Source organism: Anoplophora glabripennis, unplaced genomic scaffold (assembly GCF_000390285.2).
Source record: "Anoplophora glabripennis isolate ALB-LARVAE unplaced genomic scaffold, Agla_2.0 scaffold604, whole genome shotgun sequence".
NCBI classification, from domain to species: Eukaryota; Metazoa; Arthropoda; class Insecta; order Coleoptera; family Cerambycidae; genus Anoplophora; species Anoplophora glabripennis.
In genome coordinates, this window is record NW_019416682.1 from 201071 (window position 1) to 273159 (window position 72089).

The following is a 72089-nucleotide window of genomic DNA, read 5'->3' on the forward strand; positions in this document are numbered from 1 at the left end:
CGCTTAATACACATACACGACATACATTATACAATTATTCCAATCCTATTTAGTACAGTAACAGTGGGTATTTACTTTTTTCTTCGAGGATAAATATAGAAAACGGATAAAATTAAAAAATTCTTTAAAATGTACCACGAACACATTTTTTTATTGATCAAGTCAAACTGATAAAGATTTTTAAGGAATTCATGCTAAAATGAGATAAACTTAATTGAATTGATCTTAATTAGTTTCTTAAAACTTTTATTTCAGTATAAAAGTATCAACTATAAAATTCTCATTCAATAATACGAGGTCTGTTCAGAAAATAACCGAACTTTTTTAATTACGCGCTAATGGAGACATTTAGTGATACGTGGTTGGCAGGATTGCGTTGCGCATAACCCCCTGTGTAACCATGTAACATGTTCTTGGATTATTGATATGTCATTTAGTTTTCGTGATATTGTTATTTGAGTGCACCAGTGCACCGTGTTTAAGTGTTGACGATTTTTGATTTGTGCGATTTTCTGGAACAACAATGCAACGTAAAATTTGCGAGAAACTGGGTAAAATTTTCACGGAAACGTTGCAACATTTGAAACATGCTTACGGAGATGATGCTTTCGGTCGTACGCAATGTTTTCACGATTTAAAAGTGGTCGTCAGTCAATTGAAGATGATTCTTGGCCAGAACGGCCTTCAATTTCAATTGTCAACTCCCACGAAAGTCAAAGGTCTGGTGCGTGCAAATCGCTGATTTTATGTCAGAGAAAGTGAAGAAGAGGTTAGCATTTCAATTGGATCACGCCACGAAATTTTCACTGAAAAAATTGAACTTGCATCCAGTTACAGCAAAATTTGTTCCTCGTTTAATGACCGAACAACAGAAAGAAAATCTTGTGGACGTTTGTCTTATTTAATAAACCAGCACAAAAATTTAACAAGTCATCAGTACGATATTTAACAAGAAAAAAGGAGAGGGATATCTGGCAACAACCTATCTTCACTACCTACGGGGATAGGTATAGAGATATAAAATATTAAGATAGATCGCAAAACACAATATATACGGTTTATAACATTTCAAAGAAAATAGGATGAAACTGCAAGATTTTAGTTTATACAGCATCTCGTGATATGTGGCAAATTTAATACAGGACATGCTACAGATTTAAATAATATAAAAATTCTACCGAATGAGAAAGAAGATTTTTGGCAAAACTAAATAGAAATAATTAAATCCTGTAATTTCAATGAGACAAATAATGCTTCTCGAATTTAAAAGTGAAAAGAACCGGCACGTTACAGACCAATGACTTAAAATACACATACAGTTCAGGGGGCTTAATCTCCAGTTTCAAAGACCCAGAAATTAACCTACAGTGATGATTATAATATTTGATAATTACGTTTTTTTGTATCGTAAATAACCTGTTATTTTTGTTTAAGTATCTATATGGAATCTTGAAATAGTATTTCAAGATATATTTTTGCAAACATACCTTACCAACCTAACCTTTAATTAGATCGTATTTTACAAAATAGCCTTAGACCTGCTGATACCTTCAGTGCCATTCATATTAACTCGTTGATATAAATTATATAAGTCAACACTCGAAAATTTCTCTTAATTTAGTTCAGTGTGAAATGCAAATTAAATTAATTTGAAATGATGATCGTCTACTTTTAAGTATAATAGTGTATTGTACGTCTTACAGATACACAATAAGAGCGTAATTATATAATCAGATATACCTATATCGAAACATATCAAGTATGTTTATTGCGTCATACATGAACTGACATGTTAGGGTCAATTAGAGACTGAATTAACTATTGTATAAATAATATGCGTACTAAAGGTTAAGAAAAATTAATAGCTTAAAGTTCGATTTTTGAAATGTATCATGTTTTATACAGAACGACTCACAATCAGTCCTAATCTAAAATTAAACAGCTGAGAGAATCAAATTTTAAGCAGAAAAGTCCTACACAAAAAAATACAAAGGGTATAATCAAAACTTTAATGAATAAATGAACAAAAAGTCTTTGGTGTAACATATATCTAGAGTCGCCTAGTTTTCGAGACACAGAGTGAATCAAAAGATATAGCTTATTTCTTATTTTATTTAATTTATTGATGACATGATTAATTGAATATTCATAATGATTACACAGGCACACAAAAAAAAATTTCGTGAACAAGAGGGTAGACCCCATTATTCTTAGGTTTTTGGGGTCGCTGAAACCGAATATGAGCATACAAAATTATTTCAATTGCCCGGTTTGCCGCTAGCACCCCCTGAATGGGGTTAAATTTTAGATTTTCGTACAAAATTAGGATATATGTATAATATATTTCTGTTTTTTGGGATGTTGAAACCGAAAATGACCACAAAAAATGATTACTTCCTTACATTCCATATAAAAGTTGACTCTCGGTAAATTGCACTAACGGAAAAAAGAGGAGAACCAAAGTTTTCATGGGCTCAAAGCTCCAAATTCCAACGATCCAAAGTCAATTACCTGTTAATTAGATAAGTTTAAGAGTACCTCCAGTTCCTATGTGTAAACGTCAATACTTCACCGATCAGAAATATCAGCTCTTAGATGTATTTATGATTTGGTTCTACTGTTAGAGCATCCCAGGAACAACGGCATGGAGGTGGCAGGTTTCTGTTCCCTTTGGAATGCTTGATTAACGTGAGTTCCCTTGCCTCTCACAATTCGGGGTACTTGATTAATATGAGTCCCCTTGCCTCTCACGGTTCGGGTGATTGATTAACTGAGTCCCCTTACCTCTCACAATTCGTGGTGCTTGATTAACTGAGTCCTCTTACCTCTCACAATTCGTGGTGCTTGATTAATGTGAGTCCCCTTGCCTCTCACGGTTCGGGTGCTTGATTAAAGTGAGTCCCCTTTTGACATTTACTTCTTTCTATGATACCGAACTCTCTTGCTTTCAAACGATCTTCTAAGTCAGTTAAACTGTTATACGCCTTCACCGCGTGGAGGTGCCTTAGTCGCAAAAGTAGATACGGAATCAATTATTCTATTCCAGAGGCATAATATTAGATTCATTTTTTAAACGTAAATAAGACTGGTCGGTGAAGAGCAAAAACATTAAAATCAAAGAGAAAACAAAATGCGAACGGAAAAAAAATTAAAATATCTTGTCTAGAATAAGGTATCAAGTTCAAAATATCAAAAGGCAAAATAAACACGGTTATGATTAGGACAGAAATCATAATTCGGTTTTAGCGTCCCAAAAAAAAATAAACATACATCTTAATTTTGTACAAAAGTTTAAAATTCAACCACCTTCAGGGGGTGGTAAGGTGGTGCTAGCAGATAACGGAGGGCTTAAATTAATTTTTTGTAGTCATTTTTGGTTTCAGCGTCCCCAAAAAACATAGAAATACGCATACATCTTAATTTTGTACGAAAATTTAAAATTTAACCCACTTCAGGGGTGATAGTGGGAAAACGGGCAATTGAAATAATTTTTTATATACATATTCGGTTTCAACGACCCCAAAAACCTAAGAATAGTGGGGTCTACCCTCTGGTTTACGAATTTTTTTTTGTGTACTTGTGTTATAAATCACTTGGTATCGCATTTATTAGTAATACCTACTAGGGTACTGAAATATTTCATCGACAAAACTGTACTAAAAATCTTACATCTTTCCTAGTAGATGAATTAGAGACAATGTTATTATAATTTTACTTATAGGTAATAATCAACAGATTACTAAATGACACTATCTTAAGTTACTTTCTGATGCACTAATTTTAGCGCTAATTTATTTTCCCCGCGGAATGATTAAATTTTGGTAACTGACATTTTTTTCGTATTGTGTTTATTTCTCGAAATATTTCAGATTAAAAAAACACCCGTTATATGAATTATTTAGCCCCTTTATTGAACAAAATCTTAGGCTCAGCATGAAGTATACAACACTGTAGATAATTGTTCTTCTGTGTATCGATGTGAAAATATCAAGTTGCACTACAACCGGCGGAAAAAATGCAGAGAAATTAATTTTCATATAAATGATTACGAACAATATAACTCGTAAGGGGTGATGTATTATGAAACGTCATTTATAAGATTTAATTGAAGAAACCCCTTTCAAACCAGGCATTTGTTGACGGCCTGCTGGGTTTTTATAACTTTTAGTTATGAGGCACAACTGTTGCCGTCCAAAACGGATCCGGATATAGACTTGGGTAACTTCCGTAATTTTTTACATCCATAACGAACTTAACTTTTTCTAATTTGTATGTAATTGTGCCTATATTTTCCAAAGATTAATTTTCTCTTCAAATAAATAACAAAATTTTAATGATTTGGTTAACAAACAAGCTAAAACTAAATGAAAAATTTATGTTTTTTATATGATGTAAAAAAACGTTTCGGAAAAATTTTGTTGGTGTTTTTAGGTCATAATTTAGCAAAATATTCACCGAATTCGCCACAAAGCTTCTGACTCGAAATAAACGTAGTTATCAGGTATAAAATAAAGCATCTCATCACTGATATAAAAATGAATTTATTTTATATATTTTCTGTGGCATGTATTCTGTGGCAAGAAAGTGCTTATAGAATATTTAAAGCAATTTACGATATCTAATTTAAAAAGGGTTATGTCAATTTTGCCGAAATCGAATTATGAAATACCCTGTGCACATCTTTTGTGCAAAAGCATCATAGAGTTATAATTTTGTCATGTTTGTATATATTTGTTCTAAATAAAGTAAATTATCATAAGTACAAAGAGAAAGGTATTACATTGTTTTTTTCCACTACAAAATTTCAAAATTTTTCAATATACAAGGTGAGCTCCAAAGTAAACAGACTTTTTAAAAATAAGAACATAATTTATTTTTGCAAAACCTATTTATTTTATTCAAAATTCAGCGATTTACACGGTCTAACAGCATGTCTAATAAATTTTTTAGATCGTCAGCCGCGATGTCCTTCAGGATGGCTTGTACTACAGTGGCTATATGCAAGACAGTGGCGACAATAGCGACTAAACCCCGCCCATCCGCCATGTTGCATCCAATGTCAAATTGAAAGTAACTTTTATAAAAAATAAATTAAGTACAAAAGTATTTTTCTTTTAAATTTTACGCACAGTTTTAGGCAAATAACTCCCTCGGAAAGTGATTTTAAATAATGAATGAATATAGAATCTACTTGCGCAATAGGGAAGGATAAATATATAATAACAACTATTGGTTTATATTTTCTAGGCAGGTAAATTTAAGCATACCTATATTACACCATGAAATTTATTGGGTTTACATTAGAAAAACGAATACTTAATACTAGTGATAGTATTTGTTACAATAAATGTCCAGCAACACTTTTACTTGCAAGCTTTTTGCATGCTTTTTTGGAAGCTATTTTTAATCGGAACATAATAAATCTTTTAACAATTTTATTTTTGATCTGATGACAATTTGGTAGATCTAAATTTAAACCAGACATTTCTTTTAAGAAAAACTCTTTTAAATTTATGTTTTGTCAAGATACAATCGCAAAAAATGTCGTAAAAGTACTTTCCATCTGCAAGAAGAAACAAAATACCGCTTCATTGCAAAAAAGACTGAATGTTCTCTAAAACACTTAAGTACGCTAAATTTTGAACATGTTTTATAGATCGGCGTTTTAGGACCAATAGCATGCACACAGTTTGTACAAGTTTTTGACGTTTTAACAGCTAAAATCACGTGGACCAATTAAAAATGATACACTCTATTGTCGCCACTGTCTTGTATAGAGTCACTGTAGCTTGTACGTCTTCAAAACGCTTTCCTTTCATCCGCAAATACATTTTTCCGAAAAGGTAAAAGTCACACGGTGCCAAATCAGGCGAATACGGGTTGACACTGTTGACAGTTACATGCGATTTTTAGCCAAAAATCGTATCAAGTGTCAATGGGTGGATATGACGCATTATCCTGCAACTAACGCCAATTTCCTTCTGCGCGATATTCTGATCGAATAATACGCATACCATGCATCAAAACGCCAAAATAGAATTGTGCATTAATGGTTTAGCCCAGTGTATCATACTCTTTGTGGACAATGCCTTTGGAATCGTAAAAGCAAATCAACATTGTCTTCACTTTTGACTTCTTCAAATAACTTTTTTTTCGGTTTTGGTCCCTCTGGCGCCTCCCATTCGTCACGGTGGCGCTTGGTTTCTAGATCATATTGAAAACACGTTTCATCACCAGTCACAATATTGGCAAGAAAGTTTTTACCCTTTTTGGCTTCCTTCATGATGGCCTTCAAATGTTGCATTCTGAGCTATTTTTTCCTGTTTATTTTTAAACGTACCTTGTATGTACAATTATTTTCAACATTTCGTCAAATTGCCATAAGTTAATGAACAATAATGTAATGTTTACTTATTTGATTTATATGTATATAATTACAAATTATAAAGCAATACCTTTTTAAATATGTATACCATCAAAATGGTATCTAAAAACCTATATAGATAATGTAATATAGTATATAATAGCACCAAATTAATTTGAAAATTTACCTGACCTTAAAATGTTCTCTTTTAATGTTTTTTCTACTGGGTGTATTCCTCGTATATGGAACTACCACAGATAACTGGAGTAAAAATAAGTTTATCTGCTCCCACTATAGTAAATAGACTATTAATACATTGTTTTTAAGAAAGTAAGTGAATTTTACTGTAGTAGTGGAAGTTGCTATGGACAACGGGAGGTAAGTGAGGTAACTTGCCTTCCTAGGGAAAAAAGCGATTTCGAGTTATGAATGCATATTTTATGAATAAATAAATAGAAATATTTGATGAAAATTACATTTTATTAATTACTATGAATGAATATTTATAGTAATTGTACAGTTATTACATTTAGTAACATTTATAAAATCTGGATAATTATTCCCCTCGTGTTTACTAATTGTCACATTTTTCTCAATATTATTTGACCGCTCCATTTCAGTTACCGAAGGCTCAATATTATCTGACTGATCTATTAAAATAGCATGATGCGACGTTCTACTAGAACCTGGAGTTGAAGTGCCACTGTAAAGAATCCTGTTGGCTATTTCATTTTTGTTGCTTAAACTGTCAGCAACATAACTTTCTGCAATTGTGGCTGATTTCCACCCACCATGTCTCTTGATTGCTAATACATCAAGTCCTGTATTAGCCAGTAACGTTGCCGATGTTCTTCGTAATGAATGGCCTGTATATGTATAAGGATGTTCTAGTTTCAAAAACTGTGCAATTTTATTAGGAATCATAGAAAAGGTATTCATGCCGACTGGTTGGTTGTAACATCTACCTGCTTGACAGCGCATAAAAAGCGTGAAATTTCAGTTTTAATTTCCAACCAAATATTGATATATTTCTTGATAATTTCTAGGTGAGAAACAGAACCCAAACGAGAAGTAATTGTAAACGTACGTGACATACCAATTTTTAGAATCTGGAATGGTAACTACAATAATGTCATCGAAATTTTTTATATTGACGTTGTCCAAAGTAAGTTTGTATAACTCATGCATGCTCCTGCAATGCCTAAGACCGTCACTACCTTCATTAGCAAATATGTGTTATCGGGTACCTGAACGAGAAAATCGTTGAGTTGTTCTCTTGTAAAAACGTTTGACTTTTTAGGTGTATAGCCGTCATTCTTACGTTTCAAAAATGCTCTCAGCATTTTGATATATCCTCGTTCCCTTCTATGAAAATAGTTGACTTAATCATTGAGAATTCACTCCACAAACTCGCCGGTGACTTTAAAGTTCTTGACTTCTCCATGAAATATGCTAGCAGTGACATTTCAGAAACACCAGTATTTTTGTTCTGGCACCATTCTTTGAAATTTCTATATGCTCATCCGAAGCGCACTTTCGAGTTCTCGGGCAAAAAAAATTCGCAAGCAGCATTTACTGCACTTTCTATTTGAAAATCACTCAGCAAAGTGAAGTTCCAAGTTTCAATAATTTAGAATAAAAAAACAAATTTTGGAAATATTTTTTTATAATGCATCATATTCCAGTACCAGTAGTAGCAGCAGCAGCAGCAGCAAGCAGTTTGAGCAGCGTAATATAGACAGTGACGTAGATTTAAATCTGCGAAAAAAACGTAAAAAATTAAAGTTACTTTAAATTGAAGTAACATCTTATTCTGAGGAAGATTATAAAAACATTTCCGTATGAGATGCGATTTTGTATTAAAATTGTGCAAGTTACTACATTTGGAAAAAAATTATGTGGGTATGGTTAGCCCGAAATTAGTAAATCAAAAGTAGTTCATATAACTACATTATTTGGCAAATAATAATAGCTTTAGGGAAGTTGCTGATAAATTTAATATCAATGAAAGTGCTTGTCACAAATCGATATTGACAATTACAGCGGCATTAAAACATCGGGCAAAAATTATATAAAACTTCCACAAAGAGAACAGCTTCATATTTCCTTGATTTTTGCGAGGCAGGGTGGATTACCATCTTCTAGCTTTCTCATGATTCACGCGTAGTCTATATAACAAACTGACTTTCGGCGTCATATAGTTCTACATCTTCCATTTTTATTGCAATAATAAAATCTTGTACTCATTTCCCATATCTTTATCATTGTGACTGGCAAAAACAATAAAACTAAAATGTCAGTTTTAAAAAGTTAGGTTATAGCAAACTGATTTGATTCAAATGATTGAACAAAATTTATGTACTTGAGGGGCGAAGGGAATTCACATTTTGATCACTTTTTGAGTTGGAGTGGGGGAACTGATTGTAAACGAAAGAACAGCAAACTATTACGTCAAATCACTTTATGTTACTAAATTCAGTTCAATCAGAACGAAAGAATACACGTAATAATTCAAAACTAGCAAAATTGCAACTTTTATGTAGCTTTGTTTATAAACCTTAGAAACGACAAAATCCAAACAACAAAGGCGATTTTGCATGATTTCGAATAATGTCAAAATGAATTTAGTAATAAATGTCAAAAAATAAAACCTAATCTCATGAACCCATGCGGAACTATGGGAGCAGATAAAATGTTATACACTATGCAGCAGTTAAGTATAATTTACCAGTCTCGGACTCTATTGCCAGCCCTCGCACCGCTCGGGCGCAAAATCGTCCTCGACTGGTAAATAATACTTACCTCCTTTATGGTGTAAATAACTATTTTTATTTCAAATAATAATTCTGAAATATTGATTTCTCATTTTTCCTTTAATTACATAGATTGCTATTATATGCCAAAAGTGGTGTTTTAAGGTGCGTCCGCTTTACTCACAAGTAACCCGAGCAAAAACAGCAAGAGCAACAAACACAGCGCGCAAGACGAACAAAACAAAAACTATGTTTGCTATTGGTCGCAACGTTTCAGGTGCTTACGATGATCTCAAACACCTGTTTGAACAGTTCCTCTGGGTAGTGGTACATTAAAGGAAATGCTTCCAGTACGCGCGAGCACAATTGACGACATTTGAGGCAGTTGAAGAGTTCGAATAGAGTTTAGCATGAGTCTGCAATATGGAGTAGATGATTTAAAATACTTTAAGACTAATTGTCTTTTATAAAATGTATCCTGTTTTATGGAAACCGCAATTAAATAATTTAAATTAAACAATAAAAAATTATGGACGGAATATGGAAGTATGCCGATTTAAAGAAAAGAACATGACTGCAATACTACCTTTTCGCCGCATTTTCTTTCTCTTGCTTCTGCTTTCCAATAATATTGCAGTAATGGCAGATAATAACAATGTTTTGTTATCTGTTTCCGAACCACACAAAAGCAAATACTGAAAGAGAGTGACACTCTTACTTGGGCGCATAATGAATTGAAGCGAATGCAAGAAGGAAGGCAACATAGAGCAATGCAAGCACGATCACAAGTAGAAGCCTGAGCAGGATTGCAAGCATTGTGTACGCACCTTTACTGGCTTATCAAGTCTCCTTTGAATCAGACGAAGCCTTTTCGACGCATTTGGAAAAAACTTATGCTTTCATACCAAATTCGAGGCCCTCTAGCGGCTAAACAGTTTTAATGCAGCTACACAAATATGTGGTAGTTCCATGTACACAGAATATTGACACACCTTGTACATTGTCTACATAATATCTTTTATCTCCGCATTTCATACACGAAACTGTAGACAATCATGTTTTTCGCAGAAAATCCTCATCACTGCAAAATATAATTTCCAATAAATTTTATCCAGAAATAAGCTAGAAGGCAAATTAAAAGGCTTAAAATTTAACAAATCATTTCAATAATTGACTATACTGTTCGCAAGTTGTATAATATATGTATAATTTTATAATATAATATGTTCAATTGAAGACTAAATGCCACTGTATGTACAGATATATAACCTACTCTACCTATTTAACATAATTAGAATCAATTTTACTAATAGCAACCTACACAAGTGATTATTATTGGTGGCATACAACAGCTATTAAATAGTTTTTTTTTTCAATCGTGCATAAATTTCAGGCAGTTAGGTGAGGTTGACTAGTACATAAATTTCCTCGTACGATTTCTCCTAATTCAAATGAGCCACTTTATACTGCAGTTGTAATGAGAAAATGTTTTTAGATTGCCTCTATAAAATTGAATGTATATGCATATAATATACAGGCTGTTACAAATTCGCTTCTCACTACGGGGATCTCGGAAACGGTAAGAGATACGAACTATTATAAATGGGGGCAAAGTCACATAGTCAGGGGACCAACATTATGCCTCTAAAAAATCTAAATCTAAAAGGCTAATCATGTTAACTAATTAATTAATCATGTGATTAGTTTTCGAAATATTTGAAAAAAACCGAAATTTTGAAAATCAGTTTCTGTTTCACTTCAGCTTTGTTTGAGGTGATACTGAAAACAGAAGAACGCATTCTCATAACTTTTTGTCCTCTACCGAATGGCATAATCAATTTTTATATGTAACGTTTCGTCTCTACAGGACCATCATCAACTTAATTTTTTTAAATACGCCTATGGAAGTTTTATTACATTTTTTGCAAGCCTTCATGAAATTATTTATTAATTTATAAATCAAAGTGAGTAAGTTTTACTTGAGATATTCAGTAGAACTGAAAGGAGGTGAGAAAGGTTCATCATTAAAAAAGAATTATCAAGAAAAATCCTGGACGAAATTTATCTCCCAGTCAACTATCAAAAATCAAACTGGAATTTGAACTTTCAAACAGAAATTGGGAAACTTCCATTACATCATTACGAAGATTTGGTAGTCGTGTTAGCAACATTGCAAAACAGGAAATCTAAAACATCCAGCGGCTCAAATAAGGACAAGGGAAATCAAGATACGAGGTGGCTCAAGAAATAGGACAATAGGAACGGAAACTAAACTAGAGATTTGTAAAAGTGAATTAAAGAAGATTTAATATTTGTAAATTAATACAGGTTAGGGATAATAGAATATTCAAAATTTTCAAAATTATTTTCTTCAAATTAAATTATAAAAACAAAAAAATCGTTGTGCAATTAAAATAAACAAAAATAATGACAAAATAAAATAATATTAATAAATAACAATTTAAAATAAATACAAAAGGATAAAATTAAATTAACCGATAGCATATAGTTTTTTGGCTTGTGGGAAAATTCGATTGTAAGACTCTACAAAAATAAGCAAAAATGAAGTAAATAATATAAATATTTATTTTAGCTATAAATTTTCAAATAATAACATCCTGTATTTTATTTAATAACGGAAGCTAATATGCAAACTAATACCTATATTGATATGCACATTCAAAAATCAAAAAGTTTATTTGCAGTATATCTCTCTGGTGATTATTCGACGGTATCCATACTTCCTATACTTTCATCATCCAAAAATTTCATCACTGGCTAAAACAGTAAAATTGTCAAGGTATAATTTCTAAGCAATGTTTACATATTTCGTGAATTTTCAATTTCAATTAGTGGAAAATACATTTTCTTGTAATGTGTAAATGGATATTTTTAAAAACTTTCATAAATAAGATAAACAGGTATTCATATCTTATGTATTTTTACTAATTGTTGAATGTTTACTAACAAAATCTATACAATTTTTAACATTTGTAGTAATTTTTCAACGCTTAGTAAAAAAAATTATCAACTTGTAAGTATACCAAAAAAATACTATAAATTGCTTACTATGTAGTTACTGTTAATGTAAAAAACCTAATAAGATGCAAAAAGTTTTTAAAGAACAGAGGAAATTAGGGAAAGAATGTGCGTAAGTACCAATGCAAAGAATGACAATACTAAAGAAGAAAAATAATATGAAGATCAAATCCATATTTTCGATGAATCTGTTATAGCTGTTTTACATTGACAATTTATTCATGAATAAATTGACGAAGTTCCTCATCAATTAATTCACGAATTTATTGATAATCAGTGTGGTTTTACACTGCTACGGACTTCGTGAAGTTTTTTGACGCATAAATCAGTTCTACCAATAAATCAAAGAAGCAAATAAATTTCAAATTTCATTCCATTTTTAAGGTTAGGTTTGTGGATAAATAAATAAACTACTGGGTAAAACTAAAACGAAATTGTTTTATAGATAAAATGTTTTTGAAAAATCCCAGTATTTGTATCGTAGTCTTATGTATACCTTTAGAATATCTGAATCTACAATATCATTATTTATTCCTGTAGTATGCAGAGCTATTTACAATGCTTTAAAACCAAAATATTTAAAAGTAAGTGTATTAAAGAAAATAATTGCCTGCTTCTAATATGGTTCTTATTTTTTTTCGTAAACTCCAAATTGTAGCGCTGATTGGTTAAATATTTCCAAAGATTTTAATAATATATGGAATGTTCCCAATGTCATTGGTACTCTCGATAGAAAACATATTACTTTTCGGGCTCCAAAGGCTGCTGATTCCATCTATTACAATTGTAAGTATTATTTCGTTAGCACTTGTTGATGCAAAATATAACTTTATGTCGATGTAGGAGTTAATGGTCGAGTTTCAGATGGAGGTGTTTATAGACAGTCTACATTATATAAAGCACTAATGCAAAACCAATTAAATATACCCGAAAATAAACATTTGCCTGGTAGACAAATGGTTGTACCACATGTATTTTTGGCTGATGCAGCTTTCCCCCTATCTGAACATAATTTGAAGCCCTATCCTTTAAGAAACCTAAATAATAGTCAGCACATTTTCAACTACAGATTAAGTCGAGGGAGAAGAGTAGTCGAAAATGCCTTTGGAATATTAGCAAATCGATTTAGAATTTTTCTCAATACAATAAATTTGAGTGCTGAAAAAGTTCAAACGATAACATTAGCATGCTGTGCATTACATAATTTTTTACGAGCAGAATGCCCTAATTATCTTCAACAAAATGAAGATGTTGATAAAAACTACATTGTCAAATATGGTCTGTCTCTTCAAAGTGGCAACAGATCAAGAGAATCATGTCTATCTGTTCGAGAAGAATTTAGAGATTACTTTGTTAATGAAGGAACTGTATTGTGGCAAAATGAATTATTTTAAAAATTTATTTATTAAAAAAAATAAAACATTAAAATTTTATAAAAACTTTTATTTCTTCCTACATTTTCAAGAATATTGTCAGTAATAGCAAACTTCATTTTAAATTTCCTCACTTTCTATTGCTTCGTGTATTAAATGCATTATATTGCGCCTGATTTGCTTACACAAGCTAGGATTTTTTATATTTCTCATTTCTGCAACAACGAGCCTACAACAAAAAAAAATATAAATTAATTATATTAAATACAAAATTGTTGAATAATTTTTATGTTTTTATTTTAATCAAAACAGATTATTTTGTGCTTACATGCCAAAAGCTTCCAATTCTCCAATTTCTGGTTCGTTCTTATTAACGGTTTCTTCTAGAAGTGACGTAGCTTTTTCTATTAGAGAAATGGCGCCAGCCTGTTGACCAGCTCTTGAGCTCCAATGCTTGCGTTTTCTAGATATTGGTGTTTCAAGTTGGACATTATCAGGTGCATTTGATGGTCCTGCAGTTGAATGAATAGATGTTCTTGTTGATGGTTTCGAAGATGAGGAATTATCGTTGAACTAATCTATTGTGCCATCAAAAATAAGTTCTCCAATACTTTCTTCATTTTCTGACATGTCTATTATATTTCATTCACTGTTTCTTATATGCATTCCATCATTTAAAAATTGTAAAACATCGAAACACCAAAGAGTTGATGTGTTATACATCTTCGGTGCCTGCACCGGACACTTTTATTTTTTTTTATTTTATTCAACTCCGCAAAAAACTGGGTTCGAATATTGTTATTTTTTATATCATCGACGGTAATACAAGTTGCTTCAGGAAATATATCTTTAAATTCATTTGTGATAGATTGCAGAGCAATAAATATTTTTGTTCTATTCTTATAATCTGCATCTCTTACTTGATATAATACTGGATATTTTTGATAAATAGCAATTAGCAGTGCAGTTTCACTGCGAGAGAAAGTAAATCCTTGCTGTTGAAAAAATACAATTTTAATTTTTAATAATACATACAAAAATGTCTTACCTTTCCACTCATACTGTAGTACAAAAGCGGTACCGTTTTCACACTTATATTACATATATAAATATTATATTTTGAGAGCAACAACTGGGTAAAAACAATTCAAAACTAGTATATACGACGCGACACAATAATTATTTAGCATATCAATAACGTAAAACATAACCTCATTATTGATCTGAAGCTGGAAATTTGTTGGGTTGGTACTTCTGAACTTCACGAAGAAATTGACGAAAATTAGAACATGCTCTAATTCGTCCAGAACTTGATGAATAAATTCATGAAGTTATTTGACAGCAGATTTGGTGCATTAAACTTGTCCAATTTCTTGATGAAGCGACTTCATGAATTAATCGATCAATAAATTGTCAATGTAAAACAGCTATTATAAACATCTTCGAGTGAGTTAATGTTGGCAATTATGAATATATTTTCTCCCGTCCAAATCATAAGCGCTGTTTTGACAATAGCCATATTTTTGTAAATTTCTTTGTATCTTTAGTATCTAGATTAAAAAATATTCTAAAGAATAACTTCAAATGAAGAGCGTTGACATGAGTACATATTGAATAAATCGATAAATACGGAGATCAGGCATTGGATAATAAGCAATGCGGATGTAGATGATAACACAAATTTGAGTAACTGTCATAGATATTGTGAAAATTATTTCCAAAAAGATTAACCTGTAGAGGATTTTCATCAACCATAAGTATTTATGGCAATTGAATATCTGAAAAATTTTCTCTTCGAATAGTCAAATATAAAAAAATAAGATTACACTATGTTCATGCTATTATGCAAAAAATATAGGTATTTGATTGACAGCAAAATCTAAAACGTAATTACCAATAATTATTTATTTTAGGCTTATAATGATATTACATTACAGTGGTCTGGTTTTCCAAATAAGTATCTAGCTCCAATAACATTAGAAATGATTACAGCCGTTATTTCTACGAGTATAACCTAAGATTATAACAATTATAACCACATGAGCGAAACGCTAATTGAAATTATATGTTGTTATTGAATTGTTAGACGCAAATGGACAGATATATGTCTACTTAAGGCTTTTAAGTTCCAATGCATAATACATCGACTAGGCTCCAGTTGTATCAGTTTAAGGTATTTTCTTATAATAAGGCATTTTGCGATCCTGAATATATTGTGAGGTTGTAGCAACACGAACTCGTTTTGTCTTTTTAAATGAGATCATGTTGCAACCAACTATATGCATCTGTATCAGCAATAAGTGCATAACACGGTGGCTAGAAACCAGTGACGTCCGAACTTATGACACTTAGGCCATTTATCAAGTTAATAATAACAATTATTAACCCCAGCTCAGCATCGTTTTCAATATAAATTGCTAAAAATTTAACCAAATACATCTAAAGCCAAGCGGAGCAAAATACACAGAAATAATGTAAAAAATTGTTATATTATTGCGGTCCTCCTTTTTGTGCAAAAACTGTTACGATTTGTATTATGTATAAAAAATATCGAATTCTGCAATCTACCTCTATGTTTGTAGTAGAAAGTAGTTTATACATATATTGTGAAAATACAAGGTGGACCATGGGAGAGGGAAGTTTTGAAAATGACGTATTTCCGAAAGTAACTGTATTTAATTAAAAGAAAGTATAGCAATAACAAGATAATTGTGTGCCATTTTTATTTCTTAAAAATTATGCCTGCTAAATGGCCTCCTCTTCTCTCCATACGCTTTTGAAGCCGAACGTTCAAATTCTGCATAACACGACGCAACATATCCAACGGAATATTAGCAATTTCTTCCCGAATTTTCATTTTCAGCTCCCGAATATCTCGTGGTTTGTCAATGAACACCTTGCTTTTTAGATAGCCCCACAAAAAGTAGTCGCATGCCGTAAGATCTGGCGATCTTGGGGGCCACTCAATGTCTCCGTGTCTGGAGATAACACGACCTGGAAACAATCTTCGCACGGAATCCATTGATGCTCTTGCGGTATGTGAAGTAGCGCCATCTTGCTGGAACCAGCTATTGTTCTGTGGAAACATGTTCAGTTGCTGTGTAAGGAACTGGTTAATCATGTCAGTATAGCGTGCAGCATTAACTGTTAAAGCATTTTCATTGTGATCCTCAAAAAAATAGGGACCTATGATTCCCATTGAAGATATTGCGCACCATACTGGTACCTTGGGGCTGTGTAACGGCTGTTGATGAAGTTCTTGTGGATTTTCCAAAGCCCAATAACGGCTGTTTTGTTTATTGGTATTGGTATAGCGAGATAAATGGAAATGTGCTTCATCAGACATCCATAAATTGTGAATGTCAAGTTCCTGCTGCAGCCTCGTTTCAGCAAAATGTAGGCGAACAGGAAGATCTATTGATTTCAATGCTTGGACAATCTGGATTTTGTAAGGATGAAAATTGAGATCCTTGTGTAAAATTCTAAGAAAAGTAGTCCTTGATAAGCCCAAGGCCTGGCTTTGTTTTTGACATGAACGTTTTGGACTGCGCTCCACATATGCTCTAACGCGCTCAATGTTTTCAAGACTTCTGACACTTCTGTTTGGTCCTTATGTTTGACATTTTCAGCTGATCCAGTGTCTTCAAATTTACGAACCCACTCCTTTATGGCATGGACAGATGGAACAGTCCCGTGACGAGCAATGTTGAAATTAATTCTAAATTGCCGCTGTGCTGCGACCACACAATCATTATTTTTGTAGTAAGATTTAATCACAAATCTACGTTATTTGCCAGACCACTGTTCCATGATTACTAAATGGCATAAAATGACAGATAATTTGTCAAACAAATCCGCGGCAACCTATGCATAGTAATGAAATAATAACATTTTCAAAACTTCCCGCTCCCATTGTCCACCTGGTATTTACTAACATATATTTTACCAAAACATTGTGTTATTATTTATAGACTGATATCCTGACTATTAGAGAACTAAATGCTGTGTTTTTCCTATAATTTCGATAATAAAGTTTGAAACTAATTAAGATACGCCTATGTCTTACGGCGGAGCACGGTTAGTCTTAGGTGCATTTAGGGCATCTCCACTATTAATCAGGTGTATGGAAGCGCTGGTACCTCTCCGCGCTCGTCTACCCATGTTACCCGTGATCGATGGGGCCATTACCAGGACAACACTCTTCCTTCATGCCGACACTATCAACAGTCGGCCCGATTTTACGCCATATTTGCCAGCGCTGGAACATCCTCTCCAACACTATCTGATGGTTCTAAACTATTAACTGATTATTTGCATGGGATGTCTACAAATTAACCCGGGTCGGCGAGCTTGGTTCTCTTTAATCTGATTCCTGTGGGGTTTGTTTTATTTCAATGAAGAAGCGATACGTGTGATCACCTCGAGTACTTAATTCAATGCATTGGCTTGCGACCAGCATTTCTTAAATGCAGATAAATAGCGGACGTACGTACGTACGTATAGGTACGAGCTTAGAGTATAATTAGCCTGCCAAACCTTATAGATTCCACGTTCAAAGATAAGAAGAAATGCAATAATACGTTTCCTAGGAGAATATCTTCGAAATTATTACTAAATACATCTGTTATTTGTTTAATACCTTCTATTACAACTGATTTTAGTATCAGGACTGTCGCCTTATGTGTTCGCCATGGATTTGTTCCATTTAGAAACATGATGTTTCTATTAGCTTTGAAGCTTATTATAGTAAAACAATCTTATAACGTCATATCACCACAATTGTATGCAATGTGTTACAGAAACAGACGAGTCAGGGAAGTTGACAAAATCAGAAAAAATACAAAAAGCTGTGCCTCAAGAATCAATGTTAATGCTATTGCTATAAATTGATCTATACGAATGATTTATCATGGATAATAAATGAATATGTAGTACAGGAAACTGATGATAGTATAATATTTTTTTCGTCAGCCAATAGTATTCAATATACTCTAAATGATACTGTAGAAATTATTTAATAATAATACAAAGGTCAACATTTGATCTACGCGGGAACGCCGGAAGCTGTTAGGTGCTACTAGGATTTTTGAAGTCGTTGATTACGATGAAAGGGTCGGTTAACCTCCATAAGGTCAGGTGCAAGGTCATTTGAAGGTAAAGTGGAGAAATAACCATAGGAAAAATCTGAAAAAATTCATGCATATGTTTTTGAGATCGCTGAATCCGAATGAATTTTTCGGTAGTTATCTCTTAATTTCTTCATCAAATGCCTTGGAATCTGATTTGATGGAGATTAACTGATTCAGCGACATCAAAAACATATGCATGGATTGTTTTTGATAAATAATTTCAACATATATACTTTATTGACCACTAGAAGACCTCAAGGAGAAAAACGAACCCCGGATTCGGATTCAACGACCTAAAAAACATATGCATCAATGTTTTCAGATTTTTCCGATGGTTTTCTCTCCACTTGACCTTCAAATGACCTTATGGAGGTTAACCGACTTGTAATCAACGACCCCAGAAACCCTAGTAGCACCTAATCGCTTCCGGCGTTCTGCCTAAAATCTTATCTCACTTTCTCTCTCACTAGAATATAACTTGTATCTGTTATGTGTACTGCAGCTGCTCATTTTTCTACGTCCTTATTCTTTAACTGAAACTTGTTCCTTTAATTTCGCACTTGCGAATGTTTATTGAATTTAAACTTTGCACGTATGAACAATCGGGGCTGACATCGGGGCTTTGTAGTACATCGGTCTTGCTGTTCCTACTGGGAAATGCTGATCGTATTTTCCTGAAGGTATTAATATTGCGCTTCCATGTGTATAAGGTAGAAAAGGCATATATTCCTCTTTTTCTTTGTTGGTATCCTTGTAAGTATCCTTCCTTCTAATGACTTATTTTTGACTTCCTATCCTCTGTATAATATTTTTCGGCGGTCAGTTTGTTCACTATATCCAGATGTCTAATTTGCTGGAGAGCTGAAAATGTACTTCCAGAAGATTCTTCTTAATTTTTTTTACTTGCTACTTCCTAGTGTCTCTGATTCTTCAATCCAGAAGCGTGAGCTGGATGTAGAGTTCTTCATGCTACTTGCATGTTGGATTTTCACCTTCACTTTCAAGATTTCTGGTATGATCAACACTTCTGGACATCGGCATAAGAATGCTTGTTGGTTTAACAGTTTATCTTTCATCTTCCCGATTTGCAGGCTTCTGTGGCAGTTGTCGATGGTTAAAGTATTTTCAACCTAAAATCTCTTAAAGTTTCAATAAACATATCGCTTCTTTAGAATAAACTTTGAAGCCAGAGAATGATCTTATTTATATTTATATAGGTTTTTCATATCAATTATACGATTCCAACTCGACAAGTAAGGCATTACCCGACATATACATACGTTGATGTTTATTGACATTTAGCCACAGTAATTAATTCCTTAAAGAGTATCAAGATTCGTATTCAAATAGCATTAACAGTAAATATCTCAAGCAAACATTTTTTTATAATTTAAGGACAATTAGTGTTATGATTGTTTATAATCTGTAGAAGAATGAAGAAATTATTTTATACTGATATCCCTCTCCTGGAATATGGCAAGATATTCAAACCCTCCTTATGATCGATATGCCGCGTCCATTAGGTTTATTCATTTCAACTCATCGATGGGTACAAGAATACGTGCACTTACTTAACTTCTCATAAAACTGGATGACTTATTAAACACATTAAATACAAAATAATACCTAGTCCGTAGGTAGCTACCTGAATGAGAGAAGAGAATAAAGCGATTATTGTGCAATAAATACAAGGTTTGGATGCAATGCACGGCAGCTTGTAATTCTTAAAGAGTATTGCATGGCGAATTGCAAATTTACAACGATCCAGTAAGCCAAAAGAGGGCGTACGCAGTCCACATGACTCCAAGACTTACACCTGCTAATCCTTGGAAATTCACGTTCATGGGCGCCTCAATTACTGAACCATTACCTTAGTCTTGATGATTTTCCCTGGTAGTACAGTAGTAAAGAGCATATAAAATAAGTACACATTTCATTATTTTTTTCTTTTATTGGTTTAAAACTACGAAATAATATTACTCTAATTTTTTTCTGTCGATGTAACTTTTTCTTTAACGTTACTTCTACAAATACTAAAGTGATTGTAAGTTGTTTTAATTAAATATCACACTATCTGAAGGAAAAATTAATGAGTATTACCTAAACACCGAACGTCTCTACTCTACGTCTCTCGAGTCTTTCACGGAATAATTTGATTATTATTTAAAAGCATTATAAAAATAGCTTGGATGTTTAAATAGTACTGACTGTAATATCTTAGTATATGGTAATAATTTATTAATGGGATTCTCTTAGATATAGGTATCTTCTTTGGAATCCTATTTTGTAAGAATTTGTATTATTAAAAGATGTACTTCCTGAAAAATGTTATTCTTATGGTACAGTGAATTAACATACAGTGTCCCACCGGGAACTGCATCGATCGATATATAGGAAAGTACTGCTCCGAAGTCCCGCTGGGACACCCTGTATACTTAGTGCAGAAGCATTTTTTAAATAGAAAAAAATTACATGCATTAATTTTCTTGAAGCTATAAAATTTTATTTTTAGTCAAACAGACAAATATGGCATGCTCAAATGGAGCTATCGGAAATGGAGGCCGACGCATCAGAGTAGTTTGGCTGCGTGGAGCGGGAAAATCGGTGAAAACGTTCAATCCCCTCCTTCGCATCATTCGGAGTGCATTTGCCCTCGTCAACCTCAAGATGGGTAAAAAGTTAACGCTATGGGCATCGTCGTACAGGAGCTTCGGGTCCTTGGAACATCGTCCTTAACTCTGGCTACAATTGATGTCGGTTTTTTGATCCCGATTGGAAAGTGTAGTAAATTTGTGACAACGTCGGAATGAGAAATACGACGAAATACGACAATAGCACATTGGATTTTCTTTATTATTAAAGATAATCCTTCTATCCAACAACAAAAAATATATATACAGGTTGTTTCAGTTAAAAAGCAAGTCATTATATTTTGAATCAATCCGATGTTCATTTGTTTGATTTGATGTATCATACTCTATCAGTTTTGAAGAATTTGAATTATAGGCACACGAAATAAAGAAATTGGTTTGGCCTGCTTTTATGATTTTCAGTCGGCGAATACCAATCTACAGGATTCACTGATCAGGTCTGGTTTATTTCTAGTCTTCAAAATTCGTCTGTAAAACACTGAAATCGTACATTTTATAGTTAGAGACATAGTAACGAAATTGGCATGGAACTGTAATCCTTTGTTGCAATGCATCCTCTTTTAATCTGATCCTCTTTTTGATCCATTGGATATATTGAAAAAATTGCTATATCAATGTCATTTTTCTGCAACTTACTTGCCTTCAAACACTTCAGTTTCTTCTATCCTAGCAGATTAGAATACCGTTGATCATTGTATGTATGTTTCCAGTCCATGATAGGTGTGTAAATTAAATTTAACCATTTTAGTTTGTTTTGGTCCTACGCCCCCTGAAAGTTGTATTTTTTCCCTTTACGCTGTATAGTAAAAATACAGCGATGATTCTTTTTTATAAAATTACATTACATTCATAGTAAATAGTTTTCAATTTCTGGTTCCAATCGAAAGTAGCTTATTTGGACCTGAAGTCAGTTCAACATCGAAAAATGTGAAACTTTTGTTTAAAATATTTTTTTCTAAAATGCGGTTTTGAACCCTAAATGACCTTTGAAGTTGACGTCATGATGATATCCCGTGAAATTTTGCGTTATACTTGAAAAATCCGCCACCAAAGCGTTTCCATTAATTCAGCAGGTCTTTAGGAGTGATTGCTTGTCTAAATCACAAATTCTTTGATAGTACAAGGAAGGCCGAATCGATGAAAATGTGACGCGTGTGCGTGAGTGTTTGAATTCTGACCGACGGTTGAGCCTTTAGGTGATAGCAGAAACGCCAAACATGACGAAAACAAACGTTTGTTGCATTGTAACCGAAAATTTTAACATGGAAAAGGTGTCCGCCAAACTGGTCTAAAAATGTTGACCGACGAACAAAAGAAGATGCGAGTGCTCCGGTGCCAAGAATTCTTGGATATGGTGTAAAAATTATCCAAATTTTTTTTAATTCAATTGTCACCAGTTATGATGGATTTCTCAATACCTACGACCCGAAGACAAAAAGCCAGAGTACACCTCAGCGTCGCTCCGCTCCAAGAAGGCAGGCATGAGCATATTCAGGTTCAAAACCATGCTCATTGTCTTTTTTGGCGTCAGAAGCATTTCTACTTGGAAGTACTCAAAAGACTGAAAAGAAGGATCGCGCGCTGCCGAAGAGACATCAAGGATGCGTAGAAACTTCATCACAACAACACGCCAAGTCAAAGCGCCTTCATTGTCAACCGACCAGGACCCACACCCCTCTGCTTCGCCAGACTCCATACAGTCCTGACCTGACTCCCGCAGACTTTTTTTTGTTTCCTCGCTTTAAAGGAGACCTAAAAAGGAAGAATTGGGACACGATTGAAAACATCAAGGGTCAGGTTACATCGGCTCTAAAGGAAATCCCGGAGAAGGCCTACCAGGATGCCTTCCAGGCTCGGAAACACTGCCTCCAGAAGATAGATGCAGGAGGGTGCTATTTCGAAAATTTTTGACTATTTGTACAATATGTTCAATAAATGTTTTCTTATGAATTTGATCGCAATACTTATAGAACTCAGTCCTTTTATTAAACATAGTTTCATGAAAACCACTCGTGACAGATATTTTCACATATGGGTTTATTAAATTTTTTTCATTTTTTTTTTCACGGGTAGAAATTCCAAAAGAAGCAGGAACAAAACATTTTTGCATATTTTCTTGTTACCTCTCATATAAGTCATTAATAGGTATCATTAAAATTAAATAGATTCGAGACCAAAAATCCGGTTTCGAAGAATATAAATTTGATAGTCATATTAAATCATTTAAACAATTCTGTTTTTATTAGTTTTGACTGGCGCCATTCACCTAAAAATAAGAATTATTGCTTTCACAACAAATCGTTGATGAAAATAGGCTCTGTATTCATAAATGCCACTTTTTTATGATAAAAGTATGAAATTATATTAAAAAAGGTAAGCAATATATTCATATATTCTAAATTTAAAATGTTAATATTGCATAATAGCTACTTATTTGTTCGTTACCCAATTTCGTAAATCAAATCTATTTTAATATATTTATTTATGTATGGAATATCTTGAATGTAGAATAAAATTTATGAACTTACAATCTCTGCCAGCTGATTACCGGTATGAACCACTTTTTCTTAATTTGCAACATATGAAAAACATTTTTGGGATTTTCAATAAAATTTGTTTCCGCATCCTCAATATTTTAATAGTAAAATTGAAAATATGAGTTGGAATAGATAATAAATACGGAAAAATGTTATTTAAAATAAGTTTTAAAATCTTGAAGTTTGTATGGGACAGAAATGGAAATCGACTTTTTTGATCATTATTTACTTTTTAGACTTTCAGTTGAAATAGTTTGTTATAGTTTCAAATACATATTATATACATTGAAACATTTCATGTTGTTCACTGACCTCAAGAGAGAAATTTTAATTATTTCTCAATTTATGAAATAAATACTTTCTTATTAAGAAAATTTGCTTTTGTTCAAATATCAAAAAACTTGAACTATGAATGTAGTTGCAATATGAAATATCATTTAATTAGTATTATTTAATATGTCCTTCGATTTTTTTGATGTGTACAAGGAGTAACATTATTTTTATAGGCAACGGCCATACCACGATGTAAAATACCAGTTCTCGTCCGATCACTGAAGTCAAGCATCGTCGGGCGCGGTTAGTACTTGGATGGGTGACCGCTTGGGAACACCGCGTGTCGTTGTCAAATTTTTTTTGTCCGTTATTAAAAATAATTATAAGAAAAATTGGACATAATATGTGGACATAATAATATGTAGTATTTTTTTATGTTGACACCCTTGATCGACTTATACATGGTGTTTTCCATAAGGAAATGGGTTAGATAGGTACATAGTAAATTGATTTTATTCGTGAACCAAACAATACACCCTGTCAGTTGAGAAACCCATCATCTAAAACTATCATTTTCCAACATTTATTATGTGAAGATTGTCCTTAATCCCCACACAGTCATAACGTCAAAGGTAGCGACGAAAAAAAAAAAGATAAAATATGGCATTTTGGGAAACAATTCTGTATGATTAAGAAGTAATTATTTATATATTTTATTTTTGAAAAATTAAGTATGCCTTGTTATGAGAAAAAAAATTCTGATTCATTTGTACTCTTTTGTGAAGATGTTAGAGTGTATGTGATGTGCCAGGGCCGTCTTAAGCGCCAGGGCGGGCGGGCGGCCTTAAATTAAAAAATTTTATATGAACGACCCCTATTAAAAGTGTTTAAACAATTGAACCTCAAATTTTTTGCACATTATTTGTTATCACCGTGTACATATATGTAGGTTTTATAAACATTGACATTTAGCCAAATGATTTATAAATATTGCAAAAATATATTCGTAACTCAAACATCAACCTACAAACAAAACTTTATGTTTTGCTTTAATTCTAAATTTATTTATATTACAACCAGTACAATCACAAATAAAATATAAAATATCTCCTTATCTCGTAAGAGAACAGATTTGGAGGTAAACGTAAACAGTAAAAAAGTTATTTTATTGGCATTGACCTGTACATCACTCAATTTATTTCGTGAATGAATAGAAATCCCTTATTTATGGTCAACATCTGACATACACGTGTGGCGTCCGGCGTCTTTGCGTTTTCTCAAAAAATAAGGTATCAACTAATAAATAAGACATGACTGGATTCATTGTGCCTACATGCATTGCTCTTTGCGAATACCTACAGAATAAACAGTACCAGTTTTGATAGTTTTAGGCCTTTAAATTATATAAATTCTAAGTAAATCTTGAGAATTATTAAATGATTATGGGTCTCTCTTGGCTCAGTGGTTTTATCTTCGGTCCTTAAAGTTTAATATTTTGGAGTAGGTGTTAGAACTGTGTTTTATTTTAGATTTTAAGTTTAAGGTAGTTATCCCAGGGCGGAAGAAACCTTAGAGACGGCCCTGTGATGAGCAGTAATAAGGGTCCATATTTAAAAAAGTTACTGATTATAAACAGAAATATGAAAGTAGTTCCAATATGAAATATTAAATAATACATTTATTTCGTATTAATTAGTATGTCGTTAGATTCTTTTGATGTGTACAAGAAGTTACAAGTCGTTTGTAGGCAACGGCCATACCACGATGTAAAATACCAGTTCTCGTCCGATCACTGAAGTCAAGCATCGTCGGGCGCGGTTAGTACTTGGATGGGTGACCGCTTGGGAACACCGCGTGTCGTTGTCAAATTTTTTTTGTCCGTTATTAAAAATAATTATAAGAAAAATTGGACTTAACAATATGTACTATATTTGGAAGAATTTTTAAAAACGATGAAAATGTGTGTTAGCTTATAAAAGTCAATAATGAGCATTGATCATTATATTCACGTATGGATCTCAAGGGAGAAATTTTAATTATTTCTCTATTTATGAAATAAAGATTTCCTATTAAAAAAATTTGCTTTTGTTCAAATGCCGAAAAACTTGAACTATGAATGCAGTTGCAATATGAAATATTAAATAATACATTTATTTCGTATTATTTAATGTTCTTTGATTTTTTTAATGTGTACAAGAAGTTACAACATATTTGCAGGCAACGGCCATACCACGATGTAAAATACCAGTTCTCGTCCGATCACTGAAGTCAAGCATCGTCGGGCGCGGTTAGTACTTGGATGGGTGACCGCTTGGGAACACCGCGTGTCGTTGTCAAATCTTTTTTTGCCCGTTATTAAAACTAATTATAAGAAAAATTGGACGTAATAATATGTGCTATTTTTGGTAGAATTTTTAAAAACGATGAAAATGTAGCTTATAAAAGTCAATAACGATGGAATCTCATCACTGTAAGAGTTTCAAACAAAAAATAAATATATGTACATATATGTATACCTAAGAAAAAATTTGAACATCTGTAATTCATTCCACAGACAAGATGCTACATTCCCCTGACCAAAACTAAGAAAAAAAATCTTAAGAACATAGGTTAGCAAATGTTTCTTTTTATATTTACAATGAAAAATTTTTTTTAGATCAAGAATACATTTATTTGCATGTATGTGTATTAAGGCAATAATTTATTTTGAAGTAGTTGTTATTCAATGATTGCATTTATTTAAATGAAGGGCATTTTATTTATAATCTAATAATAATGTTAGAAACAATTACTTTGACAGCTTTCTTTATAGAAAGTGGATATCGTGAATATATTCTAATGCCATTTGGACTCATGAATGCTCCAGCAATATTTCAATGTTGTGTGGACAGTGTTTTATATAAACTACAAAATAAAATCTGTGTGGTATATATGGACTACGTTATTTCTTTACCAAATTTATTATAAGGACATCTAAAAAGGGTATTTGACACATTCCGTAAATATAAACAAAAAATCCATTTGACAAATTCGATTTTCTACAAAGACAAAGTGTAACCTATGGTGGGATAAAATTTAATTCAGATGAAATTTTGGAAACTTCCCTATACTCAGAACATCAAAATAAATTAAATCATTCTTAGAGTTTTAATAAAAATCCTAATCATAATAACCAGTGAAAAACTATTACGACCTTTCAAAATATTCGAAGACAACATAAGCTTCGGATCAATTTTATCACGATAATAGTCCTATTTTGTTACACTTCGCAGAATGTAAATTCAGCTAAGACAAAATACTCAACTATAGAAAACGAAGTATTAGTCATGTAAAACATTTGGGATATGCCTTTTTGGAAGTAAATTCACTATTTATGTACGTATGACATTTAGGGGCTGCAACGGTTATTTTTTTTAAAAGAGTAAAATGAAAACTAATTAGACGACGTTTATCGTATGATTATAAAGTAGATATAAATAAGGTAAACAAAATTATGTGGCAGATGCCTTTTGCATAGTTAAACTATAAGAGGGTATTATTAATGAAAATAATGAGATCGGCGACAGCAGCACCAAGATTCAGTTTATTAATTAATGAAATCCCAGGAGAACAAAACCGACAAGAAAGAGAGAAACAACCAGAAGGAACACCAGCTAATAAAGCCCAGTAATTTGTTAACTGTAAAATAAAAGTCGAACGCGGAAAAATCATTTTTCGAAAATTGCACATTATTCTTGCAAAAAGCGATGGAAGTTGATATAATTTATGGACAAGACGGTCAATCCAATGACCAACATGTGTGCCAAAGGCACATTCGGTAACTAGTTTTGTAATTAATAAACGTTAATTTTAGAAGTTAATTTTGGGGCTATAGGTTTTAATCGATCAAAGCAACGTATCAAAAAAAAATTAAAAAAGTTAAAATTAAGTTGCTCTTTACAACTGACATAGCAGGATGTGCAAAATAGCGGTATAAATAAATTGCCCCAGGGTCAGACAAAAGCCACTCGGGAATTCGCTCTTTTTGCATTAAATAGAGGTTATTTTACTGTAATTTAAAAAAGAAATCACCTACGTTTCTATGTTCTCAAGATAACTTCTTTTTATAACGTTAATTGATAATTAATTATTGGACGTATCGGATGTATTGGGACGTTAGAGAAAATTTATTTTCAAAAAGTTTTATATTGATAGTTCATGTAGTAAATGCGGTAGTAGCAATTAAAGTTAAGGTTAATGAACGGTATGTGCGCACAAAAGGCGCTGGGCGGTGAGCGCCGCTTTCGGCTGCGCGCAAGATTGTTGATCTAATATTCCATTTATTTAACTTCTAAGTTCTATTTAATACAAAAAGAGCGAATTCCCGAGAGGCTTTTGTCTGACCCTGGGACAATTTATTTATACCGCTATTTTGCACATCCTGCTGTGTCAGTTGTAAAGAGCAACTTAATTTTAACTTTTTAAATTTTTTTTTTGATACGTTTCTTTTATCGATTAAAACCTATAGCCCCAAAATTAACTTCTAAAATTAACGTTTATTAATTACAAAATTAGTTATCGAATGTGAAACAATTTATTTACAAAGCTGTATTGTACATCGTACTTTGTTAGTTGTAAGGAGCAATTTAATTTAAACTTTTTAAAATATTTCTTTTTCGATAAGCGTCTAGAGATCAACTAGAACCTATATCTACAATAACTTCTAAAATTAACGTTTAGTAATTAAACAATTATAGCAAAAAAAAAACGAAATTAGTTAACAAATACTTGGAGCAACACTTTCACGATTAATCGAATGGCCTTTGGCATACATGTTGACCGTATTTTCCATAATATCCATAATATCGCTTTTTGCAATAATAATGCGCAATTAGGTACCTTAAATTGTAGGTAATTTAATTGTTTACAAGATACAATAACAAATTTTCCGATGGACCGTCTAGATTTTCTTGAGCAGTAAAGAAAAGTGAAAAACACGTAATTTTGACACTTATTTGCAATTTTCCAACATAGCATCACTTCTTTCGACTTGCTTTTTTATAGTACCGTTATGCACACCATTCTCTGTAATAAAGCGCAATTAAATGTCTACTAATAATCTTTTTAAGTTTTCAGGGTTTATGATCTAATTCGACAGGACTATAAAAATTCTCGGATAAAACGAACTCATTCAGTAAGTTCCAAATTAATTCCTTTTGAAATTACACATAGTCCAAGAATCAACCCCTATCAATTAATAGTATACCAAAATCTGAACCAATAAACATAATGTGCAGCATCATGAAGACTAAAGTACCTACTGTACGTTGACGGAACTTAACATTAAAATTCAAATAGATTTTCGAGGAAAAAACAAAGTAGGATAATTAAAAAGGAGAGAGTGTCAAATGAAACTATTTAATAATTTACTAATTTTAGAATAAGTTAATCAAGTAATTAATTATTAGATATAAAGTCTTCGAGATTCAATCAGTTTTTTCTATGTATCTAGTAACGATTTTTTTCAAATAAATACGTAAATGAGGATGTTTTTTCATTTTTATTTCGTCACATAAAACTAAATTTTCAACATTTGTAAATAACGTTTTGCTATATCATACTTCAGTAGTCTCTGATGACAAAATTACCTGTGAATATCGTAGTAATAAAAATGTTCCTATATGTTGCAAACTTTTTGACGAACATTGTACATGAGATCCGCAGGATCCTTGCTAAAACGCAAGTTGATCAAGGCAGTTTGTTTACCTCAGTGTGCCCGTCCACCCACAACGCAATGGTTACGATCAGCCCATGGGCAACATCCCATGCACCATATGGTTAGTTCTTATTTTTTTTTGTTCGTGGCTATTCAATCTTCACACATTTCACGGCGTATTTATTTTAACTCATTTTAATGCAGTGAAACCCTAATTTCGGCAAGACGACCGGCTAAAACGAAATCAAGAGTTGGGCTCCGTAAAGAAAATTTAATTAGAAGTAACAGGTGCAGTTGATTAAAGATTACTGACCTTGTAATTTTGAAATATATCCTTTGCCAGCAACAGGTTGCTCCTTGGCTTTCGGATGGATCCAATTATAGACGACATACCTGCGACCCGTGTTTACCAATAAACTTTGATTCTTTAAATAATAATAATTTAGTACTTAAATTTATTTACATAATTATCTTTCTCTTTATTCATTCTCAACGGTAATAAACCTAGCTTTCTAGCTAGAAAAAAATATTATAAGCATAAGAGATAATTCAAAAGTAAATTTAGCAACAATTACTGCATTAACTCTAACATTAACTATAAATCCCTCAATGTTATAGAATTTATATTAGTATATTATTGGACACAGATGTTGGCTGTCAGTTTGTTAATATTCCCAAAGATGAATATGTACAGCGTGATGATAAAGTTTGGAACAAAATTCATAACTTTTATACTGAGTGATTTTTAAAAAAACGGGTCGATTTTGTTTTCGGGGGAACATCTTTTAAGATGGTTCAGTTGTATACAGGGTGACCCAGAAAAGCTGGACGGCCAATAAATTTGTTTTATCTTATGGAACGTCCTGCATATTTTTTCATATTCGGATAAAGGTTTGATTGGTCTATCTCAAATAACAAGCGAGATATTGCGAGAAAATGACATTTATTACAAAAAATTATTTAGTGTCATTTTTTATAAAATAAATTGTAATTGGAAATGAAATAAATGCAAATAATTGAGTCCTTTAGTATCAAAACCCCTTAAATCCGTTTTTGATAAAGAATGAGATATACGCATCAAAATATTCCTACTAAAATTCCCTATTGATGTGTTCATTTGAATGAATGCAAAAGTTATCTACTATTATATTAGGTGACTTTTGCAATCATTTGAATGAACACTTCAATAGGAAATTTTAGTAGGAATATTTTGAAGCGTATATCTCATTTTTCATCAAAAACGGATTTAAGGGGTTTTGATACTAGAGGACTCAATTAACGAAAAAAAAAAAAAACGAAAAAAGTTTGCAAGTTTAGCAAAAAAATTAGGGTTCTTTTTGTTGGCACCCAGGTCACTGATAAAAATGATTAAATTTCGGTTTTTAGTCGTTGCTTAGAAACAAAAACACCACTGTTGTAGCGAGACATTTTCACAAATTAGTACGTTATTATAACCTTAATAAACAAAAATCAGTCATGTTGACAGTTTTCTTTGATTATCGTGGCATAGTGCACTATGAATTTCTTCCAACCGGGCAAACTGTTAACAAAGAATATTACTTCAGTGTTTTGCGTCATTTGCGTGATGCTATTCGTTGCAAAAGGCCGGAATTATGGACAGAATTTTGCATCATTTCAAAAATTCATAAAAGAAATTGTACTTAGAAATGAAATAAATGTAAATAATTAACGAAAAAAAACGAAAAAAGTTTGCAAGTTTAGCAAAAAAAAATTAGGGTTCTTTTTGTTGGCACCCAGGTCACTGATAAAAATTATTAAATTTCTGTTTTTGGTGGTTGCTTAGAAATAATAATACTGCTGTTGTAGTGGGACATTTTCACAAATTAGTACGTTATTATAACCTTAATAAACTTCGTACTGAATTTTTTGGAGCTTAGAAGGAATGGCACATTTGGAGATCTTAATGATGGTTGGATATGGTGATAAGCATGTGAGCTGTTTAATCAAACACATGCTGACAGACAACCAATTCCACGATCTACGGTGAGTAAATTGGTCGCTAAGTTTACAGAGACTGGGTGTATAAGAGATAGGACACGACAAGATCGACCTCAAATCGCTGAAGATACTAAGTTAAACGTATTGCTGGAAATTGAAGAAAGTCCCCATCAGTCAACAAGATAACTAGCCCTAAACAACAATGTGGACCAATAATATGTTGTTGCTTTTTACAGAAAAGTGTCATGGATATAAAGTCCAGCTGATACATGAATTAAATGAGGATGACCTAGACCGCTGATGAGCAGACTTACAACTGAGAATTCGTGCTGAAATGGAAAGAATCAGCCCAGAAATTATTGGGCGTAGTGTGCAAAGTGTCCCATTTTCACGTTACATTTTGTACATTTAAAACCGACAAAACTTTTTAAATTCAAATGGAACACCCTGTATTTTTTTGCATCACATTATAGAAAATCAAATTCTCTTTTCACCGATATAGACATTGTAGGGGTTACAGTTTCAATTTTCTCAGATATTTTAGAGAGAGTTTTTACTTAAATGGCAAATATTGGTACTGTCATTCAGTATTCTACCAAGTCTCATGTATTTGCTGGACAAGAAAAATGCAAAATAATTATTCTAATGGAGATATTTTGAATTCACATTCACCGTGAATCAAAATTATTAGCTGTATTTCTATGATTTGGTATTTTGCAACTGAAACAGAACAATTAATGAAATGATTTTGGTTGGTTTTCTTAGAATTTTTCTCTAATGTTGTAAAAGTTTTTAAAAAATAGCAAAGACAATAAATAAGATAATTTCAAATAACTAATAAATGCATTATTATAATTTTATGATATTTGGAATGAAGTTGAGAGGATACTATAATTTAAAATTTTGGTTGGTTGGTTTTGGTTGCTTTGTTTCATTAATGAAAGGATATTTGTTTGCTCTTTATTGTACTTGCAGTTGCTAATAAAATAGTATCTCAATGTAAGGAAATCTTAAGTATTAGGTATTATTTTTTCTTCAAAAAAGTACAAATTTCTAACTAAACATAAATCGAATATTGTTTATTACTAATTTTTCATAAATATAAAATTCGTGAATATTTTGTATGAATATTTAAATTTATCTTTCGTATTCATGCATTGGCGTAAGTAATATGAAAAATATATTTCAAATGCAATTACTAAGATAACTCAGAGATCAATTGGACACGTTTAGAAAAATAAATGCGAATTCAATATCACGTTTTCTGTTTTATAGTGTGCTTTATCGCGATCCACAATTTATAACGGTACGAATAAATTAACTACATCGAAATTTTATTGATTTGATGTGTGCTCACACGAGCAGAGAACTAAGGACTAAGGGTCTTCACAGAGATAGCAATCATCACGTACACTTCAATTTACATTTCGTATTTACAAAGCCTTATCAAGAGCCGCAGATAGCCTTAAAGAATAAGAACACTGAGGTATTATTGTTCGCCGTCTGTTGAATGGCACGGTAAGATTAGGTCAGGTTCAAGAAATTCAGGTTAATACACTTTATTTTAGCGATTTTTATTTGTTTAAAGTATCAAATGTTTCCCCAAGGAAGTTGCTTAGTGGATTTGTATGTATTTTTTATATCAGTATTTGCATATTTGCGGATTTCCAATGATTTATTCAAGTTGAGGTTCATGGTCACCGAAGAGAAAAAAATAATCTTTTGACATATCCTCTTTTTATAATATGCAAATGTTTATTTTTGTCTGCGTTAAGTACTTTTATGTTTGCATTCTTCATATTAATATACGTCATAATTTTTAAGATTAACGTACACAGCGACCCAATTGTTTCATCTCACGTTGAAATTTATGCAGCTAAAGTACAAGACATTTATAATACTTAATGTTCTTAAAAGAGATAATGCTAAATGAACGCGGTGATGCGAATAAAAGTACGCCTCATTATGACATTAAAGGAAATCTACAAAATGAAGGACACTTCATTTTTGAGATACATGGTATTCAAATTTGATAATGAATGCACATTTTCTGAAATATGGAGTCTCGTGAAACGCATATATTTTAACAAATATTTTAAAAAGCCTGATTTTTTTTAATTTCAACATTGTACACTCTTTTCCTTATTCGACCATTCAAATCGAAATTTGAAGTATGAACAGGTAATTTCGAAATACTCTGTGTATAATGATAAATATATTTTATACCAACTTTCCTTTATTTAGAACAATTAATATGCAACAATTTACAAACTAACACGTTTCTCAATAACAAATTCTAATTTTACCTTTAAACACTTCCCTCGCGCTATGGAGCGGCCGTTTTTATATTTTTCGTGATTTCCCGAATTTTCATAGGTTTCTAATAACAGTATAGAACAATCTAGCTTCTAAGAACATCCTACAACCCTTAAGAAACTAAATTAAATAAGTTTAAATTAATAAGACCTATTAGTAATTGAGACTGAAGTTGGATTCTAACTTGCAAGAGTTAGCAGTAGACATCGAAAACTTTGTGGCGATAATCAAATAAATATACAGTAGTAATCTACAGGGTGTTCCAATTAAAATTTCCCACCTATACCGGAAATATCGAAATTAAAAAAAAAACAAAGAAAACCTGAGACACGACGATTATATTGTCATATCCAAATCAAAATTTAAAAAGTGGTATGTCATCATGAGCAGAAAAGCTTTAAAATTGAGGTGTCACTGAACATAGGGTGCCATTTAAAGTTTAAGGGTATTTTACACCCCTGCCTAAGGGGTATCTTTCAAGACACCAAAACTTACGCCATCATGTGTTCCCCTTGAAAAAAAAAATCGGTGTCTCAGGTTTTTTTTAATTCCCGATATTCTCCAGGTGGAAAGTTTCAATGGAAACACCCTGTATATTATGCTAGTAAGCAAAGCGTCTAACTCTCTCACAGACGCAGGAACAGCAATGAAGCGCGCGGCCAACGTCCCTCAGCAAAAGCATGGATTGTTCACCGGCACGCCAGGTCGACAGGATAGGCATTAGGGTGCCGCTAGATACGAATAAATTGATCGATGCGAAGCTTCACATCAGAGACAGAAGCGTTTTGTATAGAAAAATAAACAATGCCCTTTTTTGTTTCATACTGCAAATATTAACATATGCAGTCTCTTAATGTAAACAGTGCAGTTATAAGAAGGCAACGGTTGTGTTATTTTTTGTTTGAATAAAATTACATAAAAGAGAACCCGGTCTACAGCCAACCCTGCACTATATTCCAGCCCTCCTAACATTACACTATTAATTTTTATATTGGTAATGTGTACAAAATTATCGACAAGGGTCTATTGTGATAATCAAATAGTGTTGGAAGTTACAAAATAACAACTAATCGGTACAACTTGGTGTAACAAATCCGAAAGACATTTTACAATTTAATATGTCTTAAATGATATAGTCGTATGGGGTCAAAAATTCGCGGATGTTTCGAAAACATGCCTGAAACTCTATTTGTTGTTAAAGTTTTACTATTTACAGCTCCAATCTCCCCTATATTTGTAATAGAGAAATGTCAAATTAAACTTTTTAAAGGGAACATCCTATTTTGTACATCTGTGGAATCAAGAGCGGCACGATATAAAGAAAACATTTCCCATAGATGTACGTGGAAAAAATATTATATGGCAATCTGATATTACTTACCACAATAAATATGCCATTGTAACTGTACTTTTTCAGATGGGAGTACATTTCTTTGAACTAAATATTTTTCATTGTAAATTTAAATCGTTATGTACTTCGAAAATTAGAATTAGATACCGAGTGTCTTGTAAAAACTCCGCAAGGTATAACTAGAACATGTTTAATTAATAAGTACCTTTACACTTATTATAGACAGGCATCAATTCTTTTTTTTATGTTAACGAAAGGCATCAAAATAAGATAATGTCTAAAAAAAGTCAACGCGTTAAATATAATGGAAAATTCCATTCTTGTACTTAAAGAAGTTTTCTAACCATCAAAAGAGAAAGTTCAATGAACATACTATTTTAAAGATTAAATAAAATGATACAAATTTTAAATATTTCTTTACGTTTAACGTTGAAGTTTTGCTGTTATACTCGTAATCCATACCAGATATACATATAAATTTTATGATATGCAAAAATTCCATAAAGAATTTTTTTATTATAAAATGTGTATAATAAAAAGTTATGGTGTAGTCGAGGAGGTGCGGAACCCAAACAAACTTGAAATAATGAATAATTTTCGAAAAAACAGTTCATATCTTTAAAATATCGGAAGATAATTATTTAGGACCACAGTTTCACTTTCGTGCCACATTTGCTGAAAAAATAAAGACAATGTTGAAAAATGTTTTTCTTTAAAATTCTCAAATATGCCATGAGAAAAAGTTAAACTGTCATTCAAATCATAAATTTTTACTAACGTGTTATAGTAGTGCTAAATATTTTTAAGTAACAATACTTATAATAGAAGCGTAGATAATTTAATGAAACTGAGATTCATGTTCATGAAATTTGTTAATTTGACTGTTTTCCAGTTTGTTGTAATACCAAATCAATACCAACGATTAGTTTTATATTTTTGAACATCCTGTACATTGAAATCTAAACATTTAATCTAATAATCGTTTTAGCAATAGCCTTAAAATATTTATGTATTGTATTTGAACATCCTCCACATACCACAAGATTAGTTGTTTTAATGTTAGAGAAACATTTTGCGTTGAGGCATATTAATTAAAACAAAAATTCAAAAATTAACAGAATTATACGAATTAAACAGTTAACTATAAGATGGTGTACCTACTTAACAAGCAATAATATGAAAATTTGTTTTAATCTTGTAAACGACTAGTTTCTTGACTTTCAACATCAACTTAAACTTAAACGAAATATTGAAAAAATTCTAAATTCAGTTAATGCTTAAAATGGCACTTTAGTACAAGAGTGTCAAAAAATATTTTTTCCTTTAATCCTTGCGTCATTGAGATGTAATTTTACAAAACCGAGCTCCTCAATGACAAAATAATGTTCCTGTAGGAGTTTGGTATTTAAATGGGCAACATGGAAGAAACAGCGTTCTCACTCGTTAAATTTAAATTACAGATGAGCATAACTAAACGAAAATTAGATTGCTATAATGAGCGTTTTTGTAGGTAATCTGTTCTAAGTTAGTTTGATCTTTTACTGCAGGTAACTGTTCGAAACTACTGTAGATTTATTTATGGGTTTTATTCAAAAGAATTGTAGCCTTTGTTAACGTATTCGTAATTAATTTAAAAGTTATATCTTCAAATTAATGATTACTACTTATAAAACAATACATTAGACGTTGGAACTGGATTGATTATAATTCTTGATCATATCTCAGCGGTGACTGTATTTGAATTTATTCAGTATTCATAGATTTTTTTAGTTCAGAGGAATAAGAAAATCCATTGAATTTAAATTGTTAATGTAACAAGTCCCAGCCAAAGGATATCTATGAACATCTATCCCGTTTATTATAATTTGAACTTTGTGACAGTTTGTTTTTGTAATAGTTTCGAAATAATGGTTTATGTCGCTCTATTTGCTTATCTATTGTTTGAGTTTCTTTTTGTTCTTGACAATACTTTAGTATAATGGTTACAACAATCAGTACTGCCATTTAACAGTATTACAGTAATAATTTTAATAAAGTAGTACTGTTGTATTGAGTATTGTTGGTTCTATTGGAGCTATTAATTTGTTATTTAAATAGCTTCGGTTTTATTAGCAAAACATAGTCACTGAAATAGAACGCCTGATCTAGTCATACTTTCTTATCCAACGTACCTATTTATTGTTTCTGCACTCTAGCGTGAGTAAGTGATTTTTTAAATACTGTGTATCAGTGATAAAAGCAATTAGATAAAAAGTACCATAAATTAATAATTTAACACAATAAAGTAGCACATCATTTTTAATTTACATATATCAGTGGTGTGGCGAGCAAACGTGTCTATAATAAATAATATTATGATTATATACCTAATACACAACATTTTAATATAATATTAAATAATTTTGTTCCTACAGATTTTTTATTTCATTTACAGGTGGAAGAGTAACATAAACATAAATATGAAATTTTTTTATAAAATAAAAATACTGATCTAAATAATGACATTTTGTATCGAAGATATTCTTTGCCTCAGGAATGTGTTTTGGAAAAGTAGAAAATCGTTCGGGAACTATTTGAACAGGGTAATTCAATTCTGTAATACTTAGCAATTTTTATGTAAATACCAAAATATCCACCTTTTTCCCTATTTTTATACAGGGTGATTTAGAACTTCCAATTACAATTTTGCAAAAGAAAATCAAAGAGGGCAGTTCGGAGGTGACCTAAAAAGGAATGAAATATATAAAATTTTATAGCACCTAGTCTATATCAGCAAATTCAACTACTTTTGCCGTTATTGTTATTATTAATTAATAAAATAATTTGACATATCTGATGAACAGTTGTAACAACTGTTCAAAATTTTGTCCATGGACTTGTAAACATATTTGGGCCTGTCTTACTTAGTTTCTACGAACTAACACAAATGTTGTCTTGCTTCGCCGTAACACAAATGCTTCACCATAATACAAATGCTGTCTTGCGTAAATTAAAACGATATCCATCAACTCGAGTACTATACACGTCAGCCATTTTTGAAACTTGAAAAACTAACGTAAACACTATCGCAAAACGTTAACACTAAAATTGGATTTCAGTATTCGGAATCGCCTGGGGCCACGTGGAGATAGGGTAAATTGGGCACAACGCGATTAGTTATTATTATCTCACGTCAAACTAGGAAATATTGTTTTAAGTTTAATATACTTTATACGTTGACAATTCACTGAATTAAAATCATTAAAGTTAATCCATCGACAATTGATAGACATTTAACATTTTCGTTATTTTCGATGGCAACTTCCTGATATTTTTGTGTATTAGAACCTATGGAAAGCGAACAAAATTTCTTTTTAGAACTAGTAACTAGTACCTATGTAGTACAAAGCACTAACATGCCGAAACCTTTATAGAGTGTCCTCAAGTTATGTTGGGGTTATTAATAGCCTATTTTGAATAGGAATGTAAAAATGGAGGGCCACTTTTTCCACTTACTGCTGTAAGAGAGGTAAGTTATAATTGTTATACCAATTATGAACTGTGTTATAAATATTATTTATAATATGTAAACTTTATATGAAAAATGTTAAATTGATAAAACTGCTAAATATGTTACACAAATTCTGAACGAAAATTAATTTTTTGACTGTTGCCTAAATTATTTAAATGACCTAGATAATCTAGGTTGTATTTCTAATAAACTGCACTCGCTATCAAAAATTATTTTTCCTAAATATCTTAAACAAATTTACAGCATGGCAACATTGTCCCATTTCGCACTGCAAACTTATCGTAACAGGACTATCCAGGGATATTATCTGTTTTACTTTCGTAATTAAAAAAAATTGTCCAAAATTATCAGAAATTTTTTTGAGACTTCAAAATAGTCACTATGTTTTTCTAAATAAATAATATGTATATATAATAATAATGTTTTTCTTCTAAATAAAGGGTGGCTAAATGAAAACGAAACAGAGCCATTTTCAGGAACTGCGTCAAGATTGTAGAAAAACGCTCAGACCCGTCGATTTTAGATTCTTTGCTGGTATTTTTGATTCCGCCACTTTCACCCCCAAGCAAGGGTAAGCATCACCCCAAAATATTTAAATGGCATTGGTGGTTGAGTAATATTTCTATTGAAAGCTCTTACAATTCTCTTTACAACAGACTTTATATTTTATAATTCCGCCCAATTAAGAATTTTTATTTTAAAGTTGAAACATGTACAAATAATTAGTAACGGTAAAAATGTCAGTCATTCGAGTTAATGTCGCCAATGGTATAAATTTAGTATTTCTTGCATTACATTGGTTTTTGGCGATTTTTTATCACTTTCGTAAAAAAAAACACAATTGTAAAAAACAAAAATGAATGCTATACACTCACAATGAACGTAAATTAGTGGATCCCAAATTATTTTCTAGTATTATTTGGAAGCGTTGGTTGGTAGTTTATTTAATTGTGTTTATGAAAATTAACCACTATGGTTTATTCCATTGCGGAAAGTGTAGAATATCATTTCGCTTTACTTTATGAACAATAAATGTGCGAATAGAACAGCTCAGCAATTTAATGAACAACATCAAGATCGATATGTCAGGAGGAAGTATGTTCTAGCGTTAGTAAAAAAATTTCAAGAGACAGGGAACGTAGCTAATAAAAAACGAAAAATTGAAAAACATATAGTTAACGAAGCTAGTGAAGTTGCAGTTTTGGGACAAGTTCATCTTGATCCTATATTAAGTACCTCCTCTATGTCTGGGATCAATCGAGCTAGCATACAAACCATTTTGAAGAAGAATAAATTCCATTCATACAAAATACATTTAGTTCAGGAACTTCATAAGTATGATTATGACCGCCGTTTGCAATCTTGCGAAATAATGAGTGAGCGAGCAGGGAACGATCCACAGTTCTTTTAGGTATATTTATTTTTTTCAATGGGTAAAGTATCAGTTATATAAAAAGTACTAAAATGCCACAAATAAATAAAGCAGCGCCACAAAAAAAGTGGGTAGGCTGAGGCCCAGAACCAGTTCGTGTTTTAATCCTAACATCAAGACACTCCTCCAGAAAGCGGTTTATAACATTTCAAAGTGACTTGAGTAGAGTCACGGATTGGATAAACATTGAAATTCATGGTCTTATTGCACAATAATCCCATAACCCTGTAGTTTCATAACCTGGCATGTGCGAGTGTGTAGAACCATAAAACTATATGGGAAAATCGATATCATACATCGGGGATCCGAGACTACTGAATTAGCAGGCTTCCCTATCCCCATAACCTCGTAAACCCATAACACCTTAACCCGAGATGTGCATACATCAGGGGTTAGAAGCTGCATAATTGTGAGTTGACAAGCTGCATAACCCCATAACCCAATAACCCCGTAACTACATATCCTTAGTGTGTATAATCATGAAACACTGAGGAACTGAATCTGTAGTCCTGTTGTATATCCATAATTTCTTAACTCGGGACATATCAGCTCGTGTACACCGATGATCTGGGTCATACAGAATTTTTTCAATTTATATCTACGCCAAAAAAACTTGGTAGTATTTCCTTGATTGATGAATCAGTTATTGTGGGTTTTTGCGATCAAAATTGTTCCAATATTGGGTTACAGGGTTATGGAGTTGTAGGGTTATGGTGCAATCTAAAACCTCGAAAACCGCTTATTAGAGGAGTTTCTTGACGTTAGGGCCAAAACTGGAACTGATTTGGGAATTCTGACTTTAGATTCGAATTCAGCGGATCAAAATACTATAGAATATACTGGTTTGTCATATAGCCCAGCCCATTTATTTTCTTAGCGCAGTGTTCTTTCAGTGTAGATACAAAGAGAAAAACCTTGAATGTTTTTGTAACAAATTTGCGTGCTCCGGTTTATGGGTCTATAGGAGCTTGCATGTTCCAGGGTTACATAGTTATCACAGGACTCAGTTCCTCAGAGATTTGTGGTTCTATATCTATACGTTCGATTACGGGGTTTGCAGGGATATGGGGTTACGAAAGCCTGTTAACTCATGGTATATGAGTTCAATTTCCCGGCGTTGTTGAGTACAAAATTTTTCAAAGTGCAGTTCAGCGTTGTGTTAATGTTTTCCGTAAAACGGGCAGTGTAACAAGAAAAGAAGGAAGCGGCCGACCTAAAAAGCGGACTGAAGAATTAAAAGAAAATGTCCAACAAATAATGGAAAATGCGCCAAGAACTTCTGTACGTGTTTTATCACAAATTGTTGGAGTATCAGTCGGTACCTGCCACACAGTGTTAAAAAAAGATTTGCGTTTGCTCTCCTTTAATTGTTTGTTACTGTTATCACGATTATTCTTTAAAATAAAGTTATATAGTCATTAACGTTATTGAAACTGACAGCTGCTATACAGCTCGTTGAGAAATGAGGTTAAGTTGGTCGCTATAAGCTACTCCCTACGTCCAATGTGTCAGAGCCAACTTCGACCACGTTTTTATTTGAACGCTCGTTAGTTTTGGTCTAATGATGTTCCCACAGTTTCATAGTTCTATAATTTCGCATTCCCAGGGTTATGGTGTTGTAGGGTTACGGGGTTGCCGGGTTACGGGATTACGGAGTTACGAAGTTACGGGGTTACAGGATTATGGTTATGGAGTTATGGTGCATGGACATCATGAATTCGAATCCATTCTATCAATCTTTTATCCAATCACTGACTACTCAAGTCAGTATAAAATCTTGAAACCCGCTTTCTAGAGGAGCGTCTTGGTGATACGGTCAAAACACGAATTGATCCGGGAATTCTGCCTTTAAATTCACAAACTCAACAAGTCAAAATATTGTAGGATACACTGGTCTAGTTTACGGCTTAACTCATTTTCTATGTGGCACTGTGTATGCTCATCAAAACTAATGTCTTCATTATAATCCTAACAAAGCGCTATATCTAAATATGTTAAATTCTCCAGGATGTTTCACAAAAAAAAAACAAGTTCGATTTGCATCTCATAAACGCAACATTTAATTGTTTTCTTAAGTATTGCATATCCTAACACCTACGTATCAATTTTCTGGTATAAAAGGAAGAAAGAGAGTGAAATTGCTAAAAATTATTGTAATTATTATTTTTTTCAAGTCTCCTATTATAACTAGTATATATGCATAAGATAACTAAATATCCACATATGAAGAAGTTAAAATATTACCGGTGAAGATGTCTGTAATAGGTACTAAATTTAAAAATAAGAAGTAGGTAGATGTTTGTCTACATTGAAAGTTTGAATTAGTCTTGCTAAATAAAAATAAATAAATAAACTCAAATTGATAGTACCGTAAATTTGTTAGTATAGTAAAAATTAAGAGATAAGGAAACAACAAAATGTGAAATAAGTATCTATCACACAAGTAGAAAAAAAATCATGATAATGTTACCGTTCACCGGAAAAAGTTTTACAGACGGACGATTTGCAAATGTCCTGTTTATTTTAAAGCGTTAATGTAGCCTTGTAGGCTGTAATGTTTCATGGGTGCAACTAACCGACAAACAACAGGATTTTTAAAACAGCTCTTTGAACTAGTAACTTACTTCAAACGGAAAATTATGAACGTAAAGGTGTAAGACATTTTAGATCTATTAAATCATAAAATACAAGTAAGCTGGAGCTTTCATAATATTACAGGTCCGGAACACGACACAAAGGCTGCACCGATAGGCAAGTAATGAAATAACTCACAGCCATATTTATAATTGGTCACACTATCACGTAGGTCTAAATCAATTTATATATTCAAATATAATCACATAAACATCGAATGCGGTATAAACATAAGAGCTGTGTGACTCACGTCAGTCATTATGACTTACCATCCTTAAATCTCTCTACTAGACATCGTTAATGGAAACTAGAATTTACTATATTTGAGACACCCATTCACACCTGCTAACTGATTGTTGCCTAATTTGCTACACCTTGCATTCAATCGCTTAATGTTTAAAACAGAATGAATCATACTCACATTTATTAGCTAATTTTACTAGGAGGTGTTGGTTAATTAACCTTTTACGTAACGTGGATGGTTATTTTTAGAAAACTGCATTCATTTTCATGTCTTCCTTATACACTTTGTAATACTATATGTTTATACAGGCTTTTTTAAGTCTGATAATTTCAATAAGTTATTCCATGGGTTATTTTACATCGAAAAGATTCAAAGAAGCAAGGCTCCCTGATTTTTGAGATAGAAACTTCAATAGTCTGAAATTTTAAAAAATATTTTGGTCATTCAAATATTTCTGAAGACGCTAGGCGTAGGTTGATCAAATCTAGGCTAGTTTAACTAAATAAAAGTAAAAGTGTACTAAAATGTATCATAATTATTTATTTGAAATACAGTTTTAAATACATTGTAACCTTCAAAATTCTAAAACATAAAAGCGTAGTAATATATTTTTTTTGGAACTGTCTTCACGCAAAGCAAATTTGTGCCATAATTATTTTTAATCAATACACTGTATTTAAAACTGCAGTCAAATAAATTTATACAACTTTTGTATGAAATGTATAGTTTTTGAGTTATCTTAGATTTATTTAACTTTTACTACTAAAAAAAAAATTGTGGTGGATTGAAAAGTAAAAAATAAAAAGTGAAAAAGGGAAAAGAAAGGTAAAAAAAGTAAAACCGCATATAAGTATGTAGATACCATCTTCTTAATATTTAGAACTGTTAAGTTGGACAAAATACACTTCAAATTTCGGTGAGTGAGTAATACCTATATTATTTTTAGAGCTGTTTTAGAAGTTTTATTTTTCGGGATTTATGGTAATTGTGACAGGAATTTTTTAGAGTTATTGTAAAAGTACCCATTTATTTTTTTTTAATTATTTTAATACCTCAACGAATTTTATTAAAAACATTGTTTGTATTTTAGAGCCCTGAGGATAAAATAGAGAGGACTCAGGTCAGATGACCGTGCAGGCCACCTAACAGATCCCTGATTACCAATCCAGTTCTCTCCAAATCCTTCAGTCAAAAATGCGTTACAACATGCGAGTTATGAGGTGGTGCTCTGTCTTGCTGCCACCACATAGTATAGTATAGTTCTTCAATAAAGGAACAACATCTCTTAAAAAGGACAAATATGTATCACCAGTAAGAGTACTTTGATAAAAGCATAGTCCAATTAATCGTCCATTAAATAAGCCGCACCACACATTACTTCCCAAAATGGATTGAAAATGGGTTTCTCTGACCCAGTGAGGATTTTCTACAGACCAGTAATGATTATTATGCAGATTAACCGTACCATTATTGTGAAAACGTGGTTCATCGGTCCACCTAATTTTATGGAGGAACTGAGGGTCGTCATGTAACTGAACTATAACGTAGGCAATATCCTCCAGATGTCTGTTGTAATCATTAGGTCTTAAATTTTCAACCCAAAGATAATTTGTAAGGACGGTGTCCATTATTTGCTGGAATTCGGTGAACCGAAGATTTGCTTATATCAGTCTCTTCCGGAATATTACAAACAGACGCATGTGGATTGACTGCTATAAACGCAAGATAATCGATAGTATTTTCTTCGTCTTTTGCCAAACATACATGCTGAACTCCTCTTGGATTTGGAAAAGAACCACACTGAAAGAAATGGGCTTATTAAACTGTTTATCTAGAATAATGTGTATAGCGCATATTAAAACTTTTATAACAAATATACAACTTTTATTAAAAAAAGCAATCATCTCCAAACTCATTATTCAATGAGTTTAACTGGAAGGTGCTTAATACACCTTATGCATCTATGAAATAGAGGTTATAATGAATTACTTATACATTATTATGTGTTATAGACTTTATGTTTAAATTGTGTAGTAGGGAAGATTTGTTGTATAAAGACCAGTATCCGAATTTGTATATAACAATTGTATTAACAGAATTATTCGTTCTTATACTGAATATGTTTCCGTTTTTAACGTGTAAAACGCGTCTTATAATGGTTAAGTGATCGTCACCTCTCGGTGCATAATCGGTTATGATCGTAGAGTTTCCGACAGTCCACTGTGCATCGACTTACGACTATTACATGTCTAGTTTGATGAAAATAGACAGTATAGGCACATGTGTTGTGGGATACATGATCATATCGCGTTGTGTGAAATGGATAATTATGTAAGTATCTAACTGTTTTATGGTTTGTAGTTGTTTTGTTTTTTTAAATGTAAGTCTTGTCTAAATCTTAAAAAATATTATTTGTATGCCCTATAAGAAACCGATGATGTTAAGTTTTATATAAGATGGAGGAACAGAAGGTTAACAGTGACAAAGAAGAGCATGTGTACAAAGTCAATCAAGTCAAGAGGAAATAGAATTAGATGGAAAGGAGCTCAACCTTTCAGGGGATGCTTCATTCTTAAGGTGGAAGAGTTATTGTGCAAATTCTCATGTAATACAAGAAAATACGGGTGCATCGTTGCTAAGAAAATAAACTGGACAGTTTTGGGAACGATTTGTCACCATTTTTAATACTTAAATGTATGTTTTATATTTACATTAGAACCTTAGCTTGTAATTACAGTTATCCAATAAAATTTGTGAAAACTTAATGTCATATGTTTATACAGAGTATACAACAGTTGGAGCTGGAGCGTTGCGCTATGAAAATAACATCACGCTGTTGTACAATCTAGCACTTTCCGTGCACCTAACCCCCTACACTATAGGTCCCATAGTGAGCGCGCGTGATAGAATAATTTAATAAAGAATAAGGTTTATAGTCACTATACAACTGTGCTAGCAGTACGCGTTTTATATCCAATATTCACCTGTTTAACTGTTACATATAGTATACAATGGTCTTATAATGGCATATAGGATTCTAATAAAGAATAAAGCGCATTTCTTTCAGTGCAGTACACCATTTTCGCTCTACATTAGAAAATGTTTGTCTAGATGGCACATGTCTATTAGGAAATCTTTCCCTATACAATTGTTCCGCGGCTCCGGAAATCTTTCGACACTCGCCATAAATAAGTAACAATCAACATATTCATTTGGTGTAAAAATTAATGGCATATCTAATACTTATTTAAAAATTAAATGGCGAGTTTGAAATTTAATTACTGTCACTGAAACTGTCACAAAACTACATTGAAGAATTTTTGACGTGTAGTCAACACCTACTTTATTAAAGAGTATGGAAAAGGTCTGAATCAAGATTACACTGTTCATATATCGTAAACGGTTAATGATAGGTATAGAACATGGTTAATAAAATATGTTCAGAAATAAAAGGAGAATCCAAAAATTTAAAAATATACAGGGCGTTCCATTTAAAAAATTGAAGTTCCGCAATAACCATCTTTTTGCGGTACCCTGCATATTTGAAAATAAAATAATTAAACGCATCTTTTTAAGCAGACAACCTTTTCTATATAACATTTCTTTCTATCTCGACTAGTTTCCGAGATAATACCTATCAACTTTTTGAATACGCGCTAATGGAGATATTTAGTAATATCCGGTTGGCAGCATTGTGTTGTGCATAATCTCCTCTGAAACCACATGTTCTTGGACTGTTGATATCTCATTTAGTTTTCGTGATATTGTTATTTGAGAGCAACGTGTTTAAGTGTTAGTAACGATTTTTGAAATGTGGGATTTTCTGGAACAACGATAGAAAGTAAAATTTTGGGTGAAACTGGAGAAAACTTTCATGGAAACGTTACAACTTTTGAAATAAACTTACGGAGATGATGCTCTGAGTCGTATACAATAATACTAATGATTTTCATGATTTAAAAGTGGTCGTCAGTCGATTGTAGTTCATCCTCGACCAGGAAGACCTTCGACTTCAACTGGTGACTCCCACGTTCAGAAAGTCAAATATTGGGTGCGTGCAAATAACCGATTGTCTGTCATAGAAATTAGAGAAAAGGTTAGCATCTCAATTTGGTCATACCATGAATTTTTTACTGAAAAATTGAAAATGTATCGAGTTACAGCAAAATTTGTTCCTCATTTGATGACCAAATAAGAGACAGTAAATGTAGTGGGCGTTTGTCGGCAACTTGAACAATTCAATGATGAAAAATATTAATTTAAAGTCCAACCATCACAATGGATTGGCAAAGGATCTCCAAGCCCTAAGAAAGCACGTCAGTATCGATCCAATGTTCAAGTGATGCTCACTGTTTTTTTCGACTTTAATGGAATTGTGCATTTTGAATTCTTGTGTCAAGGTGAAACAATGAACCGTACGTAGGTACTATCAAGGAGTTTTACAAGGGTGAAAAAAAAGAGACCAGAGTTGTGGCGAGATAACTCTCATAGTTCTTACATCATGATAATACGCCCGCACACTCAGCTTTGTCAATTCGTCAGTTTTGTGCCAAAAATCAGATTACTATCCTCCCTCACCCTCCTTACTCGCCAGACCTGGCTCCTTGCGATTTTTTCTTATTTCTGAAGTTAAAGTCAGTCTGAAAGGACGCCTTTGATGTAATCAAAGCAAATTCGTCACAGACTTAAAATGCCATTTCAAATTAAGCTTTCCAGAACTGCTTCGCGAAATGGAAATACCACTGGGAAGTGTGTCAATAGGGGAGGGGAGTACTTTGAAGGAGACAATGACCAATACTGTATAAAATTAATAATAAAGTTTAAAAAATAAAGTTTGGTTATAATGAATTGGATCAACAACCAAATAATATCTGAAATTATTTATTAGCCATTGGGTACAAAATTTTTTGTTCCATTGTTTTTCAAGCTATACCTACCTAATTAACCCTCTGTGCCAAAAAGATCGGTCAGGAACTATTTTTTACTTTTCAGATATATCACACAAGTTTATCACCGTTTTTGAGAGCACAAATAAAATTAAAACACGTTGCTCTTTAAGTTTTTGAAAATTTGTTCATTGCTCCTTTTTAAGGAAATTTGTTTATAGACTTTGCATGAATAGATGAAGTGTAGCTTCATTTAATTAAAACATGATAAATTATCTCCTTTTTTAAATAAATTTTAGCACGAGTTCTTTAAATCTAAACTTACGAAACACGAACATTTTAGCTAAGTAAAATTTATTTATCCAGCGGTATGTTTATTACTTAGAAATTTGTTTTTCCATAAATTAATTTTACTAAGGTTTAGCAGTAAGGTCAATTTCAAACTACCAAAGGTCTTGGAATAATTTGACAATAGTCGTTTTTCATTATAAAATTAAATTGTGCGTTTTCCTTATATTACGATGAGATGCTATGTGTCGCGAACTGGGTTATTATAATGGACACACGTATAATAAATATTAACCGTGACTGTTGACCTTGGCGGAATTAAGTGTTTCTAGTGTCAAATTACGATTTGCAAATCCGGCCACCGTCTGTGTCTGGATACAAGGTGGCTATAAAATTTTTTTGTAAATGTATGTAGACATCAAAATTCAATTTGTGCACTGTCATAAAGTTCTGTTAACCTGGTATATTTAAAACAATATGCCTGAGATTATGGAGGTACTGAAGTAAAAAAATAACTACACTTGAAACTACTACGCTATGAATATTATTTTGGTATATTAATTGTATAGGGTGTCGCATGAGAGCGCACAAACTTTAAGGGAACATTTCCCATGTAAAAAAAAAACAAAAACGGAAACGTGCCGTTTTCGAGGTATGTATGGATCTTCAAATTTTTATAATAATAATTATACAGCCCCACAAAAAAAAAGTATTGGATCTGGTATTCAGACCCATGTATTTCCATGTATTTTTTTCCGCTGAATCCGAATCTGCCATCAGATTTGGCCCAACGGGTCTGAGTTTTCGGGAAAATTTAAAAAACAGGTAAAAATTCACAAAAAACGTCATTTACGATCGACGAAAGTTATAAAAACTCAAATTATTCTACCAGCTCACTAGACGTATGATTTTTCACTCGTTTAATTCCAATTTATCATCATAGAGTCAGACAAGCTGGTCCAATTTCATTGAAAAAAGGAAAATGATCAAAACGCCATTTTCATGGCATAATTCGTCTTACAGAGTTTTGGATCCATCTTTTTATCCACCCATCCATTTATGAATTCATACATCTTTCTATCCAGTCGTTCATGCATGAATACGCATATTTATTCATCCACCTGTACCACCTACAAAACCCACCCATCCACCCATCTATCCATGTACTTTTTGTACTGAGAGATGAGATAACAGCCTAGAAGATTGAGAATGCAATAAAACTTGTAAAATACTCTACTTTATAAACAAAAGAAAACGATATCTACAAATCATTCTTATTTTTGTTGCTATAATGTGTTATCTTTGCTTCAAAGGATCTATGCAAAGGCTTACGCTTTCGTTTGATCCTTCTATTTTTCGTTTCTCTTTTTAACAACCAACAAAAATCGGCCATCTCATCTTCCTTGATATCACTGTTCTATAACCTTCATATCCTGATGAAATCGTTCGCCTCGTTCTTCGCCAAGATCTAAGATTTTCAGGAAACCAATCCAGATGTGAATGAAAGAACTTGTAGTTCATCAAACATCCCAGATCTTGGAAGTCTTTTATCATTTTTATGCATTTTCTTCGTATTTAGGACTCTTCTTGTTTCCTAAAAAAATTGTCGCTACAGATTTGAAACTAGTCCAAGCCCTCTTCTCAATGTTACTCATTGTAGAGTTGAATGTTGCATCCTTGAACAATATCCTAATCTGAGGTCAATCGAATACACCTTCTTTCAATTTCGCCTCAGAAGTATTCGGAAATTTAGGAAACAACAAGAGTCCTAAATACGAAGAAAATGTATCGAAAATGATAAAAGATTTCCAAGATCTGGGATGTTTGATGAACTACAAGTTGCACTTCCTTCATTCACATCTGGAATGGTTTCCTGAAAATCTTGGACATTATAGCGAAGAACAAGGCGAACGATTTCATCAGGATATGAAGGTTATAGAACAGCGATATCAAGGAAGATCGGAGGAAAACATGATGGCCGATTTTTGTTGGTTGTTAAAAAGAGAGGGACTAAACGAAAGCGTAACTCTTTGCTCCAGAAAAATTGTGTCCTGTCTCGTCTGGAAATACTATATTCCGAGCTATATTCCTATTTAGTTGACGATATTCTCTAATTTTTTGTAAATAATCTTCCCGAAGTGCAACTATACGTCGTGATTCCATAATTACCATACAATTGTCAAGTTTTTTTATGTTTAAAACCTCATTAATAAAACATGTAAAGTATCTAAAGATTTATAATTATAATCAGGATAATCGCTTCATTTATCTCGAATCATGTTTAAAGTATGAACTATATTTTCTTTATACATATACATTGTGCGCCGTATTACATCTCTGGTAAAATCGTCAATATTCTTTAATTTTGTATTTTTCCGTTTCTTCTTTGTACCGTGATTAATAACGTCTCCTTCTTTAATTACGCGATAAATTGTCGTTTTTGCCATCTTAGTTAAATCGCTAATCCGTTTCCTAATTTCTTTATCACATTGTTCACTATTTTCTCTTTTCAAACATTCATGTATATTTAAAATAATACGTTGGCTTGGTACGTGTAAATCTTTGTTTTTAAATTCTGAGTTCGTTTCGACGCTTTGGACAAAAACCAGCTCGACTATTTGGGGATTTTCCCGGGTTATTTCGTTATCTTCCGTTTCAAAGGGTCTTCAGAAAGCCATGTTAAATTACTAGATAATTACCTATAATATTTATTTTAATAACTATTACCCTTTACTGGTTACGATATGAACAAATATTTATATAAACAATTAATAATACGTATTATACCAACAATAAATATACCACGCCAAGCACTGCTCTCCACGGCACTGACAAAGCCAAGTGAACCGCGTTTGACACCAAACTAATTATAGAATACCATGCAAAAAATTATTTACGACCTAATGGACCAATACAGGTTTGCTTTGACGACCAGCGCGCCGCCGTTGATTCTACATCAGACGGACTGGTCTACAAATACCGGACTCGCCCAATGGCTATTTGAGTATAAATTACGAGGCACATCATGGTTAAAGCATATGAAGAAATTTCAAGAGTTTAGACGGTTATGTGCTTTAAGAATCACAGGTTCCAATTGATATCGTAACAACTATAACTATAAAAACAATACCTAAAGCAACTATTTAAAGGAGAGCGTGAACAGGATTCTGTGCGATTGCCAAATAAAACTGATTTTTTAAAAGACCGCGATCAGGCAGTCCGCGATGCGACGATACCGCGACCGCCTAATGCGTTCCCTCCTTAAAAGCGGAAACACAATCATTATGAAAACGAATAATTCTGTTAATACAATTGTCATATACAGATTCGGATACTCGTCTTTATACAACAAATCTTCTCTACTTTACAAATGGAACATAATGACTATAACACATAATAATATACAGGGTGTCTCATAATTAGCTGCCAACCCTGAACAAGCCGATTCTATGATCAAAACTAAGTAAAAAAGTTCATATGAACATGGGTCCGGAAATGCTTCCTAAGGGCACAGGGACCCATTGAAGAGGGAGGAATGGAAATCATTTTTTTGCAATATCTCTCAATCGCGTTGTGATAAATGAATGAAATTTGGTATACACAGCTAAATTTTGATGAGCAATTTGATGGACTAATCCATTTATTTCCACAAGGTCCATTGGGGTGGGTACGGGGGGGCCCTTGGTACTTTGCGTGTGTAACTTTTTCATCTTTGACTTTTTAACAAATTGGACAGCAAATTCCGTTTTCCCGAACTGTTTTACGTTAAAAAGGTACTCTTGTTTCAAATCGTTATCTTTAACGGTTTCTGAGAAAATCGCTCTTGAATTAATCCCACTTTGGTCAATTTCATAGTAATTTAAACAAAATTATCAAGGTATTCTTATGTCAAAGTATTGTCAACCCGATTGCCAATTTAATAGTTCTAAGCGAAAAAAATGGAAGAGTTTACGGGACAAGAGTTAGTTGATATGATATTTATTTATGGCTTTTGCGATGGTAATGCTGCAGCGGCAGAACGCGAGTACGGGAGAAGGTTTCCAAACCGAAGGCTGCCATCAAGGAGGACATTCCCTACGGTATTCCGCAACTTAGCTGCAACCGCCACTTTTCGAAAGGCACCGGGTCAAGGACGTCCCAGGATTAATAGGGAAGCGGAGGTCCTTGACGCTATTGAACAAGATCCTACGACTAGCATACGGAACATTTCAAGGCAAATAAATGTTCCTCGGCCAACGGTACTACATATCTTAAAGATTTCCTTAACAGAATTGATTAGATGTGCTACTAACATTTCAGGTTGGAAGAATATTAAAGCGACAAGGTCTACATGCCTATCACTATCGACGTGTACATGGCTTGATACCAGAAGATTTTGCGCCACGTATGCAATTTTGTCGCTGGATTTTGTCGCTGGACAACGAGCAAGCTTCCAAAATTTTGTGGTGTGACGAAGCTACTTTTACCCGAAATGGAAAATTAAATTTTCATAATTCTCATTATTGGGAAGAAGAGAACCCACATGTTGTTCGGAGAACAAACTTCCAGCAACGGTTTTCCATAAATTTATGGGCGGGAATAATTCACGACACTCTGATTGGACCTATTGAAATTCCACAACGTCTCAATTCAAATCTTTATTTAAACTTACTTCAAGAAAATCTTCCCCAAATTCTCGATGATCTGCCTCTAAATTTACGACGTAACATGTTTTTTCAACACGATGGAGCCCCGGCACATAGTGGTCGCAATGTTCTAAATTTCCTAAACGAAAATTTCGCTGGACGGTGGATAGGGAGGCACGGACCGGTAGCTTGGCCGCCGCGTTCTCCCGACCTAACCCCGCTGGACTTCTTTTTCTGGGGATATCTAAATCAAAAAGTTTACGCCACCGAAGTCGATACCCGTGAGGAATTGCTGCAGCGTATCAATGATGCAGCCAATGAAATTCGTCAAAACCGTTTTAGCATCTTAATAGCTTCGAGAAGTGTTACACGTAGGGCAAGACTTTGTATCAGAGAAGGTGGAGGGTTTTTTGAACAGTTTTTAAAATAGCTTGTTGTCTGTTATCAAAATTAAGTTTCCATCTTATGATCCCTTCGAAAAGTGACGGTTGCAGCTAAATTGCGGAATACAGTGAGGAATGTCCTCCTTGATGTCAGCCTTCTGTTTGGAAACCTTCTGCCGTACTCGCGTTCTGCCGCGCAGCATTACCATCGCAAAAGCCATAAACAAATCATCATATCATAATTGTTCTACATCAATAATGTGTATTACTGATTACGTATTAAATTATTATTATTATTTTTTGTTTAAATTACTATGAAATTGACCAAAGTGGGATTAATTCAAGAGCGATTTTCTCAGAAACCGTTAAAGATAACGATTTGAAACAAGAGTACCTTTTTAACGTAAAACAGTTCGGGAAAACGGAATTTGCTGTCCAATTTGTTAAAAAGTCAAAGATGAAAAAGTTACACACGCAAAGTACCAAGGGCCCCCCCGTACCCACCCCAATGGACCTTGTGGAAATAAATGGATTAGTCCATCAAATTGCTCATCAAAATTTAGCTGTGTATACCAAATTTCATTCATTTATCACAACGCGATTGAGAGATATTGCAAAAAAATGATTTCCATTCCTCCCTCTTCAATGGGTCCCTGTGCCCTTAGGAAGTATTTCCGGACCCATGTTCATATGAACTTTTTTACTTAGTTTTGATCATAGAATCGGCCTGTTCAGGGTTGGCAGCTAATTATGAGACACCCTGTATAAGTAATTCATTATAACCGTTATTTCATAGATGCATAAGGTGTATTAAGCGCTTTCCAGTTAAACTCATTGAAGAATGAGTATGCGGATGAGTGATTTTCTAAAATAAAAGCTGTATATTTGTTATACAAATTTTAATATGCGCTATACATATTATTCTAGAGAAACAGTTTAATAAGCCCATTTCTTTCAGTGTATGTAGATAAAAACGTTGATCAGTCTTGGTGTAATTGAATGTAAGTACTTATTGTAACTCTTTATAAGGAATGATTTATTAACGTTAATTTTAATTTATTTTTCAGGACGTAATTAAACTGCATGACTAAACTTTAATGGCGGTTTGTATGTCACAAAGAAAAGAAACAGAAGAAAAAATATTTTAAGATTTTTTTACTAACAATAATAATAAATAATCAGGATGATTACTTGAATTACTTATAAAAATTTATTAAAACATAAATAATTTGATAATTTAGTAATGTTAGTGGCCATTAAATTTGTAGGCCCTCAAAATACTTACAAAGTTTAAGTTTCTTAATTCGACACGAAACTGTATTTCGTGTTAAAAAAGAGTGTAAAATATTTAAGGAGTTAATAGTATGAACTAAAATAAGCAGAAAAGTCTCAATAAACATGGGCCCGCAAAGTAACGGTTGCGGAGATATGGAATGTTTTATGTTTTTAGCCCCTTTTTTATTTTGCAAAAACGTTGTGTATTTTCTTATAATAGTTGGTTGATGTTTAGTGAAATAAACAGTACGTATTTGACAGTTGTTCTCAGTGCACAAGTTTTCTTTCGCTATGGCTGGTTACTCTAACGCAGAATTAACAGACATGCATTTCATGTATGGTCGTGCTAATGGGAACGCCACCGAAGCGCGACGTCTTTATGTTGACGCTTATCCAAATCGCCAGATTCCTTCACAACGCATGTTTGGAAGAATTTACCAAAGATTGCGTGATACCGGTTCCTTGAGCAAACAGTGCCATTTATCCGGAAGACCAAGGTCGGTATCCACTCCTAGAGCAGAAGAGGAAATTCTAGCACTGGTCGAGCAGAATCCAGGTACGAGTGTGCGGAGAATATCAGCCGAGGTAGGAATTAGTGGTCCTCTTGTTTGGAGAATCCTTCACGAGCAACTGTTTTATCCATACCATGTGCAACGAGTACAGGCCTTAAATTCAATAAATGATCATCATGCACGTTTGGTTTTTTGCCGCTGGTTTCTACGTCATGATGTTGAAGACCCTCGTTTTCTTGCCAACATTCTTTTTACTGACTAGACCGTGTTCACAAAAAATGGAGTGTTTAATTTTCACAATACGCATATTTGGGCCGACGAAAATCCTCATGCTTTAATAGAATCTGGACATTAGGCACGTTTTTCATTAAACATTTGGATGGGTATTGTAGGTGACAGGTTTCTAGGTCCTGTTGTTTTGCCAAACCGATTAACAGGCGCTGCTTACCTCAACTTTCTGCAGAACACACTCTATGAGTTTTTGGAAGACATTCCTTTGAATCGGAGGCAACAAATGTGGTTCCAGCATGATGGTGCTCCAGCTCATTTTTCCATGGCCGTTAGAGAGCATTTACACCAAACTTTTCCACATAGATGGGTAGGAAGGGCCGGACCTGTTTTATGGCCTCCAAGATCGCCTGATCTGAACCCTCTAGATTTCTTTGTTTGGGGATATTTGAAGACATTAGTGTATGGTACTCCTGTAAATAGCCTGGAAGAGCTGCAGCTACGGATTAATCAAAAGTGTCAAGAAATCCAAACCAAGGAGGGTGTTTTCGAAAGAGTTCGAATATCGTTGAGACGAAGATGTCGCGCCTGCTTGGAAATGGACGGAGGGCACTTTGAACATCTTCTGTAACTTTGTTTTTTGTTTGTTAAAAGCTTCCTTTGTCGGTTTATTCCTAATAAAATAAAATGTTTGAAAAACGAATAGTGGTCCATATCTCCGCAACCGTCCCATGTTTATTGAGACTTTTCTGCTTATTTTAGTTCATACCTCCTGAAATATTTAACACTCTTTTTTTAACACCCTGTATATTAAAAGAAGTAGATATTCGGAATTACAAAATTCAATTATAGTGTCATGAGAATTTCTAGCTAGATATTTTTTGAAATAACTACTGTTTTTAATTTCTACTAGTTTTGAATTATATACGAAAATTTAAAAGACTGTAGTCGCAGTCATCTTCCCTCACTTTTCTGATTATTTTCGAGCCAATTCTGTTCTTTCGTAACGTTTTAATATTTCCCAACTGCTAACAGCAACTTATAAGAATATAAAATGCTTTAATACTGTAAAATAGTGGATAAATCATGCGTGGAATATATAAGTGTATTTTTTTCCACTCTGTATGTGTATGTGGCGTGTATTACACAGAGTAAGGTGCGCCACGGGTGGGGTCCACTTCGACACCATCTATCAAACCAATCAAATATGTGCGTCGTCCTCTCTTTTCTCTGGCTTAGACGCCTTAGTCTTTATATAACTACATGTAGGATACAAAAAACGCTGGTCGCTGTTAATTTGCTAGGTGCTAGTAAAATCAATTTGTTCGATTTGTAATTTTTTATATACCTAGGATTAATGTATAACTTTAATTCGTTTACATATTGTTTAGCGTAAGTCGCAAGCCGGTACTAACGTAACAATGTTATTTTATTTATTTCAAGTTCATAACATTAACTGTGCTGCACCAGTTTATACAGCGTGTTTCAGGAATATGTGGAAAAACTTGAAATTTGATTTCGGGTGGACGAAACGATAAAAAAGTGCCATGAAGAAGAGATGTTCGGAAACGCTTCGTTTTCGAGATACAGAGAAAAAAATATATATTTTCTAAAATATCTCTCAAGGCGTTTGGTGCCGAATGATAAAACAGTGGTGGAGGTGTTGGAAGTCGCATTTAAAACTTGATCTTATAAAGGCCAAGAAAATAATTGGTAGATACAATTTTTCCCATGACATGCACTGGTACCTCTTAACAGAATGCCAAATTTCAACACTAATGATATAAAATTGTATTTTTAGCAAAAAATCTTCAGAACTTTTTTTAAGAAAGTTGCCGCTTTACCACTATTATCCACTCATTGAAGCGCCTGGTAATTGTAATGTAAGTGAAAAATAGTAATCTTTTTTTTTTTCGAATAAAATTAAAATTATTAAAAAAACACTAGAGGTTTATTTATTTATTTATATGTATGACAAGTCAACATAATGGAACCTACATAACGATTACAAGGAGCTCGATAACTACAAAATAAAATATAGGTAATTCCATTAGAGTAGTAGCCAGGAACTGCAAAATCTTACGCTATATTATGACGAAGTTTTACAGAATGTAATAACAGGTTAAGAATATCTACAGGGTGTTCCATCCAAGAGAGATTCTTCTGTAACTCTGTAATTGTCAAAATAAAAAAATGGTTTTAATAAAAACTGTCTGGAATCATGTGGGCCATGTTAAGAAAATATTGTTAGCTTTATAGGGTGTTCCATTTCGCATGGGCGGTACATAACTTTGTTCTTTTAAATGGAACAGATCCTGTATATTATTGCGTTTTTGAATTTCTTGGTTCTAGGTAGAGTTTATTAAATGTACATGGTGTTTAAAACTTACCGTTTCTGACACAATCAGTTGTTTTTGAAAAAAAATCACGATTTCAGCTCTCTAAATTAGTCTAGATAGCGTCTAAACTGTAAGAGTTAGAAACCTGCAGTTTTCATAGTTCGTTTTGGCATAAATTACTCTATCTTGTCATCTATAAGCAAAACGTGTACGTTATTCAAACTCGGAAATACTGAGACCTACATTTAATAATCTTACGAGTTGACAAACTTTTTTTTTCCAATGGAATAACCTACATTAATTGTCATGGGTAAATGCAAAATTGAATGCCCTTTCGACTGATATGAGGTTGTCAATATTTATCTCTAACAATTTTCCAGAAAAATCAGGTTCTTTTCTAAACTCCGAAAAAGTAGCTATGTAACAGTGTCAAGAAGGCCTTACAATTGTACAACGTCGATACATAGGATTCTACAAAAGCACAGCACAGCACATCCTTATCGCATCCAATTACACCAAGAGTTACTAAAAGTACTTTCAGCGGACTATGGAGTTTTGTCAGTGGGCACTTTAGATGTTAAATCAAGATAATAATTTTTTAAACGGGTCATGTTCTCCGATAAGGCTAATTTTCATAAAAATGGTTTCGTTAATAGTCATAATTATCATTATTATGACACAGTAAATCCTCACCAATTCCGGACTCGTACCCAACGACGGTCTTCGAACGTGTGGGGAGCAATTTTGGGAACCCAAGTCATTGGACCATTCTTTTTTGACCAGCATCTAACTGGAGCAGTTTATTTAAACTTTTTAACGAACACTTTAGAAGATTTGTTAGGCGACATTCCTTTACTTACACTTTGAAGAATATGATGGTGCTTAACCTCACAATACCGCTGCGGTTCGTCTTTTCCCAACAGAAGGATTGGGCGCGGAGGACCAGTCAGTTGGCCTTCAAGATGTCCAGATATAACAAGTTGCGACTTCTTTTATGGGGATTTATAAAAAGCAAAGTTTGCATTACAGTAGCATTTCAAGAAATTACGGCAGACATACTGATCAATGTTGAACAGTCTTTTAAAAACCGAATTCGTTTTTGTATTAGTCAAAATGGAGGACACTTCGAGCAATTGATGTAAATCAGCGGTCTAAGTATTCTTCTCCTTGATGTGTTCCGTGTTTCAGTTTGTTTCGTTTTGCGTTTTGTTTTAGTTGTTGTTGGAAAACTGTTAGAGATTAGTATGGACAACCTTATCAGTCGGAAGGGCATTCAATTTTGCATTCATTCCATTTGAAAATAAAAGTTATTCAACTCGTAAGTTTATTAAATGTAGGTCTCGATATATCCGAGTTTGAATAACGTACACGTTTTGCTCATAGATGAGAAAATATAGTAATTTATGCCAAAACGAAGTGTGAAAACTGCAGGTTTCTAACTCTTACGGTTTAGATGCTATCTAGCCTCATTTAGAGGGCTGAAATCGTGATTTTTTTTAAAACTACTGATTATCTCGATAACGGTAAGTTTTAAACGTACATTTAATAAACTCTACCTAATATTAACCAATGAAATCGAAAACGCAATAATCTACAGGGTATTCCATTTAAAATAACAAAGTTATGTAGCACCACGCGAAATGGAACACCCTGTAAAGCTAAAAATATTTTCTTTACATGGCCCACATGAATCCAGGAAACTTTTATTAAAACCATTTTTTATAAATTTTACAGTTGCAGAGTTACAGAAGAATCCCTCTTAGGTAGAACACCTTGTATATGACTAAGGAACAGGATGTATCATATTATGTGTTTGAAGGTAAAATTGTTTCCGTGATCGAGATGGACGCTTTTACTGAGAGTAACTCCTAGTATCTCCGTTACATGTTCTTGTATCCGAATTCATTGATTTTTATTTTATTTAGATAAATCATTAGTCTGTTTTATTATTCTGTATTAACTGTAATTTATTCCCTTATTTCGATCACGCGCATTCAAATTCTAAAATTATTCAAATAACCATGAAACGCCTTGTAGATGGATATACCTACTATACAATACCTTTAAATAGGTCAGGTATATATAGTGTGTATAGGTGAAACGACTCGTATAAGGGACATAAAATATTTATGTTGAAATGTTTTACAACAGTTGATCCGGGAACATCCTCTATGTTATTCTAACATAAAATAGAACAAAATACCACTTTTCTCTATACCAAACAATTTCCTTTTCCTGCTAACATTGAATATGCCCCTAAAAAAATATGTAAATTGTATCTCCAACCCGGCACCTCCGCCATCGAGTGGTAGATATTCATAGGTTTTTAAATAATCTAATAACTTAACTCGTAAAATATTGAAAAAATATCAACTTATACAAAAATTTAAAAAGAATATTGTGCTTTATTATTTATTAGTAGTGTTTGTAATTACATTATCTTATAAACGAATTTAAAAACATATTATGGGATCTATATTAATTTTGTTATAACATAGTTACTTCCTAATTTCAACCGTTACATACTACCTTTCTCCATTTCTTCCTCATTTAAAACAAATTGGCCATTTAAAAATTGCAGCTCACAAAATTCATCACTTAAATGTGCTTTGAAGAAATTTATGTCAAATAAATTTGATGACTTAATAGCAGTGTGATTTATATGTCCTTGTTGCGACGGACATTATCATAAATAGATGTATGTATCACCAATCTCTTTAAAATTACTTTGTTTTGAAAATTAATCTATTTTCTCTTAAGTGTGATAAATATACAGGGTGTTAGTAAATAAGTGCGACAAATTTCAGGGGGTGAAAATAATGGCAGTTTGCTTATAAACGTATGTCCCAAATGATTCGTTTTCGAGATACGGGGTGTCAAAGTTTTTCTTAAAAACTGATGATTTAATTTATTGCTTTGAAACGCAATTAAGAATTTTATGTTCATCATTGGCGCGCGTACCTACTGGTAATAATCTCAAATTTTTTTAAAGAAAAAAATGGTACGCCACTGAGATATTACAAATTAAAAATCATTTTTGAATTCCTCGTTCAATTTGTTACAAAAAATCTCTCTTGCCTTTTCTTCGTATGGGGCGCCGTTTTGATGCAAAAAAATAAAACATCTTAACGCGTATTTTTTATTTCTTTAATACATTATCAAGAACTATCTAATACAATAACATTAAACCAGAACAATAACAGAAAATAACACTAATAAAATTTTGAAAAGGCGCAAAGCTACAACAAATGTTCAAAATGACCTCCCTCAGACGTGACACAAGATTCAACTCTTCGCCTCATTGATTGTCGTATTCGCGCAAATATTCCTGGTATATTTCTTATTGTCTCACAGCCGACTATAATTCGATTCCTCAGGTCATCAACATTTTCAACGGGAGTGGAATAAACTAATGACTTAAGAAAACCCCAAATGCAAAAATCAAGAGGATTTAAATCCGGCGATCGAGCAGGCCAATGTTCCGTACCTCCCCTACCTATCCAACGATTTGGATATACTGTGTCTAAGTGATTACGTACATTAATGCTAAAATGGGCTGGTGCACCATCATGCATGTACCATAGGTGTTGTCTCAGCTGTAGAGGAATTTCTTCAAGAAGAACAGGTAACTCTTCCTGTAGGAAATTAAGATAAGATTCGCCTGTTAGTCGTTGTGGGAGGAAATATGGACCGATTAAATGATCATCAATTACCCCAAGCCATACATTTACGGAAAACTGATGCTGAAAATGAGCTTCAAAGATTCCATGGGGGTTTTCCTCAGCCCATAAGTGATTGTTATGGAAATTTCGTATACACTGTCGTCCAAAAGTAGCCTCGTCAGTAAACAAAACGGCATTTAAAAAATTAGGAATTTGAGCGATTTGATGATTAATCCATTGGCAAAAAAATAGGCGCGGAAAAAAGTCTCTAGGTAGTAGAGCTTGCACACGTTCAATATGAAACGGATACAATTGCTGTTCTTTAAGAATTTTAAATACAGTGAAGTTGCTTACATTCAATATGTTGGCAATTTTTCGAGTACTTGTTTCAGGTGACTCCGCAATTAACTCGAGAACTGCTTCTTCTAGTTGCACAGTTCGTACTTCTCGAGGGCGCCCACAGTCAACCGTTTGTTTCTTAAATGAACCATTTTCGCGCAAACGTTGATGAAGACGAGCAAATATTGTGTGATGAGGTACCCTACGTCCTGGATACAACTCAGCATACAATCGTCGAGCTTGCCGACCATTTCCATTACTTCGACCATAGACAAAATGCATGTCTGACAATACCGCATTTGTAAAATTTTCCACTTTTCGATAAAAGAAAAATTAATTACTTATTAACACTAATGTTATAGCAAACTAAAAGCTTAATAAATTAATAATGACGAAACGCTAATTTGACATTTCTTAAAAATATTCGTATTTCACAGACAAATGTTGACAGTAGCCTACTAGGTACCTAATGTATTAAATAAAAAATACGCGTTAAGATGTTTTATTTTTTTGCATCAAACTGGCGCCCCATACGAAGAAAAGGCAAGAGAGATTTTTTGTCACAAATTGAACGAGGAATTCAAAAATGATTTTTAATTTTTAATATCTCAGTGGCGTATCATTTTTCTCTTTAAAAAAATTGAGATTATTACCCGTACGCACGCCAATGATGAACATAAAATTCTTAATTGCGTGTCAAAAAATGCGCAATAACTACCTCTTAAAACCAACCAAATTTCATTTGCACATCTCGACCGGTTTCAGAGCAATAAATTAAATCGTCAGTTTTTAAGAAAAACTTTGACGCCCCGTATCTCGGAAAACGAATCATTTGCGGATATAAGCAAACTGCCTTATTTTCTCATGTAGAATCACCCCCTGAAATTAGTCGCACTTATTTACTAACACCCTGTATGTATTTTTCGTTGGTGTCGCTAGAACCTTCTTATATTAACCTATAGGTTTTAACATGTTTTTTGTATACCCAACATCTATATATAAATATACGTATATAGTAAGTACCTACACCAAATTTCATTTGAACCGGACGAATCATTTTAGAGTTAGTTAGGAAAAACCAAATTGTTTTGACAAATTTAATTCTATCTACCGGCTAAACGAAATCTCTTGCGTTAAAATATCGTATTTCAGGGTCTCTTTCACGTACCTGTCACTGAGTCATTGAACACTAAAGTTTATTATTATTAACATTAAGTGTTTTCGTGACAAAATGCCCAAGTAAACAAGGAAAAACTAAAATTATGTCATAAATAGTTGTAGATAATTTTGGGGTGTAACTTAAGTACATAAAAATATTACAGGAGGTGGCATGATAAGAAATAAAAATATTTTATATTTATTTAGTTTTCGAGATGCAGGGTAAAACTTTTACATTTACAAAATATTTTTAAACATGTTTGACTCGATCGGTGCATTTGATTATTAGGTATTCACAATTAAAAAAAAAATTTGCCTCCAAAGATTATTTTCAAGCTATATTTTTTAAATCATATGTAGGTACCTTTTTCACTTTAAAAGATACTAACCTAATTCAAATAAACTCAAAGCATTTTCATAAAGTTCTCATCAGTTGAAGTTGTAGGTATATACTTTAACTATAAAACAGGATTACCAAATGCAGAATAAACAGATAGTAACATCAAAAGTGGTTGCTTCATAGTTAAAGTCTACAGAAATTCTTTCAGTTCAAATAAAGTTCTAAAAAAAATCATTGCGTGATTTTCTTAAAAGCAATACATCTTACGACATTACAAATTTCTATGCTATTTTTTTTGACTTTTGAAGATGACATTTTTTTACTGCAAATATAAAAAATAAAATATACCTGTGTATAAGATAATTGTTATCTCTATAGTTCTTTCTTTTACTAACGGTAACAGGTAACAATAAACGTAAAATCATGAACTCGTGTGTGGCACATGTTTTATTAATGAATACACCACCATTGTTAGTATCGACTGACATTATATAAGTAATTTGTTATAATGTTCAGAGATGAAATATGGCTGTAATATTTATATAGGAAGATTCTTTGCGGAATTAGCACGATTGTATTAAACAATTAGAAAGAACAAATACATACCGCCGCATTGTTTGAGAGCTCTCCTTCGAGGTGTGGATATAGAGAAACACAACTCTTGGTATGTTAATGGATTTTTTAAATTGCATATAAATAATGGAATATTGTTTCATAAAAAAATAATGAATGTCAAATATGTATTGCAGTATTATATATAACGAAGGACATAAGTTAATAGTAAATATCAAAAAGCTCCTCCTACTTTCATTTTCAGTTATTCATTAATATCGTGAAAACATAAAAAACCCACTGCCATTGGCAGTAATTACAATTTTTCGAACAAGGTTAGTATGTAAGGTGGAATACGTAACTTATTTAAATGTCAGTGGATATCTGTTCTGAATTTGCCATAGGGCGAAAGTTATATGCTGAATTAAAATTTTAATGCATTTTATACTGAAATAAATAATCGAGCGATATTTCCTTGAGTCTCTTAAAAGTGCAATACAATCACAACGCATGACATAATACATTCTGAAGGGAGGCAGAATTTTATACTTTTTCTTACAAACTACATTTTGAATAATACCTACTGCTTGCGTTATTTTAAATATGTTTCTAATAACTGTTTCCTTGGCTTACAAGTACGAAGAGTGTGTAGCTGAGACTGTGCAAATTACGTGGAATTTTCGGTAGATGGAAAGCCCCGAATGAAACAACTGAAAATATTAGTTGGCAAACTTGAACAATCAGGTTCGGTTTAAGAAAATAAAAAAACAGGCCGGTCTCGTACTGGCCGAAAATATTTCTACGGTGGGTAATAGTGTGGCGGAAAATCCCGTAACCTCAGTGCGCCGTCGACGTCCGTCACTGCAATTAAACATTTCAAAAGGCACAGTGCAGCGGTTAGTAGATTATAATACTGTCTTCTATTGATATACAGGATGTTTCAGAAAACATGAGCCAACGCTCGGGGGCAGATTCCTAACATAAACACAAGATTATTTCTTCATATCAACATGGGTCCGATTTCGCTTCATACCTCAACTACAAGGTGTCAAAGTTTTAAAATAAAATATGTTTTTTTCCAAAAATCTAGATTTCCACTTGAGAGAATTAAATGAAATTTAGACAACTAACTATTTACATGTGTATTCGGTAGTTTTTAGGTTAGGAATCTGCCCCCGAACGTTGGCCCATGTTTTCTGAAACACCCTCATGGTTTATTCTAAGTATACGAAACTGACATTTTTCGCTCAAATCGAAAATACGAAGTTAATGGTTGTGCTTAATTGTAAAAAAATCATTGTTAATAAGTTAAAATGATTTTGATAAAATTTGAACATATTTGAAAATAAGCCCTAAATGAAACCTTTTTCGAAAAAATAAACAAAATACGTCGGAAATTGGGCGATTTTTGGGTCCGTTTCACCCTAAATATAGATTTTATATGATACTGGCCGGTCACGCATAAATTCTGACTACGGTATCATTTTCAACTCATCAAAATTCATTAGAAATCTTCATCAGATCTTTGGATTTGGACTTTTCATGTTTTATCGATTACATACCTACCATCATATTGGCATCAGAATGAATAGCACTACCGCAGTCTGCATCTTCCTACTCGAGTTTTTTTTTGTGTGCCGATGTTATTTTAAAGTAGCTGTTTAACAGCAAGGTCAAAATATCCAGTTACTATAACAACAAAAATAGCATAGCTATAATCATTATATTATAAAATACAACACAAAGTTAGAAATTTGATTACAATAATTTTTAAGAAAATATATAAGTATATAACAAGATTCAAATCTTATCATATAGTAATGTATCATTCTCGAGGTACTTAACAGAGTTTAAGCTGACTCAACGATATCGTTACAAAGTAACGGTATTTTGTAACAGTATTTTTCTGGAGCGATATTACTTGTAACTTTACAAGTGTGTAACCGTTTTGTCTATCATTAATATAAGTACGTAATTAAATAGTTATTTAACAGTGATATAGGTATAAAATATTTTTTAAATAAATTAAATAATCTCCAATTTTAAGTAATAAGTAGTAATTTAAATAATAATAAGTATGGCCGATTCATGTGAGTTACAAATTTTTATGTTTTATAATAGGAGAACTACGTTGTCAATGTTTTTTGACTACTTTTAAGAAGAAAAATAACAAAACTCCTTTCCATCATTCACGTTTTTTTTCGGATAATTGAGACTAGCCATCATTTTTTTTTTTCAAATGAATATCCCCGAAATAAGTATGTATTACCTTAACCTAAATCTGGCTGAATAAACATTTTTTGCACTTGCAAATTAACCTGGTTAGACTAGCACAACATACATACATATTTCAACGAAGTCGAAAGATATGAGATGCTGTTTTCATGTTCGTTTAAAAGTTTTAAATCTCTGACATGTCACATGTTGCAGGAAATGTATTAACCTGAATTTATGCGAAACGGAAAAATATCGTATAATATATGTGCTCGTGGACCCACCTTCAATGAGTTCTAGATAGCTGCCCTATTTGTAACGTCCCTGTTAGGAAACATTAACAGTACTCTATTGTTGTGAATATTTTTCGATCTGCATATTGAGGTTCATTTACAAGAATGACTGTGAGATATCGTCAAACATTTTTCAAAGACTGCATTAGATGGATATGCCTGGCAACTTGAGTGATAATATAAATCATGGTTTTCACGGTCTTTCAAACAATATTCAATTGTATTTCAATTAAGTCAGTTTTTTTAGTTTATTTGTAGGTCTTCTCCAACAGGTTATTTGTACACTTCACCTGCCTACGATTTCATTTCTGTTACCCACAAGCGAATACATGAATTAATGTTGTGACTCATCGTAATTAATTAACGTGGCGTATTATTCATAACAGTTTTTTGCAATTTTAATACTGATGCATGTTAATTTCCGTATTCAAAATGCCTACTCGGCCGGGATATATATACATGCTTGAGCAGATTAACTTTCCACTAAAAATCCGTCTTACATTTCAAATTACAAGGTGTGATCTTTAATATATGATTACTCTTATTGTCCCGGAAACAAAACTGACTACTAAACATGTACCTACCTTTTTTTTTATTTTCTTTATTCCAAAAACTCACTATTAATGGAATTACATTACATCAGTCCTTTTATAATATGGTATCATAACTTATTTTAATTAATCTATTTTTAGAATATATACAGGGTAAGTTATAATTAGGTCTAACTGAAACTTCTCGCTAAAACCAATTTTATAAAAAAACCTTTGTACCAAAATGCTTCCTTACAAAGTTTCAGGGTGTTCAAGTTCGTTAAAAAATAGCATTTTCTTAATATTTCCAATACGTCTTAACAGATTGTTTTAAAATTTGACGCAGTAAATATCACTGTCAAATGCTACTCTCGTATGAGAAACCAGCAGAATACTAAAAACCAGTGACGTGTAACCGCCACTATGGTGAACTTTGGTGGAAAAAATGTTGTACCATTGACTAATATCGCAAATAATCTGTTTATTACTTACAATCATTATTGAGATGTAATTATTTTTATTTAAATGTGTTTCTAAAATCCAGATGGAAAAATCCATGCTTTGATAACCAAACAAAAGCATAAGTGCAAGCTATATCTAAAAAACAGATTATTTCCAGTCGCAATTTTTTTAATGTTCACCATCGTGCTGACTGCGCGTTGCTAACCTTTAGTACTCTGTTGGTTTCTCACAGGTGAGTAACAATTGACAGTGACATTTATTACATTAAATTTGTTAAGACGTTCTGGAAATATTAAGAAAATTCAACTTTTTAATCAACACCCTATATATTTGTAAGGAGGCATCTTGGAACAAAGGAATACTTGACTAATTATTTTGTTTTAGCGAGAAGTTTCACCGGTTAAATCAAAATTCTGAATCCTGAAAGGAATTAAAAGCTCTTATTGATTAGAAAATTGATCATAACTTTTTTAAATGCAGTATTTTAATTTTTTATACATAACATTTTTATGATAAAGATTATTAAAACAAAAATTTAAAAAAGTCGTCTTCTTTCAGATCGTTACGTTTTTCTTTTTTTTTGTAAATTTATATTTTTCTAAAGTCATGTGTCGCATATAGTGGATAAATCCGAAATAAAAATTACACCAAATAGTTTTCTCCATATTTTAAAATCATTTTGTATCATACAGGGTGTCCAATTTCTTCTGGACATTGTATAACTCAATTTTTTCTAACTAAACACCCAGTGTATTATTTCATTATTATTTGATGACTTTTCAACGCGAGAGTTCCAACAAAAGAAAATTAAGTACAGTGAATATTTATTAGAAACAGGTCCCAGCACACCTTAATAAAATCGAGTTGAAATTAAATTTTACATCTCCAAATGTCATGTTTCATTATTTGCATAAAATCAAAATATATGTTATTGAAAAGCTTGTCATTCTGAGGTCTGTAATTCTAACTACATATTTTTCTATATGAAATGTATCAGATAAGCATTGCAGTAAATAGTTTTATTGATTCTTGAATAAATCATAAAAACCATATCCTGTTGTCATGTTTAAATTCGGAAATATATTTTATATTTCCGGAAATTAAAAATTAAATAAAAACATTTTAATAGTAACTTTCAGATACAATATCAATATAAAAATCGGATTTAAATTCAACAAGAAATTAAATAATTCAATAATACAGGGTGTTTCATTTGAAAAAAATAAAGTTAGACAAGATTTAGAAGAAATGAAACACCCTGTATGACGTTAAATAATTTAAAAATGTAAAGAAATTAAGTTGGTCAAAATTTTATTCGAAACACTTTTTTGTATTATTGGGATTTCCAGAATAATGGAAGGAATCCGTCTTAAATGGAACATCTTGTATGCATTGAGCAATTATGATAGTTTCATTTTGATCGAATTTATACCTGACCTCTCCATAAATGTTGTTGTTCATGTATTGTAAATAATCCAAGATAATATAGTTAATGCAGGAACATTATAGTACGTCGCCTATCATCAGTTTTAATTATAAGGATAATGCTACTACAAGATAATAGCTATTTTCCATTACTACAAATAGAGAGAGTGGAGACACCTGGAAAACATTCTGTAAAGTCGGTAAGGGAGCGAAAATAAAAATAAAACTAATTTTTTATACATAGTAAGATTTAAATTGTTTATTCGAATTTGCTCATTGTCTGAGGAAGGAAAGAAGCAAATTTAAAATTTCACCCACTCAGTTCAGGATTATTGTTCAAAAAATTTACTGGCTTCAGACAAAATCCAAATAGGCATCATTTTGTAGAAATAATATTAAATTCAGTATTCTTATCTCTATGAGGGTATTTATCATTTATAGGTAATTTAGGCATAGAGTACTAATATTTGTACTGATTGCAATATTGTCTCTAAACAATACTGGTTAATAATTTTGTTGTGTGCATACTTCTTATAAGTAAGAACATAATTGATTAATTGATCAAATATAGGTAAGTAGGTATTATCAGTTGTACCAGGCTTAGTTTTAAAAACAAGTTCCTAATCCCAACAACTTTTCTCAAAACGTACACCTTAAAATATATAAAAAGTAGAAAAAATTTGAAAATAAACTTGGTTATTTATGTACCTGCTAGTCACAAATAAATTAAATTAAATATTTTGTACATCCATAATTTTTGAAATTTAATATTATATAAACAGGTGTTTTACACTTTCAAAAAGTTCTATATTGCAATTTTATTATCATAGATTTAGTAAGGAAACACTTCGTAAAGAGAAAATTATTAAAAAAAAGCTATTCCTTATTAACTATGTATTAAAAGTGTTCTATAAATATATTTGACATGTATATCATTACCTACATATTTTTACTTTTGATTTCATTTATCAATTTATCTCACATCTTTCCCTTCTATGATTTTTCAGTAACGCTATTATCTAATTTATCTTGAAACATATTGGAAAGCATTCCCAAAAATCAATTTATAAGAATATTGTACTAGGTGCTATTTAAAATATTACCTATAAATGAGGTCTAACAGTGACCAAGGAATTGTGGAATGTCGGAATAAACAGAACATGTATAAAGTAACACTTTTTATTAAATAGTATAAAATTTTTATATGCTCAATAAGACTAAATAAGGCACTATACAATGGCATAATTATAACGTTATAGAAGTTACAACACTTCATTTGACTAGAAAATAATAGTGAATTCACTTTCAGACAAAAACACTATTTTAGCTGAATTGTAATTCTAAAACACCGTTTTTATCCATTACATCATTCACTAATTTGATAAAGTATTTACAAAAATATATTAAATTTTCTTAAAAGCTAAGTACATTTATATACAAATTGTGGTAGGATTCATTTGTACATAATTTTCAGTTTTATTCAGTCTTTTCAAAAGGCACTATTTATCAAAATATTATTAATAAATACTGTTACAAAAAAGGAACCGAAATGTAAGCGGAATGTTCTAACGATAGATCAAAGGGTATACGAGAAAATAATAAATAAATAATAGTAACAAAACTTAACTACGAAGAACTAGTACATTTTTTCTGGGTGCATTAACGTAGAACCCCCTGTACATCCGCCCTCGGTATGTTTCGTGAGCAGAGACATTCTCGAAAACGTTTTGCTGCAGCTAGTGCAAGAATATTTTTTCACGTCAGAGTGTGTCTGAAGGTGGGCCCTAAGATTTGACCTATCAGCGAACGCTCTGTTACAGTAAGTACAAGAAAATGGCTTTTCACCTGTGTGGGTGCGGATGTGACCCTGCAGCAGCCATGGCCTTGAAAACGCTTTTCCGCAGATGGTGCATTTGCAGGGCAATGTATGGGTTCTGATGTGCATCTTCAGGGCGCCGAGCGAAACGTACACTTTCTCACAATATTTACAACTGAAAGATTTTTTTGGACCTTCACCGGCAGCACAGTGAAACTGGCGATGTTTCGATAAACCGGAAAATGTTGAGTAACTTTTTCCGCAGTCAGGGCATTGGTGTCTGATCCCTTGTCTTCGCTTTTCCGACAAATCTTCAGCTGATGAAACCGTTTGCGGTGGTGGAGAAGTAGTTGAACTGTTTGGGCTCAGGGAATTCTGGTCTATGGAGGAATACACTGTTGGTCTCAATGCCAGAGGTTGGAGAGGTTGTTGCACATGGTGTGGTGGCGATAAGGAACTATCTCTGTACGGTGATGTAGGACCCATGTACACGTTTTCGTGATGGTATGGATAAGGCATGTAATGGTAAGCTGGATGATACATTGGAGCAACACTTCGATGCCATGTTTGAGGAGCATATTCTGGACTTATTGGGATAGGATACTCTATGCGAGGTTCCACTTTAATAGGTGGTTGGTATAAGAAGTGCGTCGGTGATGGCGAAGACATAGGTGGAGAAGACGGTGGTGAATTGGACATTGAAGACTGAGGTGAAGCTGGAGACAGTGCAGGTGATGACGAAGGCGATACAGATGCCAAACGACCATTCCTGCTCAGATCCTCAGGTTTCGTTGACAGATTTTCTGGTTCGTCTGCAAAGAAAATAAAAATATTAGTCACGAAAACAAGTTTTGTTTAAAACGTTTTTAAATGTTATGTTGGAATCAGTATTTGGATTTTATAATAATTCATATTTTTTAGATTGGTACACACCTGGTATATCATCGAACACGATGGGCCTCTTTTTGAGTGGGCAATGTGCATAGTTCTTAGCCATGATTGTAACAGGCATATTCACAGGCACTCACACAAAACTTAATCCAAAAATTGTAACACTAAATCGAAAAACACAAAGTCCAATACAGTAACTAAAACTAACGTAACGTATAACGTTGTAACTCTATACTAAGCCACGATAAGCTCTCTTAGTCAGCTGAACCGATTCTGAATCAGGAAACAGGGAATACCTAGTTATTAACCGTCTCCCCACCACTTTCCGTGCACGTGCCGGTGCACCAATGATCTGCCAGAAGCGGGCTGGCACCCAATCGAGGAGCTTTCCTCAGATGGAGGGAGTTAAGCAGGTGTGCTTCTGAATAGGATATGGTAAAAAGACTATATTGTTATACTGTTAGGTGGCTTAAGTTTGTCGGTGGATAGATTAAATGACAGGCCGATTTTTTATGTGTTCATTTTCGTATTGCGCGCTACGCTAAACCAGATTTAGCAAGACGTTGCGTAATTGCCATTGCGGTGCTGTTACAGCTTTTGTTCGTTGCAT

General features: G+C 32.8%; 1 protein-coding gene and 3 non-coding genes across 4 annotated transcripts; 3 read left to right on the forward strand and 1 right to left on the reverse strand.

Annotated features, from left to right (window-relative positions):
* Nucleotides 1–24351: 24351 nt before the first annotated feature.
* Nucleotides 24352–24471, forward strand: LOC111691836. Its single transcript, XR_002763064.1, has one exon. It is a non-coding gene; the product is annotated as a 5S ribosomal RNA (ribosomal RNA).
* A 1394-nt stretch (nucleotides 24472–25865) lies between these two features.
* LOC111691837 lies at nucleotides 25866–25985 on the forward strand. Its single transcript, XR_002763065.1, has one exon. It is a non-coding gene; the product is annotated as a 5S ribosomal RNA (ribosomal RNA).
* Nucleotides 25986–26335: 350 nt separating this feature from the next.
* Nucleotides 26336–26455, forward strand: LOC111691838. The gene has a single exon (XR_002763066.1). It is a non-coding gene; the product is annotated as a 5S ribosomal RNA (ribosomal RNA).
* A 43533-nt stretch (nucleotides 26456–69988) lies between these two features.
* LOC108913960 (protein snail homolog Sna-like) lies at nucleotides 69989–71726 on the reverse strand. The gene is made up of 2 exons (XM_018719626.2): nucleotides 71522–71726; nucleotides 69989–71400 (listed from the first exon to the last, which is right to left on the reverse strand). The coding sequence occupies exons 1-2, from the start codon at nucleotides 71598–71600 to the stop codon at nucleotides 70409–70411; spliced, it is 1071 nt and encodes a 356-aa protein (XP_018575142.1). The 5' UTR covers nucleotides 71601–71726; the 3' UTR covers nucleotides 69989–70408.
* Nucleotides 71727–72089: the final 363 nt, after the last annotated feature.

Coding starts and splice junctions, on each gene's coding strand:
- LOC108913960 (XM_018719626.2), bottom strand. CDS start 71,600: ATGCCTGTTACAATCATGGCTAAGAACTATGCACATTGCCCACTCAAA. Junction 71,401..71,521: donor CGTGTTCGATGATATACCAG/GTGTGTACCAAT, acceptor TTTTCTTTGCAG/ACGAACCAGAAAATCTGTCA.